The sequence below is a fragment of the Pan paniscus genome, chromosome 19, assembly GCF_029289425.2.
Source record: "Pan paniscus chromosome 19, NHGRI_mPanPan1-v2.0_pri, whole genome shotgun sequence".
Classification (NCBI taxonomy): Eukaryota; Metazoa; Chordata; class Mammalia; order Primates; family Hominidae; genus Pan; species Pan paniscus.
This window is the reverse complement of record NC_073268.2, coordinates 16,153,890-16,205,487: the sequence shown is the minus strand read 5'-3', so window position 1 is coordinate 16,205,487 and position 51,598 is coordinate 16,153,890. Positions and strand designations below refer to the sequence as shown.

General features: G+C 47.5%; 2 protein-coding genes and 1 non-coding gene across 3 annotated transcripts; 1 reads left to right on the top strand and 2 right to left on the bottom strand.

Moving 5' to 3' along the window:
• Window positions 1–9,487: 9,487 nt before the first annotated feature.
• Window positions 9,488–31,379, top strand: UBE2Z (ubiquitin conjugating enzyme E2 Z). Its single transcript, XM_034941508.3, has 7 exons — window positions 9,488–11,134; window positions 13,129–13,201; window positions 15,157–15,344; window positions 18,373–18,484; window positions 23,395–23,507; window positions 25,112–25,202; window positions 29,289–31,379. Exons 1-7 carry the CDS (start codon window positions 10,476–10,478, stop codon window positions 29,457–29,459), a joined length of 1,407 nt encoding a protein of 468 aa, XP_034797399.2. The 5' UTR covers window positions 9,488–10,475; the 3' UTR covers window positions 29,460–31,379.
• A 1,314-nt stretch (window positions 31,380–32,693) lies between these two features.
• On the bottom strand, window positions 32,694–46,773 carry SNF8 (SNF8 subunit of ESCRT-II). The gene is made up of 8 exons (XM_008952864.7): window positions 46,610–46,773; window positions 45,854–45,904; window positions 42,854–42,992; window positions 39,348–39,452; window positions 38,504–38,576; window positions 35,534–35,675; window positions 33,973–34,047; window positions 32,694–32,935 (listed from the first exon to the last, which is right to left on the bottom strand). Exons 1-8 carry the CDS (start codon window positions 46,661–46,663, stop codon window positions 32,798–32,800), a joined length of 777 nt encoding a protein of 258 aa, XP_008951112.2. The 5' UTR covers window positions 46,664–46,773; the 3' UTR covers window positions 32,694–32,797.
• A 3,836-nt stretch (window positions 46,774–50,609) lies between these two features.
• Window positions 50,610–50,769, bottom strand: LOC112437643 (U1 spliceosomal RNA). Its single transcript, XR_003026203.1, has one exon. It is a non-coding gene; the product is annotated as a U1 spliceosomal RNA (small nuclear RNA).
• Window positions 50,770–51,598: the final 829 nt, after the last annotated feature.

The window sequence follows — 51,598 nt, the reverse complement described above, 5'->3', positions numbered from 1 at the left end:
ACTGAAAGGCAACTAGCAAAGAGGGTTAAAACATACAGAAAATTTGGATTCCATTTACGTGCAATTTAAAGACAGTCATGTAGGTATTTAAGCATCTTCCTAGGGACCTTAGGGGAAGCAAAGAAATCTGATTCTAATGTCCTTGCCCTCAAGGAGTTTGGGGCACCAACAGAGTAGAAATAAGTACACCATGCCCTACATCATTGTATATGTGGGTACATGAGCTATGTGCTATAGAAGTTCCCAGAGGAAAAAGGAGGCTGGTGTGAGTTATAATAATGTGGGCTAACATTTGAGCACCTGTGTGTCATGCACAATGCTAAGCACTTTCCACGATTAACTTCCAACATCCCTATAGAATAAGTCAGTTTACAGGTAAGTAAGCAAATGAAGAGGCTCAGAGAGGTGAGGCATTCTGCCTAAATTCTACTAAACCACAGCTGGTTAGTAAAGCTGGGATTCAAACTCCAGAACCTGTGTTCTTAGCTTTGTGCTGACTCATCTGAGGTTTGCACAAGTGTGGTGACTTGCCCAAGGTCATAGCGCATGCCAATGATTCGAATCCCAGTCTGACATTTATACAATCATGGCCTTTCTACCCCAGGATTTCTTGACCTTGGCATATTTGGGGCCAGATAATTCATTGTTGTGGAGGGGACTCCCTCGTGTAGTGTATGTTTAGCAGCATCCCTATCCTCTACCCGTTCAATGTCAGTAGCAACTGATATCCCCACCCAAGTTGTGACGACAAATTGCCAAATGTCAGAATGTTGACAAATGCCCCCTGGCTGGGGGGCAAAATCATGCCCAGTTGAGAGCTACTGGTCTACCACAATCTGCTGCATCTCCTCAGCCTTTTCACCTTAAGAAACTCCCTCAAGTTTGCCCACAACAAGCCAGTGACAACCAGAAGCAAAGCCCAGGAATCTCACGGCTGAATAGGAAATGGAACTGAGGTTAAACTGGTGACTGATGTTTCACCAAGAGAGCAATGGATTAACTGGTAATGCTGTTACACAAACAGAATGGCACAGCTGGCTTCCTACCAGGTCACTTCCTACCACCTCCAGTGGCAATCAAGAAGCAGCCCCCAGGGAAGGTGTTGCTCTATCTTTCCTGTGAAATTCCAGGAATCCAGTTTTTGCCAAGAGGCTGGTAAGAATTTCCTGCTCTTTGGTCTCGGCTGCAGAAGCAAGATGAAGGGAACGTCAACGTTTGGTAAGCGTTGCAATAAGACACACAGGTTGTGCCACCAATATGGCTCTAAGGTCTACCACCTTCAGAAGTCGACCTGTGGCGGGCCAGGCGCGGTGGCTTACGCCTGTAATCCCAGCACTTTGGGAGGCTGGGGGTTGGGGGCGGGGGGGGTGGATCATGAGGTCAGGAGTTCAAGACCAGCCTGGCCAATATGGTGAAATCCCGTCTCTACTAAAAATACAAACAAATTAACCGAGCACAGTGGCAGACGCCTGTAATCCCAGCTACTCAGGAGGCCAAGGCAGAAAATTTCTCGAACCTGGGAGGTGGAGGTTGCAGTGAGCCAAGATCACACCACTGCACTCCAGCCTGGACAACAGAGTGAGACTCCATCTCCAAAAAAAAAAAAAAAAGTCGACCTGTGGCAAATGTGGCTACCCTGCCAAGCACAAGAGGAAGTATAACTGGAGTGCCAAGGCTCAAAGATGAAATGCCACTGGGACTGGTCGAATGAGACACCTAAAAGCTGTATACCACAGATTCAGGCATGGATTTCGTGAAGAAACAACACCTAAACACAAAAGGGCAGCTGTTGCAGCATCCGAGTCATCTTAACAATTTCAACCAACAGGCCGGGTGCGGTGGCTCACCCCTGTAATCCCAGCACTTTGGGAGCCAAGGCGGCTGGATCACAAGGTCAAGAGATCGAGACCATGCTGGCTGACACAGTGAAACCCCGTCTCTACTAAAAATGCAAAAAAAAATTAGCTGGGCATGGTGGCACATGCCTGTAGTCCCAGCTACTCGGGAGGCTGAGGCAGGAGAATTGCTTGAACCTGGGAGGCAGAGGTTGCAGTGAGCCAAGATCGTGCCACTGCACTCCAGCCTGGGCAACAGAGCTACACTCCATCTTAAAAAAAAAAAAAACTTTCAACCATTAGTCATGCAATAAATATTCTGGTTTTTTAAAATAATAATAAAAATTTAAAAAGAATTTCCCTTCATGAAGGGCTCCAAACAGCCTTGGAATGGCTGCATTTATAAACTCAAGTCAGCAGAATTGGGAATGTGGTTGGTGGGCCCATGGAGTCCAGGTGAGTCAGGGGAGAATGCCTCCTTACCCCCTACCAAGCTAGTTAGTCCCAGAACTTTATCATTAAGGTTCTTTATCTAGGGTCTATGGACTGGTCCATAGATGAGACCATTTTGTTTAGTGTAAAATATTTTTAGTGGATACAGCAATGCATTGTTCTTGGGAGAGGGCCCATTGTATTCATTATATTCTCAGAGGAATAGTGAGCAGAAAACAATTAGCAACCATCACCTTAAGAGTTCAGCAATGGTGGCAAAGAGAGGGAATTAACGGGATAACACATAACAGATATTAAATTATTAAAAACAGATGTCATGGCTGGCGCGGTAGCTCACGTCTGTAATCCCAGCACTTTGGGAGGCCAAGGTAGGTGAATCACGAGGTCAGGAGTTCGAGACCAGCCTGGCCAACATGGTGAAACCGCGTCTCTACTACAAATACAAAAAATTAGCTGGGCGTGGTGGCAGCCACCTGTAATCCCAACTACTCGGGAGGCTGAGGCAGGAGAATCGCTTGAACCCAGGAGGTGGTGGTTGCAGTGGGCCAAGATCGCGCCACTGCACTCCAGCCCAGGTGACAATACGAGACACCATCTCAAAAAAAAAAAAAAAAAACAGATGTTACAATCAGAAGCTTCAAAACATCTAGTCCAAGTTCTGATTATTCTCTTTAGTGTAAGGTTTATGACGTGGTGGGAATTCTTTTTCATTTATCCCTGGCATTTAACCAAGACAAAAGGCTGGGCCCTGGAGGTCTACCCCAGAGGGCCATGGGACCCAGGATTTTAGGGAAGGGAAGGAGAAGGATCTTCATGGTGTATCTTCTCAGAGGATTGAGGCACAGCAGAGACCTGAACCCCAGGACACTTGCTAATGCCTGTCAGATGGAGGGCACTTGCCTAGGTGCCACGAGCAATGTGCTACCAAACCTTGTTGCACCAAGAGACAGCCCAATGCACTGTAGTCAGTGCTAAGGAGAGAGAGGCTTTGATCCAGGTTCCTGAGTTCCACTCAGTTGTGTCAATTACCTCTGAGGGTATGGAAGTGGCTCCAAGGATGCACATGTTTGCCCTCTGCCCAAGCTGCCAGGGGAAAGCAGCTAAGTGTTGGCCTTGAAAAAGTGAGCACGGAACTAAGAAGCACCAGCTTATGTTCTGCTCCCTCTGTCTGGCCCTTCCTCTCTCCCCCAGCTTAGAGGCCTCCCAGAGGTAGTTAACTGGTCCTTTAAGCAGCTGCCATCCCCTGCAGCCCTTCAGGCCCTGACTTGCAGGTTCTCTGTGCAAGCTTGGCTCAGCCTTTTTGGAAATATAATAGGTATAATACTGTTAAAATGAGGATACTGGAGGAAAAAAGAAGAAAAAATAAGCATGGCAGAGGAAGTAAATGCTAAGATATATAGCTGCCAAGCATGGTGGCTCATGCCTATAATCCCAACACTTTGGGAGGCTGAGGCGGGACAGTCATTTGAGGCCGGGAGTTCAAGAGTTCAAGACCAGCCTGGGCAACAAAGTGAGACCTTGTCTGTCTGTCTGTCTGTCTCTCTCCTCCGCCCCCCCACCCCCCCCCCCCCGTCTCCCTCTCTCTCTCTCCATATATATATATATGGCAACAAAGTGAGACCTTGTCTCCATATATATACATATATATATATATATATGTATATATATGGCAACAAAGTGAGACCTTGTCTCCATATATATACATATATATATATATATGGCAACAAAGTGAGACCTTGTCTCCATATATATACATATATATATATATATATATATATGGCAACAAAGTGAGACCTTGTCTCCATATATATACATATATATATGGCAACAAAGTGAGACCTTGTCTCCATATATATACATATATATATATATGGCAACAAAGTGAGACCTTGTCTCCATATATATACATATATATATGGCAACAAAGTGAGACCTTGTCTCCAGATATATACATATATATATATATATATATATGGCAACAAAGTGAGACCTTGTCTCCATATATATACATATATATATATATATATATATATGGCAACAAAGTGAGACCTTGTCTCCATATATATACATATATATATGGCAACAAAGTGAGACCTTGTCTCCATATATATATATATATATATTTTCTTTTTCTTTTTTTTTTAGACTGAGTCTCACTCTGTCGCCCAGGCTGGAGTGCAATGGTACGATCTCTGCTTGCTGCAACCTCTGCCTCCCGGGTTCAAGCTATTCTCCTGCCTCAGCCTCCCAAGTAGCTGGGATTACAGGCACACACCATCACGCCCAACTAATTTTTGTATTTTTAGTAGAGATGAGGTTTCACCATGTTGGCCAGGCTGATCTCAAACTCCTGACCTCAAGTGATCTACCCACCTCGGCCTCCCAAAGTGCCGGGATTACAGGCATGAGCCACCGCACCTGGCCTCTAAACATATTTTTAGATAAAAACTGTAAGATCTATAGCCAGGGGAAGGGCAGCTGGCTACCGTGTTCTCATTTCCATTCTGCTCACCAGTTATGCAACACCCACTGAATGTCAGGTCCAAGTGATAGAAAGATAGGTGCCCCCATGCTTCTTGCCCAGAAGGAGGAGGTCATATCTAGTGGCCAGAGGGATGAGTAAAAAGCCATTAAAATAAAAAGTAGTGCATGTTATAATAAAGGTATGAGTAATCAGCCATGAGAACCAGAGGAGGGAGTAATTAAAAATAATAATAATAATATGCTTGGAAGTGTCAGGGTTTAGCAGAGAAAGTAATATTCCAGCCAGCCTTGAAGAATGAGTAAGAATAATAAGAGTTAATAATTATTGAACATTTCCAGTGACCAGGCATTGTATACATTCATTATCACATGATCTTAGTAGCTACTATTATTTTCTCAATTTTGCTGATGAAGAGCAGAGGTTCATAGAGGTTAAACAACTAGGATTTCCCTACCTAGGATATGGTAGAGGTAAAGAGTATTCCAGCGGGCAGCAGTAGCTCATGCCTGTAATCCCAACACTTTGGGAGGCCGAGGCGGGTGGATCACCTGAGGCCAGGAGTTCGAGAGCAGCCTAACCAACATGGAGACACCCCGTCTCTACTGAAAATACAAAATTAGCCGGAAGTGGTGGTGTATGCCTGTAATCCCAGCTACTTGGGAGGCTGAGGCAGGAGAATCGCTTGAACCCGGGAGGCAGAGGTTGCAGTGAGCTGAGATCGCACTATTGCACTCCATCCTGGGCAACAAGAGTGAAACTCCATCCCATCTCAAAAAAAAAAAAAAAAAAAAAAAGAGTATTCCAAGTAGAAAAAATGGGCAAAGGCTTGGAGGGGGAAGAAGGTACACTGGAAAGTGAGATGCCACTTATTTGTACAGTCCTTGCCACTTTACAAAAGCTTCTGGAAATGCCACACTTAATCCTCAGGGAAACCTTGAGAGGTAGGAATTTTCACTATTCTATATTGCAAAATATAGGCTGCAAAAATAGGCTTCAAAGAAGGTAAGAGATGCAGATTAAAAACCTGAACCTCCATCTAAATCTAAGGTAAGGGTTTTCTGTTCATTGCCCCATCACTACCAGACCTTGTACTTGAAAATAATGGTCCAGTGGTGAGATACACTGAGGAATCCCCTCACCCCATGGGCCACCTCTGGGCCTTTGTATTCTGTAGCTATGGAGGAGCTATGGAATACTGTTTTTCTTTGTACAAGGTTACCAAGCAAACTGACCTTTGACCACCTTACTGAATAATAATCAAGCAAAATTCTGGAGTCCTTTTTTTTTTTTTTTTTTTTTGAGACATAGTCTCCCTCTGTTGCCCAGGCTGGAGTGCAGTGGCGTGTTACCTCCCAGGCTCAAGCGATTCTCCTGCCTCAGCCTCCCAAGTAGCTGGGATTACAGGTGCCCACCACCACGCCCAGCTAATTTTTGTATTTTTAGTAGAGACGGGGTTTCACCATGTTGGCCAGGCTGGTCTCAAACTCCTGACCTCAAGTGATCCGCGCACCTCAGCCTCCCAAAGTGCTGGGATTATAGGCATGCGCTTCGCGATCTCAGTTCACTGCAACCTCCACCTCCCGGGTTCAAGCAATTCTCCTGCTTCAGCCTCCCGAGTTGCTGGGACTACAGGCGCGTGCCACCACGCCCAGCTAATTTTTGTATTTTTAGTAGAGATGGGGTTTCACCATGTTGGCCAGGATGGTCTCGATCTCTTGACCTCGTGATCCACCCACTTCAGCCTCCCAAAGTGCTGGGATTACAGGCATGAGCCACCGCACCCAGCTGGCAACCACTGTTATCATTTTCTTGTGTATCCTTTTTTCTTTTTTTTTTTTTGAGACAGTCTCACTCTGTCGCCCAGGTTAGAGTGAAACAACACGATCTCAGCTCACTGCAACCTCTGCCTCCCAAGTTCAAGCAATTCTCCTGCCTCAGCAGGAGTAGCTGGGATTACACGCGCCTGCTGCCATGACCAGCTAATTTTTGTATTTTTAGTTTAGACGAGGTTTCACCATGTTGGCTAGGCTGGTCTCGAACTCCTGACCTCAGGTGATCCACCTCAGCCTCCCAAAGTACTGGGAGTACAGGATGAGCCACCACTCCCGGCCTTGTGTATCCTTTTATAGATATTCTGGCATCTTTATTATGCTGATAAAACACTATACCAACAAAACGCAATATCTGCATAAAATACTACATTGATTCATTTCATTTCATGTTGCGCCTAAGCTGTGCCATGCCCTGTGCTGGATTCACATATAATACATTGTCTAGAGCCCCAAGGGTGTACACGTTGTGTGCGTATGTGTGTTAAGAGGGGATGGGGATGGCTTATACCTGTAATCCCAGCACTTGGGAGGCTGAGTGGGGTGGATCACTTGAGATTAGGAGTTCGAGACCAGCATGGCCAACAGGGCGAAACCCAGTCTCTATTAAAAATACAAAAATCAGCTGGGCATGGTGGCCCACACTTTACAAAAACTTCTGGAAATGTCATAGTTAATCCTCAGGGAAACTTTGAGAGGTAGGAATTACTGAAAATACAAAATTAGCCGGACGTGGTGTAGTCCCAACTACTCAGGAGGCTGAGGCACAAGAATTCCTTGAAACTGGGAGGCAGGGTTGCAGTGAGCTGAGATCAGGCCACCGCACTCCAGTCTGGGTGACAGAGCAAGACTCCCTCTCACAGAAAAAAAAAAAAAAGGAGGGGGGGTGGAGGCAACAGGTACCAAGGGACCATAATTAGTACAAGGTAAAATATAAGTGTGGGAGTGTCACGTAGTGGTTAGCACTTGTTCTCAGAAGTCAGATTTGGTTTACAGTCCCAATTATGCGACTTGCTCTCAGCATCACCCCATGTAATTCACTGAACCTCTGTAAGCCTGTTTTTCCATCTATCAGACCAGATTAATAATAGTACCTACGGCCAGGCGCGGTGGCTTACGCCTGTAATCCCAGCACTTTGGGAGGCCAAGGTGGATGGATCATAAGGTCAGGAGTTCAAGACCATCCTGGCTAACACAGTGAAACCCCATCTCTACAAAAAATATAAAAAATTAGCCAGGCGTGGTGGTGGGCGCCTGTAGTCCCAGCTACTTGGGAGGCTAGGGCAGGAGAATGGTGTAAACCTTGGAGGCGGAGCTTGCAGTGAGCCGAGATCGCGCCACTGCACTCCAGCCTGGGCGACAGAGCAAGACTCCAAACCAAAAAAAAAAATAAAAATAAATAATAGTACCTACTACTTCACTGGGTGTTGAAAGGAATAAAGCCAAAGTATACAAAATGCCTGCCACATATTAAACACTCAATAAATGTCTGCTAAAAAAATAATTTTTTAGGCCAAGCACGGTGGCTCACGCCTGTAATCCCGAGCACTTTAGGAGGCCAAGGCGGAAGGACTGCTTGAGCCCAGAAGTTCGAGACCAACCTGGGCAACATGGTGAAACCTCGCCTCTACAGAAAAATACAAAAATTAGCCGGGCATCATGGCACGTGCCTGTAATCCCAGCTACTTGGAGGGCTGAGGCAGAGGTTGCAGTGAGTTGTGATCCCATCACTGCATTCCAGCCTGGGTGACAGAGCAAGACCCTGTCTCAAAACAAATCAATCTTTAGCTCTCCATAAATGTTGGTCATTATCCTTCAGGTCTGCATTCCATTACTGTAAATTCATAAAACTCTAAAAGGCAGGAAGGGTGGGGTGGGTGGATGACTTCTGTAATCCCAGCACTTTGGGAGACCGAGAAGGGCGGATGACTTGATCCAACTCCAAAAGGAGTTGGAGACCTTCCTGGCCAACATGGTGAAACCTCGCCTCTACTAAAAAAATACAAAAAACTAGCCAGGCGTAGAGGCGCCTCTACTAAAAAAATACAAAAAATTAGCCAGGCATAGAGGCATGCTTGTAATCTCAGCTACTGGGGAGGCTGAGGCAGGAGAATTGTTTGAACCCAGGAGGCGGAGATTGCAGTGAGCCACGATTGCGCCATTGCACTCCAGCCTGCGTGACAAGAGCGAGATTCCCTCTTTAAAAAAAAAACAAAAAACAAAAAAACTCTAAAGCCAGACTCTTTTTTTTGAGACGGAGTCTCACTCTTTCACCCAGGATGGAGTGCAGTGGCTCCGTCTCGGCTCACTGCAACTTCTCCTTCCCGGGTTCAAGTGATTCTTCTGTCTCAGCCTCCTGAGTAGTTGGGACTACAGGCGCCTGTCAACACACCCGGCTAATTTTTGTATTTTTAGTAGAGACGGGGTTTCACCATATTGGTCAAGCTGGTCTCGAACTCCTTACCTCAGGTGATCCACCCACCTCGGCCTCCCAAATTGTTCGGATTACAGACGTGAGCCACCGTGCCCGGCCCAGACTTCTTTTTTAAAAAACCAAACTTGGTGGCAAAACATCCAAAGTGAGGCTATTCATTTTACTTGGTACGAATGTTCATACACTTTGATGCAGAAATGTCAATAGGTTTGGTTACCCGGCGCTGCCCCACTCCTTGCTTGGTGTGTCATTCCAAAGTCTGAAATACATCTGGCCCCACTGGTTTCCAGTTAATATTGATCCTATATTTTTGCTAGGGAAAAAAGTTTTTGTTTTTGTTTTGAGACAGAGTCTTGCTCTGTCGCCCAGGCTGGAGTGCAGTGGCACGATCTCCGCTCACTGCAAGCTCTGCCTCCCGGGTTCACGCCATTCTCCTGCCTCAGCCTTCCGAGTAGCTGGGGACTACAGGCGCCCGCCACCACGCCCGGCTAATTTTTTGTATTTTTAGTAGAGACGGGGTTTCACCGTGTTAGCCAGGATGGTCTTGATCTCCTGACCTAGTGATCCGCCCGCCTCAGCCTCCCAAAGTGCTGGGATTACAGGCATGAGCCACCGCGCCCGGCAAGGAAAAAAAGTTTTTTAGGAAGGCTCCTGTCATTCTTAGTCCATAGGATTTTTTTTTTTTTTTTTTTTTTTTTTGAGACGGAGTCTGGCTCTGTCGCCCAGGCTGGAGTGCAGTGGCGTGATCTCAACTCACTGCAACCTCCGCCTCCCGGGTTCAAGTGATCCTCCTGCCTAAGCCTCCTGAGTAGCTGGGACTACAGGTGCACGCCACCACGCCCGGCTAATTTTTGCATTTTTAATAGAGGCGGGGTTTCACCATGTTAGGCTGGTCTCGAACTCCTGACCTCGTGATTCGCCCACCTCGGCCTCCCAAAGTGCTGGGATTACAGGCGTGAGCCACCGAGCCTGGCAGATTATTTTTCACTTTAAACATTTTAGGAAAGACCCAAAGAACACTCACAGTCCCTCGATTCCTGTATATTCCAAGATTTGTGGGAAGAAAAAGTACTAAGCTTGGAGTCAGGAGGCCTGATTTTTCTTCCCTTCACCAAGCTTCTCTAGTTCTGTTTCATTATCCCCACGGCAACAACTAGCAACAGTGACTGGCATTTAGTAGGCCCTTCATAAATATATGTTGAATAAACTCTAAAAGAGGTAGCTTTTCATTCCAAGTTGAGTTCTCTCTTGGTCCTGTTGCAGGCAAGGGCAATGGTACCCTGCCCTAGGTGCACAAGTGTGCAGGAGGGATCAATCGCAGAGCCTTTCCGAGAGAAGGGGCCCAAAGCGAGTCAACTTCTCTACTGAGCTTCCCATGAGGATGCTGGATCCCCAATCCTAACCATGGAGACGTCTGAGGGTCGCCGCCGTTAACGGGAATGATATGGCCCTTCCTCCCCCACTCCCCCCTCTCTTCTCCCCTTTCAACACTTGAATTGGGCTCTCCGCTCCTTCCGCACAGCGCAGGACCCACACGAGCCCAGAACCATCGCGGCCTGCTAGTTCCCACCCCTCCCGTCCTGGAGGACCGTAGGTGGACGCTCTTGCAGAGCGCCTCTCGCTGGTTGGGGCGGGGGTGGGCGGAGCCAGCACCGTCCGGGCTGTGGAAGCGGAGGGTGGGGACACTCTGGCCCGGTTCTCGGTGGTGCGGGAGCGGGCGGGAGCAGCGGCCGCTCTGGTCGGCGGACGTGCTGCCGAGTAGTCCCGGAAGCGAAGCAGCGATGGCGGAGAGTCCGACTGAGGAGGCGGCAACGGCGGGCGCCGGGGCGGCGGGCCCCGGGGCGAGCAGCGTTGCTGGTGTTGTTGGCGTTAGCGGCAGCGGCGGCGGGTTCGGGCCGCCTTTCCTGCCGGATGTGTGGGCGGCGGCGGCGGCAGCGGGCGGGGCCGGGGGCCCGGGGAGCGGCCTGGCTCCGCTGCCCGGGCTCCCGCCCTCAGCCGCTGCCCACGGGGCCGCGCTGCTTAGCCACTGGGACCCCACGCTCAGCTCCGACTGGGACGGCGAGCGCACCGCGCCGCAGTGTCTACTCCGGATCAAGCGGTGAGCCGGGGTTTTTCCTCCCCCAGCCCCGAGCTCCGGGGCTCGACCTTCCCCGCCCCCCACCCTCTCCCACTACAACTCACCCCCCACCCACTGCGCTGCCCTCGCGGCGGCCCACCTCCACGGCCCAAATCTTGCCAGCTCCGGGCGTCGGGATCCAACTCCCTTCTCCCCCCACCCTCAGACCCGCAAGCACCAACCCCCGCCTCGTGTGCCCAGATCCGACCCCGCCCCTCGACAACCTCCCGTGAGCCCTCCGTCTCCATTCCGGCCACCCTCCCCCACACCTCCCACCTCCGGGTGGAAACCTGACCCTTTCGCGCTTCAGTAACGCCCCCTCCCGCCTTCGGCGCCGCCCCTATTTCCCCTTCCCCACCCCAACCTTGCTAGATGCTGCCCGCAGGCCCCACCCATCGGTCCCCTCTCTTCTCCTCTGGAGCCCCGTTCCTAACACAGACGAACTCAGCTTCCTTTGCCTTGCGTCTGACTCGAGCCAGCCTTTCTTTTTATCCTCCGTTTTTCTCAGATTCCCTCCACACAGTCTTTTCCCCAGGTCTAGATCGCTTCCCTCGCCCCAATCTTTCCTTGAACCCCTTTTCCAGTGTCCCAAAGCTGTCCACACTTACGCCTCTTCCAGAAACACAGGCTACCTCCCCCCACTTCCCCAGTGCCACTCTGGATTGTAATATCCCACTCAGGAGCTTCTTTCTTGTAATTTCCCTCCCCCCCACCCCCCACCCTCCCCGGGTCGTCTGTTTTACTTTTATGAAGCAAATATACTCATCAAATATAGGAACAAAGGCCTAAGTCCTTTCTGTGCTTATTTCTTGGGTGACTGATCTTAGATCCTATCATTTAGTAGATGATGTTTTCCAGAAGCACATAGAATAGTACCTATCGCATAAGAAAAGGGCAGTGCTCTTTAGCTGCTATTAATCCTGAAACCTGTTTGACTTCTCCCCATGCCCCCATCACAAGCATCTTCGTTTAGTTCTTATTCCCCATGTTCCACGTCCTTTCAGATGTCTCTGTGTCTACTTTTCAAGGTTGTAATAAAAATTAATACAATGTGTGTAAAGTACCTGGCACAGTGCCTGACACAGGAGGTCAACTGTGGAGGGATTGCCACCTCTAACTGAAACTCAGCACTCAACTCTTTTCCTCCTTCAGCCATTTCAGTCATCCAATTCTGACATACCTTTGAGTTTGGCCAATGCTTTCCTCTGCTCTGTCGCCTATTTGCCATTTTTATGTCCCTACCCACCCTAGCAAGTCCCTAGACTTTTTGCCACCTAGAATGTTCTTTAGCCCCTTGCTCTCAACTGATCCATTCCAGTTGGTGAGATATGAGTCAGAAATCTTATCTCCTATGGAAGTCCACATGTCATCTTCCAGATGGGAGATTCTTAGCAATTTCTGAGGGTCCCTCCCCAGCCTGAAGAGATCTCTACCCTGAGACACCCCTGGGCAAGAAGACCACCGTGATAGTCTTACTCCCTGCTGGCTGGCTTGCTTCATACAATCCCCTTACCAATAAAGGTCCACTGTATAGTTTATAGAATTAGTTTTTTAGTGGAGTTGATGATGCCTTTCCAGTTACTAAAAAATCTTCATTTAGCATTCAGTCGTAGTACCTGGGAATCATGGAGGTGGGGAGTGAATGAATTGCCATGTGGGAGGAAGTGAGAGTAAGTGGAAAGTGGCTTTTCCAGGCTGACATTTGATGCCATTGGGATCTCTGATTTTTTTTTCCCCTCTCCCTCCCCTCCCCCTGAGGAAACAATGCCCTTTTGATAATAATTTGCTCTCTGCCTGCCTGACAAGTACTCAGCTGAGATTTCTCAGCCAACAAGACAGTACAAACACTTGCGGTACCAAGCACCACTTTCTCAAACCCTGGCCTCATTGAGGTAATAACAACTGTCCTGCTCAAGGGATTCCCCCTTTCCCCCCCTTCCTCACTCCTTCCCCCACCTCCTCTTGGTGTTATACAGGGATATCATGTCCATTTATAAGGAGCCTCCTCCAGGAATGTTCGTTGTACCTGATACTGTTGACATGACTAAGGTATGTAACTTGATGGGGGTTGGGGGGTTTTGGGAAATGGGGGCCATAAGGTTGCAAAAGCCTAAAAGAGATTATTCAGCTCACCTCTCTGATTACACAGATGAAGAAATCAAGACCCCAGGAGAGTAAGTAGCTTGTCCAAGGTCACATAGTGAGGTGGAGCAGCGCTTTGAAGAGGTGTCTGTTATTAGTGTACCCCATAGGTACTGATTGGCTTGGAAAATCCCAGTTCATGTCTGTTGTCGCAGCTTGACTATTTATAGGGCATTCTTTCACTCTCAAAAGTGCTCCTGTTTGGATAATAAATTATATGGTCACCCTATCCATTGTACTACCCACCTCTTCCCCCATCCCGTTACTCTTGACATTAACTATGCTATGGTACTATAAATCAGATGTAGGGAAGGTTGGGAATAGGGCAAGCTTGACTGAAGTGTTTGTGGTTAAAGGACTTTGCTCAGGATCCTGTCCTTACTGGTTGCGTTTAAGTATCCCTTCCACCCCAAAGACTATACCTCTCTTGTCCTCTGCTCAGAGAGAAAGCTTAATACATAATGTCACATTTCTCTGGCATAGATACCTAGGTTTCTCTGTCACTGAATGCTCTACCCACAGAAGTGCAGTTGCACTTAAACGGATGTTAGAAAGAAATCATATTTCCTAAACCTAATGCTGTTTAAGTGAAACACATAGTTTTCTTACAGTAAATTTCTTACAGTAAAAATTCAGATTTTGTATTGTTGGTGTATCTTTTTTTGTTGTTTTGAATAGATTTCCCTTCATATTTATTTATTTTTTTATGTAGTTAGAAATGTTTTTCCTAGGACATCTTGTCCTCAGTCAAGTACCAGTGTTAATGGCCTAGTACCTGGGGTCCCAGAGTTGATGCCATGTTGAGACCAGTTGAGTTTACTATTCCAAATGACTGAGAGCCAGAATATGACGTAGGGTCTTGCCAGGAGGGCAAGGTGGGAACTATAGACTTAGGCATTGGATTGCCACGTCCTTTTCCTTTTGCTGTTCAAATGCCTAGCAGCCTAAATGTCTAGGAGCCTTTGTGGAAGAAGAAATATAACTGAGTCAGTTCAGGTTTTCCTCCCTTCAGGGAGGGAAATCCTGTTGAAGAATTATGGCTTGAGGGGGAAGAGAATTTAGTGTCATTTTCAGGGTGGCTGATTTTTTTTTTTTTTTTTTTAAACAGTATTGGGGAAAGTTCTGGGACTGATCTAATGGCTCTGAGTGGACCCTGAGTCTTCCCCATTTTCAGTCATGATGTGCTGCCTGAGCCACATCCTCCACAATAGGTTTGATCCTCTGCAGAGGAAGCAAGCAGATGTCCTAGGCATCCATCACACCCCCTAACCCTGCTCTGTTACTGGCACTGGGCTGTGGCCTCCAATCTCTTTCCTCGTCTCCTTTCATCATACTTTCCCTTCGTGCCACATAAATGTAGGGTGGGGTTGCATCATATGCATGTTTGGCCTGGGCAAATCCAAACATATATTCAGTCAAAATCTGTGTCGATTTCTCAAAATTAAAAACGCTAGGGTTATATTTTATAGATAAGCATATTATATTTTTCCACAGTGGTGTTTTATCCATTATATGTAACACTGATCAGGGAGGTCTGCACACACACACACACAAAAAAATGCTTTAAGAGAGTTTTAGGGGATACTCGAGTGATTTTGACTAGATTCAGTTTTCGCCTTGGGCTCTAACTTTAGAAGTAACCCCTGAGTAAGATGTCATTCCACTGTAATGAGATTTCTTAAAATTCCAAACCTACGTATTAGTATGAGTGAATACAGGATGTTCCTTCTGCATGGTGAGGATATAGAACGTGTACCAGATTGTGGGCTCTGCTTCTGGTGTGGGTAGTAGGTGGAGGGTAGCCAGGAGGGCTTGGGGTGGGTCGTCACCTCACAATTTTGAGATGGGGTTTTATTTTGCAGATTCATGCATTGATCACAGGCCCATTTGACACTCCTTATGAAGGGGGTTTCTTCCTGTTCGTGTTTCGGTGTCCGCCCGACTATCCCATCCACCCACCTCGGGTCAAACTGATGACAACGGGCAATAACACAGTGAGGTTTAACCCCAACTTCTACCGCAATGGGAAAGTCTGCTTGAGTATTCTAGGGTAAGAGGAGACTTTTAAGTAGCCAAGTCGGTTGTTAGCAGATAATTACTCTAGGTCAGCCTTTATCAACCGGAGTCCCTCATCTGAACTACAGAACACAGAAAATGATTGAGTGACTCTTCTCAAATCTCCTCAGGATGGTATGTGACTAGTATCATTCTAGATGCAGAGGGGAGAAGTTAATTTATTACAGTGGAAACCTTTGAGAAGTGGTTCTCTTAAGAGTGTGGCCCTGAGCATCTGGGAACTTGTAGCCAAGCACTTTCTGGGGCCCTATCTTAGACCTACAAAAGAAACTCTGGGGTTGGGGCCAAAAATCTAGTTTTTTTGGTTGTTGTTTTTTGTTTGTTTTGAGACGGAGTCTTGCTCTGTCGCCAGGCTGGAGTGCAGTGGCACGATCTTGGCTCACTGCAACCTCTGCCTCCCAGATTCAAGCGATTGTCCTGCCTCAGTCTCCCAAGTAGCTGGGGCTACAGGCGTGCACCACCACACCTAGCTAATTTTTGTATCTTTAGTAGAGACGGAGTTTCACCATGTTGGCCAGGATGGTCTCGATCTCTTGACCTCATCATCCACTCACCTTGGCCTCCCAAAGTGCTGGGATTACAGGCATGAGCCACCGTGCCCGGCCCAGAAATCTGTTTTTTACAAGCTCTCCAGATGATTGTGGTGCATACTGCAGTTTCAGAACCACTCTCTTGGGGGTGTTAAGGGCTTATTTTCTCTCCTGAACAGGTTGAGAAAGGCTGTAGGTCTGTGCCATTCAAGATTTGGGGTGTCTTAATTTGAGTCTTGCAATAAGTTGCTTTGAAGGCAGTGGCGGCGGTGGTGGTGGTGATGATTATGGTTTCATTTTTGTTTTGTTTTGTTGGTAGAGGCAGGTGTCTCACTGTGCTGCCCAGGCTGGTCTTGAATTCTTGTCCTCAAGCAGTCGTCCTCTTGTGGCTCCCAAAGCACTGGGGTTACAGGCATGAGCCTCCATGCCTGACCTGATTATAATATTTTAATAATGACAAATGTCTGAGATTGGAAATCACATTAGATATGAAATGAGTTTCTAGTGCATCTTCTTTCTGGATGCTTCTGAGGTTTTGCTTCATAGAGTTCCCATTTTAGTTGCCTTTGGGGGCTGAAAACTCAATGTGGACGTCTTCTAGCATATTTTGGATTGGTGTTTTTATAGTGGTCTGAACTTCTCTGGGACAGAGAACACGTGCAGGTTGAAGTTGAGAAAGTACCCCCAAACTGATTATTCTGTTTTCCTGCTATCCAACATGTTTCCAGGTTTGTGTGAGGGAAGGGCAGCATTTGAAATAAACTTAGAGACATGATTCATTTTTCTAGAACTTGCTCAGACCCAGGGATATGTTCTGCTGTGATTTTGGCAGTGAAGAAGTCCTTTAAAGGAGGTTGTCCTTAAAGAAGTACTTCATCTCGTTAGGGTACTTAATTAATTGTCTTTGCTGGTAGGCTAAAACCCATGATGATAAAGAAATTTAGTCGTTGCTTCTGTATGAAATTTGTTCGCGAAAGCGTGTCTCAAAGTAGGCTCTCCCTCATTGGGTCAATATAAAACTCTTTTGAGATACCAGCCACAGGACAGTGGGGTAAAAGTAGTAGAAGTGTGTTAGGTAGAAAAGGAGAAGCTGCCCTGAAATTGAGAATTTGCCATAAAGAATCACAGAGTAGAAAATTTCAGCCGGGTGCGGTGGCTCACACCTGTAATCCCAGCACTTTGGGAGGCCGAGGCGGGTGGATCACCTGAGGTCAGGAGTTCGAGACCAGCCTAGCCTGACGAAACCCCGTCTCTACTAAAAATACAAAAATTAGCCAGGCATGGTGGCGCATGCCTCTCTAGTCCCAGCTACTCGGGAGGCTGAGGCACGAGAATTGCTTGAACCTGGGAGGCAGAGGTTGCAGTGATCCAAGATCACGCCACTGCACTCCAGCCTGGGTGACAGAGGGAGACTTCGTCTCAAAAAAGAAAGAAAAGAAAATTCTTAGGTGTTCCTAGTTGACTGTATTAGCTTTATCAGCCATGTTTTTTTTCCCTCTTTACCTAGAAAACAATGTTGGGCTGACTTACTGACAAAAGAAATTTAACGAGAGTTGCCTCTGTTGTAAAGCTTCAGAGAGCAGTAGGTCTAGAGTTCCTGGGGGAGCAAAGCTGAAAAGAGAGAGGCACTTAAGAGCGGTCCCCAGTGAAGTTACTATTAGGCATTACTGACTTGGGCTTTCCTCAAGTACAGCAGGGAAACAGAAGCGGGCAGTCAACTTGAACAAGCCAGTCCTGGCTTAGGTTGTGTTCGGCTTCCAGCTCCGGTGCCATCTCTTCAATTAATTGAGCTAAAAATAAATGTCATTAACATCCAAGCTGTCCCCTCCCCCTAATACTTGGTTGGGTTTATGAAAGAGAGGAGCAATTTTGGTATTTGACGTTTTCCATATATTATTTTCAGACCTTCCACTGTCTGGAAGCACCCCTTATTCTCTTCCTGTTCTTTGGCAGAGTTGTGTAGTCTTAAGAGAATTTGACACTCCTTGGGGGTTTGATACAGAACTGGATCCCCAATAGCCCCACCACATGGCCTCTAACCAGATGGCTTCAGTCACCTGTGTCCCTTTATGCTCAACTTCTCTCTCCCCTCACTAACTCCATCACCACCCATAAACGAGCTCTTTGAGATCCACGGAGATTAACATTTAGACAACTTTGGAGCTAATTGCTTACCTAATTTCTTTTGTTTTGATTGTCGTAACTGTTTCTAGTACAAAGAAAATCCCTTCAAAGTTACATAGCTTGCTATTACCTGTTCTTTTGCCCCCCCTTGATTTGAGGATTAGGCAATTGACTGATTTCTGGTGAAATCAGAACATGAGCATGAGACAGAGGCTGGGAAATTCCAGAGTATTAATAGTGAAAGAGAAACTTATGGTGAGTCACTTATGGTGGTGTTGCCGGGCCCCAGGGTACTTGTTCCCTATTCTTTCTCTGCCTCACCCTCCATTCCTTCTGATGTGTTTACAGTACGTGGACTGGACCTGCCTGGAGCCCAGCCCAGAGCATCTCCTCAGTGCTCATCTCTATCCAGTCCCTGATGACTGAGAACCCCTATCACAATGAGCCTGGCTTTGAACAGGTAAGGCCAGATGGGCCTGGCTCTGGGGTGTAGACTATTGTTTTTGTTTGTTTGGTTGGTTGGTTTTTTTTTTTTTTTTTTTTTTTTTGGAGACAGAGTCTTGCTCTGTCACCTGTCACCTAGGCTGGAGTGCGGTGGTGCAATCTCAGCTCACTGCAACCTCCGCCTCCGGGGTTCAAGCCATTCTGTCTCAGCCTCCCAAGTAGCTGGGACTACAGGCGTGTACCACCATGCCTGGCTAATTTTTATATTTTTAGTAGAGATGGGGTTTCACCATATTGGCCAGGCTGGTCTCCAGCTCCTGACCTGGTGATCCGCCTGCCTCGGCCTCCCAGAGTGCTGGGATTACAGGCGTGAGCCACCGCGCCCAGCCAGAATAGTGTTTTAAGAGATCTGCTTGGGAGGTTTGGTTTTGTTTTGTTTTGTTTTGGACCTAGCACAGCCCCATGTACTACATTTGTTGGTATAGGGAAAAAAAAGGGAATTGACACGTGTTTTTTAGTAATGAAATTTTTTGCCGACCACTGTGGCTCACACCTGTAATCCCAGCACTTTGGGAGGCTGAGGCAGGCAGGTGGATCACCTGAGGTCAGGAGTTTGAGACCAGCCTGGCCAACCTGGTAAAACCCCATCTCTACTAAAAATACAAGAAATTAGCTGGGCGTGATCACTTGAACCCTGGAGGCAGAGGTTGCAGTGAGCTGAGATCACGCCATTACACTCCAGCCTGGGTAAAGAGCGAAACTCCGTCCCCCCACCCCCCAAAAAATAATAATGGCCGGGCGCGGTGGCTCACACCTGTAATCCCAGCACGTTGGGAGGCCGAGGCGGGCAGATCACAAGGTCAGAAGTTTGAGATCATCCTGGCTAACACAGTGAAACTCAGTCTGTACTAAAAATACAAAAAATTAGCTGGGTGTGGTGGCAGGCGCCTGTAGTCCCAGCTACTCAGAGGCTGAGACAGGAGAATGGCGTGAACCCGGGTGGTGGAGCTTACAGTGAGCCAAGATTGGGCCATTGCATTCCAGCCTGAGCGACAGAGCGAGACACCATCTTAAAAAAATAATAATAATAATGAATTTTTTTATTTGTGAGAGTTACAATAAGTATGTGACTTGGATTCCTTTATAGCATGGAAGTCAATGGACTCATTTGGAAATTAATTCTGACCTGCTTTGGGGGTTGTGGCATCCAGTGGGTTCTATGCGCCTGTATTCTCAGCATCCCCTAAAGTTGCTCTGTAGGGACTACTACCCAGCCAGCTGTTCTTCTGGGGTTATGAAGGACTGTTACCTGCAGAATCAAAGGAGCTAGTCATTAGGAGTCCCGGGCAAGACTTTTTGAGTTAACAGTGCTAACGAGAAGGTGGAGAAAACTCACATTTTTCCAAGAGCATGCTCTGTGCTGGACACTACCAAGTTTTTATATATAATTTCTTGTTTAACCTTCATACTATGTGAGGTTAAATATTGTTATTCCCATTTTCAAGTGAAATAATGTTGCTTCAGAGAGGTTAATTAACTTTCACAAAGACACACAGATCAGGATAGGGCCCCAGACTTACATTGGAGCCCAACTTCTCCCACTCTTCCGATGTGCCTTCCTGAATTACTCATGAGCACGGGAAAAAGTTCCAGTGATAGTCCCAAAAGAAAATGATTCCGGATAGGTGATTAGAACAGCTTAATTAATTAATTTATTTTTTGAGACAGAGTTTCACTGTTGTTACCCAGGCTGGAGTGTAATGGCACAATCTCGGCTCACAGCAACTTCTGCCTCCCAGGTTCAAGTGATTCTTCTGCCTCAGCCTTCCGAGTAGCTGGGATTACAGGCACGCACCACCACACCTGGCTAATTTTTTGTATTTTTAGTAGAGAAGGGGTTTCACCATCTTGGCCAGGCTGGTTTCGAATTTCTGACCTCAGGTGATCCACTCACCTTGGCTTCTGAAAGTGCTGGGATTACAGGCGTGAGCAACCATGCCTGGCCAGCTTAATTTATTTTTAAACTACTACATATGACACCAACTTTGATTATTCCTCTATAGACCTGAACAAAGGATAATAAAATACCTTTCAAAAATGAAAAATAAAAAATTTTTTTGATACAGAGTCTCACTCCATCGCTCAGGCTGGAGTGCAGTGGTGTGATCTCGGCTCACTGCAGCCTCCACCTCCCAGGGTCAAGCAATTCTCCTGCCTCAGCCTCCTGAGTAGCTGGGACTACAGGCGCACACCACCACGCCTGGCTAATTTTTGTATTTTTAGTAGAGGTGGCGTTTCACCATGTTGGCCAGGCTGGTCTCGAACTCCTGACCTTAGGTGATCAGCCTGCCTCGGCCTCACAAAGTGGTAGGATCACAGGTGTGAGCCACAGAGTCTGGCCTCAAAAGTTAACAAAAATTATTTCCTAACCCATCCTTTCTCCAAACATTCATTTCAGGAGGAGAGTCTAATTGAAATAGACCTCATTAGCAGGAGCTGATTTTTAGGTCTTGTCTTTTTTTTTTTTTTGGAGGCAGACTGTCACTCTGTCACCCAGGCTGGAGTGCAGTGGTGTGATCTCAGCTCACTGCAACCTCTGCCTCCCAGGTTCAAGCGATTCTAGTACCTCAGCCTCCCAAGTAGCTGGGATTACAGGCACACACCATGACGCCTGGCTAATTTTTGTATTTGTAGTAGAGATGGGGTTTCGCCATGTTGGCCAGGCTTGTCTTGAACATCTGCCCTCAAGCAGTCTGCCCACGTCAGCCTCCCAAAGTGCTGGGATTACAGGTGTGAGCCACCATGCCCAGCCTTGTGCTTTTTATTTTTTACTTCTATAATGACTCGCAGTTGTTTTTATTTTATTTATTTATTTTTTATTTATTTATTTACAGGCACACACCACCACGCCCAGCTGATTTTTGTATTTTTAGTAGAGACGGGGTTTCACTGTTTTGGCCAGGCTGGTCTCCAACTCCTGACCTCATGATCCACCTGCCTCGGCCTCCCAAAGTGTTGGGATTACAGGTGTGAGCTACCGCGCCTGGCCCATCGGCTACTTTTATCAGAGGCCAGGGCTCTAATTGACTGGGGTTGGTGGTAAGAGGAGAAGAGCACAGGAAAAATTAAAGGAGTGGAGGCCATACTCCCCTTCTATTCACACCATAGTGAGACCCTGTTTATATTGGCTTTCTAGACCAAAGTTGAAGTTTATCTTTCGAAGCTTCTGATAGATTTATTTCTAATTGTACTATTTCTTTGAGACAAAGTCTTGCTTTGTCACCCAGGCTGGAGTACAGTGGCACAGTCATAGCTCACTGAAGCCTCGAACTCCTGGGCTCTAGCCATCCTCTCACCTCAGCCTTCTGAGTAGCTGGGACGACAGGTGCACACCACCAATGCCCAGCTAATTTTTGTATTTTTTGTAGAGATGGGATCTCACCATGTTGCCAATGCTGATCCTGAACTCCTGAACTCAAGCGATCCGCCTGCATCGGCTTCCCAAAGTGTCGGGAGTACAGGCATGAGCCATCGGGCCCAGCCCTACTTCTGATTTATAATAATTGGTTCAATGATGGTGGGACCCTAGAGACATATAACAGGTAAAGGGGTTAACCAGGAAGCATCCTTTACTTGTTGATGCCTGAAGGTTTTCTACACTGAGACTCTTCACTTCATTTATAACTTTTTGTCCCACCATCATTCTTTCTGTCTTTTTTTTTTTCTCCCCCTAAAGAGACAAGTGTTTCCCAGCCTGGGCAATGTAGTGAGACCTTGTCTCTACCGAAAAAATTAAAAAAAAAAAAAGCTGGGCATTGTGACATGTGCCTTGAGTCCCAGCTACTCGGGAAGCTGAGGAGAGGAGCATCGCTTGAGCCCAGGAATTCGAGGCAGCAGTAACCTCTGATCATGCCACCACTCTCCAGCCTGGATGACAAAGCAAGAGCCTGCCTCTTAAAAATTTTTTAAATAAAAGACAAGCGGGGTGCGGTGGCTCATGCCTGTAATCCCAGCGCTTTGGAAGGCTGAGGCAGGTGGATTACCTGAGGTCAGGCGTTCAGGACCAGCCTGGCCAACGTGGTGAAACTCTGTCTCTACTAAAAAATACAAAAACTAGCTGGGTGTGGTGACAGGCGCCTGTAATCCCAGCTACTTGGAAGGCTTGAGACAAGAGAATCGCTTGAACCCAGGAGGCGGAGGTTGCAGTGAGCTGAGATCGTGCCATTGCACTGCAGCCTGGGTGACGAGCAAAACTCAAAAAAACAAATAAATCATAAAAAATAAAAACTCGGGGCCCACCATGGTGACGAATGTCTTTAGTCCCAGCTACTCAGGAGGCTGAGGTGGGAGGATCGCTAGAGCCCAGGAGTTCGAGGATTGCTAGAGCCCAGGAAGTCAAGGCTGCAGTTAGCTGTGATGGTGCCGCTGCACTCCAGCCTGGGCAACAGCAAAGACCCTGTCTCCAAAAAGAAAAACTGAAAAAACAGGAACTTACTTTGTTGTCTAGGCTGAACCCAAACTCCTGGGCTCAAGTGATCCTCACACCTTGGCTTCCTGAGTAGCTGGGACTATTAGTTTATGCCACCAGGCTTAGCAACCCTACCATCATTCTTATGTTTGGTTATTTCCCACATAATCTTTACCTGATAGACCTTTCACTTCACATTCAGGAAAATATGATGGATCTAGTTTGCTGGTTATAGGCCAAATGACCTGTAACCTGTTGGTATATTTGGAGGGTGGTGGGGGTGAATGGTGTCAAAAATAAAGGTGTGGTTGCTCTTCATGGATCTGCCATACAGTGGGAAAGGTATCTTTTTAGGTTGTGTGACTGGCTGACATACCCCATACTAATCTTGAAGTCCCTTCCCATTGGTTTTCTTTTTGCTCAATTTTTGGGATACTCTGGCATCTGTTACATTATAGGAGAGACATCCAGGAGACAGCAAAAACTATAATGAATGTATCCGGCACGAGACCATCAGAGTTGCAGTCTGTGACATGATGGAAGGAAAGTGTCCCTGTCCTGAACCCCTACGGTATGTGTCAAGAGGGCTTGCTTGGTATTCCTTTCGGGCATTTGGGTAGTTGGCACCTTTGGGGCAGAGTACAGTGTAGGGTACCAGAGGGAGATAAGGAAAGATGTGGTTCCTGCTTTTAAAGAACAAGTGGCTGAGGGTTACCCAAGAGGAAGTTCAGAGAGCTACTCTGTTGGAGAATGCCATGCCTTTGGGAGAGGCAGTCCACACCCTCAGGGAGCTTCCAGTTTGATGAAGGCTTGGACGTACTTTTTTCCAGCCAAATGTGTAGAGTACTTCATAATAAGACTCATTTCTTAGTGCTGAAGTTATTTTTAAGTGCCAAAACTGGATGAGCAACGTCAGGGTTAAATAAATAAACTTCTAGGAGAATTTTGAGTAAGGTTTGGGATTAGGGATGGCTGATGAAAAACAATGGAGGTGGAGCAAGTCATGAGTTGAAGTTGGGATTCAAATGGTGAGTATTGACTTGGTGGTGGCTCACGCCTGTAATCCTAGTAGTTTGGGAGGCTGAGGCGGGAGGATCACTTGAGCCCAAGAGTTCGAGACCAGCCTGGGCAACATAGGGAGACCCCATCTCTACAGAAATTTTAAAATTAGCCAGGTGTGATGGCATGCTCCTGCAGTCACAGCCAGTCAGGAGGCTGAGGTGGGAGAATTGCTTGAGCCTAAGAGGTTGAGGCTGCAGTGAGCTGTGATGACACCACTGCACTCCAGCCTGGGTAACAGAGCAAGACCCTGCCTCAAAAAGAAAACTAATGGTGAATATTACAGTCACACTCATAATTCCCGATGTGTAGGGGAAGTCAACCACGGGCAGTTAGGTGTTCCTTTTTCCATTTTCCATTTAAAGATCGTTCTAGAGGCAGGGCGTGGTGGCTTACACCTGTAATCCCAGCACTTTGGGAGGCCAAGGAAGGCAGATCACCAGGTCAGGAGTTCAAGACCAGCCTGACCAACATGGTGAAACCACATCTTTACTAAAAATACAAAAATTACCCGGGTGTGGTGGCACGCACCTGTAATCCCAGCTACTCGGGAGGCTGAAGCATGAGAATCACTTGAACCCGGGAGGCGGAGGTTGCAGTGAGCCGAGATTGCGCCACTGCATTCCAGCCTGGGCAAAAGAGTGAGACTCAGTCTCAAAAAAATAAAAAATAAATAAAATGAAAAGATCTTTGTAGAAAACAGATCTGGACTTGGGAATGGTAGGTATTTAATTTGGCATTAAGGTTAGGTAAAGAGGCCAGGTGTGGTGGCTTGCGCCTGTAGTCCTAGCACTTTGGGAGGCCCACGCAGGCAGATCAGTTGAGGTCAGGAGTTCCTGACCAGCCTGGGCAACATGGTGAAACCCCGTCTCTACTAAAAACAAAAATTAGCCAGGCGTGGTGGCATATGCCTGTAATCCCAGCTTCTCAGGAGGCTGAGGCAGGAGAATTGCATGAATCCGGGAGGCAGAGGTCACAGTGAGCTGAGGTTGCACCACTGCACTCCACCATGGGCTACAGAGCAAGACTCCATCTGAAAAAAAAAAAAGGTTAGGTAAGGAAGGGGTGACCTGTACCCCTGGGTTTCTCACTTACACTTTTCTGCTTGTTTTCCAGAGGGGTGATGGAGAAGTCCTTTCTGGAGTATTATGACTTCTATGAGGTGGCCTGCAAAGATCGCCTGCACCTTCAAGGCCAAACTATGCAGGTAATAGAACCCCTGCTACTAATTGCAGAAGCCCTACAGCTGGCCATGTAAGAGCCCCCCCACAAGCGTGGCATCCACAGCTGTCATAGAATGACACAGCTAAGGCTGGGTTCAGTGGCTCATGCCTGTAATCCCAGCACTTTGGGAGGCCAAGGCGGGCGGATCACGAGGTCAGGAAATCGAGACCATCCTGGCTAACATGGTGAAACCCCGTCTCTACTAAAAGTACAAAAAATTAGCCGGGCATCGTGGCGTGTACCTGTAGTCCCATCTACTCAGGAGGCTGAGGCAGGAGAATCACTTGAACCCAGGAGGCAGAAGTTGCAGTGAGCCGAGAATGTGCCACTGCACTCCAGCCTGGGCAACAGACCGAGACTCTGTCTCAAAAAAAAAAAAAAAAAAAAATAGCCAGGCGCGGTGGCTCACGCCTGTAATCCCAGCACTTTGGGAGGCTGAGGTGGGCAGATCACCTGAGGTCGGGAGTGTGAGACCAGCCTGGCCGACATGATGAAACCCCGCCTCTACTAAAAACACAAAAAATTGGCTCAGCGTGGTAGCATGTGCCTGTAATCCCAGCTACTTGGGAGGCTGAGGCAGGAGAATCGCTTGAACCTGGGAGGCCGAGGTTGCAGTGAGCTGAGTGCACTCCAGTCTGGGCAACAAGAGCGAAACTCGGTCTCAAAAAAAAAAAGAATGTCACAGCTAAAAGCAACCTATATCATTTGAGGGACTGAGAGCCAGAGAGGAGACTGATTTTCATGAAGTCATAGGGAACTCTTTACTTTCCTTGGTCAGTAGCCTCTTTTTTTTTTTTTTTTTTAAGGCAGGTTCTCACTCTGTTACTCAGGCTGGAGTGCAGTAGCTGGGTCACAGCTCACTGCAACCCCAAACTCCCAGGCTCAAGCAGTCCTCCCACCTCAGCCTCCTAAGCTGGGACTTACAGGTATGCACCACCACAGCTAGTTTTTGTTTTGTTTTGTTTTGTTTTGTTTTTTGAGACAGTCTTGCTCTGTTGCTCAGGCTAGAGCAATCTCAGCTCACTGCAACTTCAGCCTCCCACGTAGTTGGGATTACAGGCATACGCCATCATGCCCAGCTAATTTTTTGTGTTTTTAGTAGAGACAGGGTTTCACCATGTTGGCCAGGCTAGTCTTGAACTCCTCACCTCAAGTGATCTACCTCCCTCGGCCTCCCAAAGTGCTGGGATTACAGGCCCTGTTTTGTTTTGTTTGGTTGTAGAGATAGGGTCCCACTCTATTGCCCAGGCAACTCCTGGGTTCAGGTGATCCTCCTCCTTTAGCCTCCAAACTGGGAGGCTGAGATTATTACAGGTGTGAGCCACTGCACCCAGCCCATAGTGTTTTCAAGCTAAGATGCGTTCAGCCCTCCCAGAATCTTAGGGATTATATGAATCCTCTATTCGAATTCTGTTCCCAGCCCTGAGGGGTGATCACAGAAACAGCAGCTTAGAGAAACAACATACCTATAGTGTCACATGTTGAAAGATTCCTATTCAAAGATGATAACCATTGTTCATTCTTTGCCTCTACTGGGAAAAGTGTGCTTTTGCTTCCCATAAGAACTCAAAATTTAGGCTTGTTTTAAGGAAGAAGGCTATCATTGACCAAATTGTAGATAGACAGCCAGGTGCGGTGGCTTATGCCTATAATCCCAGCACTTTGGGAGGCAGAGGTGGACAGATCTCTTGAGGCCAGGAGTCCAAGACCAGCCTGGCCAACATGGTGAAACCCCATCTCTACTAAAAATACAAAAATTAGCCAGGCTTGATGGCTCATGCCCGTAATCTCAGCTACTTGGGAAGCTGAGGGATGAGAAATGCTTGAACCTGGGAGGCAGAGGTTGCAGTAAACTGAGATTGCACTACTGCACTCCAGCCTGGGCAACAGAACAAGATTCTGTCTCAAAAAAAAAAAAAAAAGACCAACACAAATTATAGATAGACTAATGTAAACCACCTGGTTGGTAAGAGGATGAGAATTCTCCTGTCCTGGAGAATCAGTTCTTGTGTGTTTGGATCATCTTACTGGTGGTCTTGCTTAGAAATGGGATACTCGTGGGGCCTGGTGCAATGGCTCATGCCTGTAATCCCAGTACTTTGGTAGGCCGAGGCAGACAGATCACTTGAGGTCAGGAGTTTGAGACCAGCCTGGCCAACACAGTGAAATCCTGCCTCTACTAAAAATACAAAAATTAGCCAGATGTGGTGGTGCATGCCTGTAGTCCCAGCTACTTAGGAGGCTGAGGTACAAGAATTTTGCTTGACCGGGGAGGCGAAGGTTGCAGTGACCCGAGATCACATTGCACTCCAGCCTTGGCGATGGAGCCAGACTCCGCCTCAAAAAAAAAAAAAAAGAAAAAAAAAGAAATGGGTGACTTGGATAATTGACTAAGATTTCTTAAGGCTCTCTCCAGCTCTCGTACTATGTCTGTTCACCCACCCCAACACCAACAGCAGTAGGAGGAGATGACTTATGCCCTCCAGTGCTACTTATAAATGGTAGTTTTCCCTTCCTTCCTTCCTTCAAGGACTTTCCACCCACCTGTCTCATTTAAGCACAAAGGGCGGGGCTGGCTCAGGGCTAAGTTGTCTCCTAAACCCTTTTTGAGAGTGTATCAATGACATATGTCCTAGTTTGTTCCCCATCAGGAATTCTAATTGCTGGTATCCAACAGCATTAGCAATATCAGTGTGTAAAGGAAAAACAACTGGTGATGAGGGATGGGAAGGAGTACAGCATCTGGGCAGGAGGAGAATTAGAGGAGCTGGAGCCACGGATGAAAGAAACAAGATTTGCAGAATTGACAGCTCCATAGTAGTAAATGTGGAGCTCAGTCTTGAGGGAGTTAACTCTCATGAACGAGAAGTGCAGGCTGTAGTCCCAGTGACAGTGACTAGCATCCACTGCCATCCCACTCAGGATGAGGGTAATGTGTGGGCAGAAGTATGGAAAGAGTTTCTGTGAGAGAAGCAAACACTGTGAGAGGGAAAGTTGTGTACCTTTTGGGGGCTGTTGCACTGCTTTGCTGCCTGAGTCCCTATATAGTATTTTAAACTCTTTTTTATACCATCCACTCAACTAGTTGTTTTTGAGACTTTGGGGACAATTAAACCTTTCTGTACAACGTTTAGGGATCTTTGATCTAGAACGAGAAGGACTAAGATCGAGGCTGGGTGGCCCTGGAGCAATGCCCAGAAACCTGGATGGGAATGGAGTGACGAGTCCCTGGGGAGGAGTACAGGTGCTTATCTGAAAGTCAGAACTCTTGAATTCTAGACCTGCTTCTGACCTTAGAAAAGCAGATTACCATTTTTGAGTACAGAGAATAAAGGGCAACTTTTACCTTCTGTGGTTTTTATGAGGTTAATTAAAAACATAGGCATACTTAACAATTATAATTCTGGTCTTGAATTTCTCATCCCTATCTATCTCACCCTTACTGTCCCTTCTTCCGGATATTGGTTTGCTTTTGAGGAATACCAATACATTTTCACTCTAGCCCAAGCTACACCTATTTGGGGCGGTTAAGAGTGTCTTTTTTTTTTTTTTTTTTTTTTTTGAGACCGAGTTTTACTCTTGTTGCCCAGGCTGGAGTGTAATGGCGCGATCTCAATCTCAGCTGACTGCAACCTCCGCCTCACTGCAACCTCCGCCTCCCGGGTTCAAGTGATTCTCCTGCCTCAGCCTCCCGAGTAGCTGGGATTACAGGCATGCGCCACGACGCCCGGCTAATTTTGCATTTTTAGTAGAGACAGGGTTTCACCATGTTGGTCAGGCTGGTCTCAAACTCCCAACCTCAGGTGATCCGCCCGCCTCGGCCGCCCAAAGTGCTGGGATTACAGGCGTGAGCCACCGCACCTGGCCCAGGTGTCATATTTTTAAGCAAAGGTTATTTTGCCTGCTGTTTGGGACTGCCTGTGCTGTTAGGGACTGCCTGTGCTGTTAGGCCTTCCTGCTCCCATGGCTCAGAAGTTAAGCTTTCATTTCACATGGGCCTGAAGCTGCTTTCTCTAGGATCAGCCACCCAGACTTGAATCTTCCATCCCCTTGTCTCCTTTCCCCACAGGACCCTTTTGGAGAGAAGCGGGGCCACTTTGACTACCAGTCCCTCTTGATGCGCCTGGGACTGATACGTCAGAAAGTGCTGGAGAGGCTCCATAATGAGAATGCAGAAATGGACTCTGATAGCAGCTCATCTGGGACAGAGACAGACCTTCATGGGAGCCTGAGGGTTTAGACCCTGCTCCCATCTCCCCTTTCCCCCACTCAAGAGTCCCAGCAGAATCCCTTCCCCCCACCCCAGGGATGGAGAGGCACTGTGTATCTCCCTCCAGACTCGAAGTCATCCTGCAAGATGGCAAGAACCAAGCAAGCTCGGATCCCAGGGTGTGGGAGTGGGGGCCTGTTCCCGGTCTGACCTCCTTGGCACTGGAGCATCTGGGGCTTCGTTCATCCATTCATCCCATATCAGGGGCCAAGGTACCTTTACAGGAGCACCTAGAGCGAAGGCCTTTGGCAAAAACAAAACAACCAACACACCTCTCCACAGGGCCAGCTCCTTAGGGATAAGTGGAAGACGGAAATTGCAATTCCAAGAGGGAGTGTGCCCAAATGATTTATGGGGATACCTGGAAGGGAGCTTGGGGTGGGGGCTGTCTGTGACACTTAAGCAGTCTGGGTGGTTGTCTATTTGTCTGTCTTCAGTCTTGAAGCAGGGCTTCCCAATGCCCTTTTCCTCCCTGCCTTCCTTCCCCCATTATTTCCCACAGGCCAGCATAATTTTGTTTTTCCTAATTTATAGTCACTGTTCTAGACAGACCAAAGAGAAGGAACAGTGGTGGAGTCTAGGCTGCTGATCAGTAAGCTTTACCTAGCACCTGAGCACCTTTCTCCCCTCCCCCCTTTCCTCACCCTTTTCTAGATGTAAGACAGAAGGTAAATGTGACTGGGACTTAATCAAGGTCTTGGTAAAGCCTGCATGGCACCGTAAGAAGCTGAAAATACTGTTTGTTCCCGCAATCACTGATTTGAAAAGTTCCCAACACAGGCAGCTGCTGTGTATATGGGATTAGAGCCACTACATAGAATAGTCTCTTACAGATTTTCATAAATACTAGTCACAATAAGGGTATTTCTCTTGGGGGTGGAGTAAGGGGGAGACTGATGCTAGTCCTTGTTGTATTTTGTTGGGCTGTCCTTGTGTATTTTCACCCCAGCCTGTAGTCCTCCTCACTTCAACCCCAGGGATTTGTGGGGAGCAAGGGTAGCCAATGGCAGAGGGGGTTGGGGCTGGGACTCTGGAGGCTCCTCCCCTTCTTTCTCTTCCTTCTGCCTCCCCCGTGCCCCCAGCTGCTCTTGTCACTGGCTCTGATGGGTATTTGCCTGGCTATGTTGCTTCTCTATCTGTATTTAGCTGCAGTGATCCTTTAGCTGGTTGGCTCAGAAAAAAAAATGTGCTTTAGGTGCCCTGTAATCCTGGGCATCAAGGGAATCCATCCTTCCCCTTTTTGATATGTTCTCCCCGTACTTCCAGATTTATTGTTATGGCTCCCAGTGGGTATTGGCGATTCTTGTGATGCAGGGCCTCAGTCAGTGTCCAGCCATGCATAAGGGAGAGGATAGTGTGTACCTCCCCTGCCCTCTGCTATGAAGGTCTCTGCCTTGTGGATCATGGGACTCCCCTTGGAGGATCTGTGCAAAGGGGGGCTGGGCACAAAGGAGAATGTCCTATTTGGGAGGGCAGGAAGCAAAGGAACTGGACAGGGATTGGTGGGCTTGGGGAACGGAAGTTTATCTTGGATACCCTTGAAGAGGCTGGGTCTCTTCACATGAAGATCGAAAAGGGACCCTGCTTCCAATTTCCCTCTTCCATTCCTCGAGCTACTCCAGGGCTTGGAAGAATGCTCTTGGTCTGTGGGTCCAGTGTTGTCTGTCATCCATTTAAATGTTCCCACTTTCAAGTGACAATCCTCTCCTTGGCCCTGCCATAGGGCAGAGCATGTCTGGCATAGCAGCCTGACTTTTATGCCCTAATCTTGAGTTGAGGAAATATATGCACAGGAGTCAAAGAGATGTCTTTATATCTGACTGTATATAAATGAAGTTTTTTTGTTTTTTTGTTTTCCTTTTTGGTGCAATAAAGTTTGTTTTGGCAGAAGCAGGAAGTGCCTGTGGGTGTGGGAGGGCTTGTGTAAAGGAGGAATGGGATCATCTTGTCAACCACACCTCACCTAGGCCTGGAACTGTTAGGGAGAAGGAAAGTGCCATGAATTGTCTGGAAACCGAAGACTTGCATAACATGGTGGAAGGGCAGGGCTGGGTGGGGAGAGCAGGACAAGTTTTCTCATTGGAAATGGGGTCCATGCTCTGGCAGTCAGTGACATCTTAGTTTGAGTGGTTTCCAAAGACAGACCTATTCCAGAGCTTGGAGTGAGCATGTCCTACAAGGATAGGCAGAGGAAGAGATGGGCCCAGGCTATATCCTGCTAAAGGAAGGGTCTCAGTATGGAAAAACCATTGAGTTTTCAGATTTCCAGTACTAAACTAGCACTTTTAGGATCTTAGCCTTTAGACCATAAGGACTTTGGGAGCCTTAAACAACTCTGGCCTCTTCCCTTATCACCACTTCTACTTGCTATAGGAGATTCTTGCTTTCTGATGCAGAGGCTTTTACTCTTGGCTGACCACGTGTGTAGAAAAATGTCTACACACAGTATGTGCTGCCATTCTGTACTATGCAGTGATACATGAAGGCATGGGCTCGGGTTAATAGGCCTAGGCGCCAGCTTTAGCTCGGCTGAAGCTGGCGGCCCCTGGCAAATTACTTTGATTGAATCACCTGTGATGTTGAAGGCTGCCTACTTGGTGAAATTTAAGTGAGCTGTATGTAAAATGGCACAGGGTAGGTGTTCAGTAAATGAGTCCCTTTCCCACTACTGAGGCTAGAGGGACCTGGCAGTAACTACAGGAGGGTGAGAAAGCTAGTAGGGAATTTAAGAAAATAGAACATTCCCTAACTATTGTTTGATTCCCCTCAGATTCCATTGTTTTCTTTCCTCCAATTTAGCCACGATTGGACATTGACTTCTATTTCCTTCATACTCACAGCTAACTCTGTCATAACCAAGAGCCTCTACAGAGGAAGCCAGAAGAGACTGAAAGTGAAAATTATTTACTGGTCCATTAGGACCAGCTAGTTTGAGATAAGGAACATTTTATTTAAAAGGTTTGAATTAGCATAGGCTGTAATCTATGTCTCACAGCTACAAAGACTAGACAGGCCAGGAAACAACCCGCATTCTAGGCCCAGCTCTTCCATGAACTTGCAGATGACCTACAAAAATCATTTTATATGTGCTTGCTGTTCTCTCTGTTAATCAGATTATGCTTACTGAACGAGCGAGGTTTTCCTCCAATAAAAATGCAACGTGAAGGCACTTTTCAAAAATAAAAGAATGAGGGAAGAAAGAAAAACTTGGAACTTTTTTTCTATTTTTTTTATAAACAAAATTGCCCAGGTTTATTTGCCACCTCCTCCTCCTCCCTGCCTGCTGCTGTGTGCCCTTCCACACGCAGTCAGGGGAGGGCTTCTCTGGCCTCCTCAGCTGTAATCTCCTGGGAGTAGAGGTCAGTGAAGAGAGCTGGCAGCCAGTAGTGGGCCTCCCCTGGGGCCTGTAAGTCCAGCCACGCCAACCCTTCCTTCAGCAGGTGTTCCTGGAGGGAAAAGGGAAGAAGAGCAGTTTGAGAACAGGGAGGTTCCATAGACAAAGGGTAGGTAAGCAACCCCCACACCTATTTTGGCTTCAGTGAGGTTTTCAAACTAAATCTACTAAGTGCCTTCAAACCTTTACACAACCAACTAAATGAGCTGTTTGGCCTTGGCCTTTGCCTGAATTTGAAAAATGCTACGAAGTCATTTAACTTGTGCTGCTGGGGAAGAGGGGTAAAGCCTAGCATAGTGGGATATAGTGGAAAGAACACATAGCTACAGAAATATTTGCTGTATGGCCTTCAGCAAATCACTGCCTCCATTTTCCCAGAAACTGTTAAACAGAGATCAGTGTTTAGCTACCTTTGAATTAAGTTATTCCGGGTAGCAAACATGATTGACCATACTTACGCAAGAATAGACTCAGTTCCTAGAGCTGGAAATATGCTCAAAATGGGTTGTTTCTGTCCAGTATCATTAGGTAAATAATTATGTTATCCCCATTTTACAGATGAAAGGTTTAGACAGTTGAATTGTTTGGATAAGGAAAAAAGGTACTGAAGCCGGAGTTCTTACATTCTTACATTGCTCCCTCTTCACATCATTCATTCTTCAGTACGATGAAATTTGTATATATAAAGCTAGAGTATATACTATGCAATATAATGCTTAGTGGATAATTAGATATGTAATTAACGTAGTTAATAATTCACTGTACTAACAGTGTTACTTCCAGTACAAACTACATTAATCTCCTGACCAGCAACTCCAGGCTCAGCATGTTCAGGAGAGAGAGTGTCAGTTCCCCAAGTAGCAGGGGCAGCCTGGTATTGTGTGCACGCCAGAGTTAGGAACCTGTCTTCCTAGTTCTACCTTTTTGGTGTCATCTTCAGAGAAGTGCTGGGCTTCCTTCTAGCATGGCAGCAGTAGCCTTCAAGGCAGAAGGCCAGCAAAGCAATGCTGAAGTTCCTGCATTTGTGGAACCCACATCCTCCCAACTGGGGCCTGCCTGTCTTTTCTGGACTGTTCCAAAGTTGCATACCAGCACTTGCCGCGCTCGCTCGGTCTCCCATTTAAGACTGGCTTTGATCTCACTGACAGTCACGTAGCCATTCTTCTGAAGGAAGGAGGAATGGGGATTGAATCAGTTTAGAGTGCACCTTCCCTTAGAACCCAGGATCTGCCCAGGAACAAGAGACTTACCCAGACAGGAGGAAAAGCTGTCAAGCATGAGAGAACACAGAAAATGTTTAAAGGTTCCAGCGGGGAGAGAGAGAAGTGACTTTCAGCATGACAGAGGTAGGTTGGTGGGTTCAATCCTAAAAGTGGGGTCCCGGCCGGGCACGGCGGCTCATGCCTGTAATCCTAGCACTTTTTGGGAGGCCGAGGTGGGTGGATCACCTGAGGTCAGGAGTTCGAGACCAGCCTGGCCAACATGGTGAAACCCCATCTCTACTAAAAATACAAAAATTAGCCAGGCATGGTGGCACACGCCTGTAATCCCAGCTACTCGGGAGGCTGAGGCAGAAGAATCACTGGAACCTGGGAGATGGAGGCTGCAGTGAGCCGGAGATTGCACCACTGCACACCAGCCTGGGTGACAGAGCGAGACTCCATCTCAAAAAACAAAAAAGTGGGGTCCCTTGTACTAACATACTGAGTTAGACTTCTGCAAAGCACTCTAGAGCATGACAAGGAAAGATTCTGGACAATTGATGGGAAGAAATGATGATAATCATAAACTGCTAATAATCTCCATTATTTAAATATTCAGCCCTTGCCCTGCCTCATTCTGCTCATCCTCCAATACAGAAAAGCCCCTACCTTATTTAGTTCTATTTTACGTTATAAAGGAAACTGGGCCAGGTGCGGTGGCTCACCCCTGTAATCCCAGCACTTTGAGAGGCTAAGGTGGGTGGATCACCTGAGGTCGGGAGTTCAAGACCAAACTCAGGCCTGGCCAACATGGAGAAACCCCATCTCTACTAAAAATACAAAATTAGCTGGGCGTGGTGGCACACACCTGTAATCCCAGCTACTCGGGAGGCTGAGGCAGGAGAATCACTTGAACCCGGGAGGCCGACATTGTAGTGAGCTGAGATCACGCCATTGCACTCTGGCCTAGGCAACGAGTGAAACTCCATCTCAAAAATAATAAAACTGAACACATCTATCCTAAATACCTGATGGGGATTTGGGGGAAGATGGCATATGCTTAAGGCATGATGAGGGATGGGGGCATGGCAAACAAGATTTTTTAAAATCTGTTTTTGAAGAATCCATAAAGTAGTTTCAAAAGACATCAGAGTCTGGCTACCCAAAGAAATCTAGTTAGTTGTCTGCATGTCTGTCTACCTGACTAGACTGTAAGCTCCTTGAGAGCAGGAATTTTATCATCTTTATATGCCCCACAGCCTGGCCCAGTGCTTTGCACTGTAGCTGCTCAATAAATGTCTGCTGAACAAGCACAGGCCTGAGTAGTTCATCCACTGGATAGTCTCAGCAAAAGACCTGCATAATGGGGAGCACGAGCTGAGAACTGCTCCAGACTTGCATCACAGACTGTCCCTTGCACGCACACACACTCGAAGGTGCACCAGTACCTCTGCCAGCTGTAGCACCACGGTGTGATCCATATTGAGCTCAGCTGGAACAGACTGAATGAGGTAAGTGCCGCCCACAGGGATGATGCCGAAGCCAGTGCCAAGTGCCTTTAGTTTCTTGATGGCTCTGATCAGGTCATCTCTGAGGTAAGGAAGAGTTGCTTAACGACCCTTGGCAGAATCAGACCTAACAACACAGTTTCAGCTCTGCCCTGGGCAGGATACTGACAGAAAATTTAGAAGACTGCACAACTGCCAGGCGCAATGGCTCATACCCATAATCCCAACACTTTTGGGATGCCCACATTGAGAAGACTGCTTGAGCCCAGGGGTTAGAGACCAGCCTGGGCAACACAGCAAGACCTTGTCTTTACTAAAAATAAAAAATTAGGGCATGGTGGCAATCGCCTATAATCCTTGGGAGGCTGAGGCAGGAGGATCACTTGAGCCCAGGAGTTCAAGGCTGCAGTGAGCTGTGATTGTGCACCACTGTACTCCAGCCTGGGTGACAGAGCGAGACCCTGCCTCTAAAATAATAAAAGGCTGCACAACACTCAACTACGTCAGTAAAAAGACAGGGTCAAGGAGCAATAAGTGATGCTTGGACAATCATGGGAGATACACAGGAGTCAGGCTCTCTGCTCAGCAAACCACTCATTCCAACATCCAGACAGAGGTCAAAGATACACCTGCAGATGCCCATCAGGAAATGTGAATGAGTGAGCTGAAGAGGCAATGGGGGTAGTGTCACCTGTGGCAAACTAGAGAATGCTTATCTATTTTAAAGGGGGCAACCCAGCTGGTTATTATTGCCAAGTGGCAATTCAAACCCAATACTGCCAAGTTTTCTGATTCTAATTGAAATCAGAGAAAAAGAAAACCTACAAAACAGTGTGTAGATCACATATCCAGCCCACATACAGAGTTTAAAACCTCTGCCATAGCTCAAAAAATGTTATCACCCGAACAGCCAGGGAAAGGGCACTTTTAGGTAGATTGGAATGCATTCTCCAACCCCCAAGAATAGCAAACTGAAATGCTTCAAATGCTCACCCTGTGTTCATGAAATCTGCAATGAGTATGGCTAGTAATCTTTTGTTATCACTTTCCTTTTTTTTTTTTTAAGAGATGAGGTCTTGGCTGGGCGCGGTGGCTCACGCCTGTAATCCCAGCATTTTGGGAGGCCGAGAGTTCGAGACCAGCCTAGCCAACATGGTGAAACCCCATCTCCACTAAAAATACAAGAACTAGCAGGGCGCCAGTGGCAGTTACCTGTAATCCCAGCTACTCAGGAGGCTGAGGCAGAAGAATCATTTGAACCCAGGAGGCGGAGGTTGCAGTGAGCCGAGATTGTACCACTGCGCTCCAGCCTGGACAACAGAGCAAGAGTCCATTTCAAAAAACAAACAAACAAAAAAGTAGAGGTGACGTCTTGCTCTGTGTCCCAGGCTGGAGTGCAGTGGTGCAATCATAGCTCACTGCAGCCTAGAATAATGAGTGCATGCCTCAACACCCACCTAATTTTATTTTTTGTAGAGACAAGGTCTCACTACACTGCCCAGACTGGTCTCGAACTCCTGTCCTCAAGCGATCCTCCCACCTCAGCCCCCCAAAGGGCTAGGATTACAGGTGTAAGCTATTGCACCCAGCCTCGTTACTTTTCTTTGAATATTCAAGGTCTTCAAGATCTCATAGTAGGCTGACTCTGGAAGTTACATCAAAAACAGCCTTTTATCTTTTCTCAAACTGGACTCGCACATAGAGGCTGGAGAACTAGATCAATTTATATTCCATCATCTCACTACCACCTCCTTCCCCAGCCTTTCTAGGCACCTACACTAGTCTCCTTGGCCTCAAATAATCTCAAGACTATATACAGCCCTGGCCAGCCGTGGTGTCTCACACCTGTAATCCCAGCACTTTGGGAAGCTGAGGCGGGCAGATCACTTGAGGCCAGGAGTTCAAAACCAGCCTGGCCAACAAGGTGAAACCCCATCACTACTAAAAATACAAAAATTAGCCAGGCGGCCAGGCGCAGTGGCTCACACCTGTAATCCCAGCACTTTGGGAGGCTGAGGTGGGTGGATCACGAGGTCAGGAGATCGAGACCATCCTGGCTAACACAGTGAAACCCCGTCTCTACTAAAAATACAAAAAATTAGCCGGGTGTGGTGGCAGGCGCCTGTAGTCCCAGCTACTCGGGAGGCTGAGGCAGCAGAATGGCGTGAACCCAGGAGGCAGAGCTTGCAGTGAGCAGAGATCACGCCACTGCACTCCAGCCTGGGCAACAGAGTGACACTCTGTCTCAAAAAAAAAAAAAAAAATTAGCCGGGCATGGTGGTGCACACCTGTAATCCCAGTTACTGGGGAGACTGTGGCACGAGAATTGCTTGAACCCAGAAGGCAGAGGTTGCAGTGAGCTAAGATCGGGTCACTGCACTCCAGCCTGGGTGACAGCAAGACTCTTTCTCAAAGAAAAAAAAGACTATATATAGCCCCAAGTTTGTTAAAAAATAATATATGAAAAAATGCTTAGAAGGAACTACATTAAAATATATAGCAGTTGTAATCTCTTAATTGAGAAATAATGGGTTTTGTTTCCTTTTTTAAATCTATATTTTCTGTTTTCTAAAAATAGCCAGCCATACTGGCCCATGCCTATAATCCCAACTACTTGGGAGGCTGAGGTGGGAGGATTACTTGAGCCCAAGAGTTTGAGGCTGCAGTAAGCAATGATCTTGGTAGCAGTAAGCTGTCATCGTGCCACTGTACTCCAGCCTGGGCAAAAGTGAGACCCTATCTCTTATTTTTTGTTTGTTTCGTTTTTTGTTTTTTTTTTTTTTCCTGTATGATATGGAGATCATACAGATTTCTAAGCTAGCCTAGACATGAGGAATAGGGAGAAAAGAGTTCCATCTGAATTTTAAAGACCTCTTTCTGTACTCCAAGGGATTGGAAGACAAGACCTACTGACTGACATCCTGGGCGAACTTGCCCCTTCCCTTCAACACCTGTTGATGTAGTTCCTCCAAAGTTATCAGACCTATTGGAGACAGGGAACAGAAATCAGAAAAAGAGATTACCCACTTTAAATAAGTTGACAGTCATTACAATTCCAGTGGCCTACAAGTAGCAAATAACATTCTAGTTCCTAATTTTTTTTAACACTCTCCTTATGAAATAACTGACCATAATATGAGAAATGGATTCTGAGACCTTGCTAGGCCTGTCAACAGAGAGCTATGAAAATCTAAAAACAAAAGCAGTATCATCTTTGAAAAACTATAAATGTCCTCTTGACATCAAGGCCGTGTCTATAGTTGATGATGATTTGTAAATGGTTTTGAGTTTTCTTTCTGTAACTTCAATCCACACCATTTAACGTGCTTACTAAGAAAGATAGCATCACCAGATGACAAATTTTAAGGTCACATTTTAGGGAACACAGACTCAGTTGGCATTCCCATACGTCGGAGAGACAGTGCAGGACTATAGTTACTAATGAGAAAATCACTCCAGACACATCAGACATCAGGGGAAAAGGCCTACTTCCTACCTCCCTACTATTTTCTGTACTGACTAGGGACTAGACCTTCCTGGCCAAAGATCTTTGGAGAACAGAGACAATCGTTCAGGTAATTCTATTTACCCTTGGCCATGGAGACTTGCCATGGATTCAACTGCATGAAACAGCTAAGATGTCTCTCAAGTCCTTAGAGGCCTGTAGACTGCAGGATGGAAACGATAATCTTTTACGGTTTTCTCCCTCTCAGAGAAGTCCAGAGTCCAGTTCACAGGACCTAGCCACCCTCACCTCCATTCCGATGCTTCAGCGCCAGGCACACTTCGATAATTTGGACACCTAGTTCGTAATAGAAGTCCCCCACGCCCAGCATCTCAGACCAAAATCCTTTTCCAGCTACAAGACAGAAAAACAAAATCTCGGTTATTGATTAATTTACATCCCTTCTTTTCTTTCAAACCTGCATTAAAACATCTATCATATGGGAAGTCTTCCCTGCATGGCATGAAGTTCTTCTGCTCCATCTGCTACTCAGGAAACAATCAAACTCACGGTAACTCCTGCTGAAGAACAGGGTCAGACGGTTCCAGAGGGCAGGCAATCTAAAAGTCATTTCTGGCCGGGCGCAGTGGCTCACGCCTGTAATTCCAACACTTTGGGACACCGAGCTGGGTGGATCGCTCGAGACCAAGAGTTCAAGACCAGCCTGGCCAACACGGCAAAACCCCATCTCTACTAATAATAAAAAAACATTAGCCAGGAGTGGTGGCGTGTGCCTGTAATCCCAGCTACTTGGGAGGCTGAGGCAGGAGAATTGCTGGAACCCAGGAGGCAGAAGTTGCAGTGAGCCAAGATCGCGCCACCATACTCCAGCCTGGGCAACAAGAGCACAACTCTCCCAAAAAAAAAAAAAAAATACAGCCGGGGACAGTGGGTCATGCCTGTAATTCCAGCACTTTGGGAAGCCAAAGCTGGTGGATCACAAGGTCAAGAGATCGAGACCATCCTGGCCAATACGGTGAAACCCCGTCTCTACTAAAAATACAAAAATTAGCCGGGCGTGGTGGCGCGTGCCTGTAATCTCAGCTACTCAGGAGACTGAGGCAAGAGAATCGCTTGAACCCGGGAGGCAGAGGTTGCAGTGAGCCGGGATTACGCCACTGCACTCCAGCCTGGCAACAGAGTGAGACTCCGTTTCAAAAATAAAAATAAAATAAATAAATAAATAAAAATTTAAAAAATAAAACAAAAGTCATTTCTATTTGGCTAATTCTGGCTCAGGATACTGAAAAAACGAGTTTCCATTCACAAAGCATACAGTGAAATATAATGGGAAATATGGTCTAGACAAGACTAAGAGAAAGAATATGCAGACTCAGCATTCAAAAATCCACTGAATGTTCTGTGAGTTACCAGGAGTGTAGAAATAAAAAATAAATAAATAAACAATCCACTGACGACAATATTCTATTCAGTGAAAAATGCAGGTTGGGCGCAGTGGCTCACACCTGTAATCCCAGCACTTTGGGAGGCAGAGGCAGGCGGATCACCTGAGGTCAGGAGTTCGAGACCAGCCTGACCAACATGGAGACACCCCGTCTCTACTAAAAATACAAAATTAGCCAGGCATGGTGGTGGGCACCTGTAATCCCAGCTACTTGGGAGGCTGAGGCAGGAGAATTGCTTGAACCTGGATGGCGAAGGTTGCAGTGACCCAAGATCACGCCATTGCACTCCAGCCTGGGAATCAAGAGCAAAACTCCATCTCAAAAAAAAAAAAAAAAGAAAACAAAGATGTAGGTTGTAGAGCAGTAGTAATTATATTATAATCCCATATATGTTTACAAAGTTGGGGCCAGGCCAGGAGCAGTGGCTCATGCCTGTAATCCCAGCACTTTGGGAGGTTGAGAGGGGCAGATCACGAGGTCAGGAGATCAAGACCATCCTGGCTAACATGCTGAAACCCTGTCTCTACTAATCATACAAAAAATTAGCCGGGCATGGTGGCACATGCCTATAGTCCCAGCTAGCTACTCAGGAGGCTGAGGCAGGAGAATCACTTGAACCCAGGAGAAAGAGGTTGCAGTGAGCCAAGAGTGTCACGCCACAGTACTCCAGCATGGGCAACAGAGCGAGACTCTGTCTCAAAAAAAAAAAACACTGGGGCCAGGCACGGTGACTCACGCCTCTAGTCCCAGCTCCACTCGGGAGGTTGAGGCAGGAAAGTAACTTGAGCCCTGGAGTTGAAGGCTGCAGTGGGCTGATTGCACCAATGCACTCCAGCCTAGGTGACAGAAACCTCAACACTAAAAAATAATAAATTAGTAATTTCTTTCTTTTTTTTTTTTGTTGGGTGGGGATGGAGTCTCGCTCTGTTGCCTGGGCTGGAGTGCAGGGGCACGACCTTGGCTCACTGCAACCTTCACCTCCCGGGTTCAAGTGATTTTCCTGCTTCAGCCTCCCGAGTAGCTGGGATTACAGGCATGTGCCACCATACCTGGCTAATTTTTTGTATTTTTAGTAGAGACAGGGTTTCACCGTGTTAGCCAGGATGGCCTCATCTCCTGACCTTATGATCTGCCCGCCTCAGCCTCACAAAGTGCTGGGATTACAGGCGTGAGCCACCGCGCCCGGCGAATAATTTTTTTTAAAGTTTATAAGTATGAGGAAGGGCTCAGTGCAGTGGCTCACACCTGTAATCCCAGCACTATGGAAGGCCAAGAAAGGCCGATCACTTGATCCCAAGAGTTGAAGACCAAACTGGGCAACATGGTGAAACCTCCTCTCTACAAAAAATACAAAAATTAGCCAGATTTGGTGGTGCAGGCCTGTAATCCCAGCTACTTGGGAGGCTGAAGCACAAGAATTGCTTCAACCTGGGAGGCAGAGGTTGCAGTGAGCCAAGATGGCACCACTGCACTCCAGCGTGGGTGACAGAGCAAGACTGTCTCAAAAAAAAAAAAAAAATTTTTTTTTTAAACAAGGTCTCACTGCAGCCTCAACTTCCCAGTCTCAAGCAATCCTCCCACCTTAGGCTCCCAAGTAGCTGGACAATAGACACATGCCACCACACCTGGCAAATTTTTATACTTTTTGTAGAGATGGAGTCTCGCCATGTTGCCCAGGCTGATCTTTAACTCCTGGATTCAAGTGATCTGCCTGCCTTGGCCTTGCAAAGTGCTGGGATTACAGGCATGAGCCATTGCACCTGGCCAAAATTAAATATTTTTTAATAAAGAGGGAAAATGCCATAAAAAATTCTACTGTAGATCATTCAAGGAATGATCACAGACACTGGCTACTCAGCCTATAGTCGGTCTATCTTCCATATCAGACTGGGAACTAGCCATCCTGCTAGGTACTCCCTAAAGACGACACCCTTGGCCAGGCGCAGTGGCTCACGCAGGTAATCCCAGCACTTTGGGAGGCCGAGGCGGGCGGATCACGAGGTCAGGATATCAAGACCATCCTGGCTAACATGGTGAAACCCCATCTCTACTAAAAACACAAAAAATTAGCTGGGCGTGGTCACGGGCGCCTGTATTCCCAGCTACTCGGGAGACTGAGGCAGGAGAATGGCGTGAACCCGGGAGGCAGAGCTTGCAGTGAGCCAAGATTGTGCCACTGCACTCCAGCCTGGGCAACAGAGCAAAACTCCGTCTCAAAAAGACAACACCCTCTGGGTCTTCCTGCAGGCCTTTCTAGCGGATGCCCCAACAGTGGTAACAACAACTATGTGAGCTTCTGTTCCTCAGGTACTCTATAAGAACGCTGGACCCCTACAGGCAACTTCTTACAGGCCAGCGGATCCACGCCAATGGTTGCACACATGTCCTGGAACTGCACACGGAACTCAGGATTCTTCCGGATCTCCTGCTTGTGTTTGCTGGCAAATTCCTCCAGGTTGGTCTTGAACATGTCCAACTGCTTTGACATCTGTTGGATGGACAGGGAGTGGTGAAGGGCAGCCCAGCCAAATGATAATCAGATGCCAAAAACAGGTCCCCAGCCCTGTGGCAGGGCAAAGGCTGAAATAACCAGTCTCCCTCAGCCTACCATTATGCTGTTTACCATCTCTCTTTTTATCCCTGCCTCTCCTTCACAGTTCTGTTGTCAGCAGAAATGGGATGCTGTACTGTTTTCTCACTTCCAAAATATACAATTTTTCATGTATTCCTCTTCTAAAATCAGCATGCATTTAATAATCAAGGTGCACATATATACAACCAAATATATGCACAAAAAAAGAAAAAGGTGTATATATAATGTGGTATTCCTTTTCTTTTTCCCAGAAAAACTTATTAATTTGAAGATGTACCTAATAATTCATCATATCTTAGAAATGAGGGAATGCAGTGTTCACCCATTAGAAAATCTTTACCCCCCTGCCGACAGAAAGGCTGGATGGGAAAAAATGAAGCGTCACATGAATCTGTTTATAACCTTTGAGTCTGGCCAGGAATGGTGGCTCACATCTGTAATCCCACAACGGATCACTTGAGCCCAGGAGCTCAAGATTAGCTGGGGCAACATAGCAAGACTGTCTCAATCAATCAATATATTTTTTTTAAATTTTTTTGAGACAGAATCTTGCTTTGTCGCCCAGGCTGGAGTGCACTGGCACAATCTCAGCTCACTGCAACCTTCGCCTCCCAGTTCAAGTGATTCTCTTGTCTCAGCCTCCCGACTAGTTGGGACGACAGGCACGCACCACCACACCTGGCTAATTTTTGTATTTTTAGTGGAGACAGGGTTTCATCATGTGGGCCAGACTGGTCTCGAATTCCTGACCTCAAACAGTCCATCTGTCTCACCCTCCCAAAGTGCTGGGATTACAGATGTGAGCCACCGCACAGGGCCAATCAATCAATCAACCAATATAAATTTAAAAAACAAACAAAAAACTTTTGAGTCATGAACCTCCCTGGGGGTCAACTCCAGATAAAGAACTGCTCTGGGACTGTAATTTGCCAGATTGCATTTCATGTTAAATACAAAAGACTTGGGGATTTTCTGACTTTGTATTACCCCTTCTCTTTTCCTAATTAACAAGGACCATCTTCTATCCCACCAAAAATAAGCACTCCTAGCCCAATATTTATTTCTCACATAAAACTGTTAGAAACCTCCACATTCTTAGGCGGAGGTTGCAGTGAGCCAAGATCACGCCACTGCACTCCAGCCTGGGCAACAAGAGCGAAACTTGGTCTCAAAAAAAAAAAAAACAACAACAAAGAAACCTCCACATATTTTAATCACCATTTTCAGTTGATTCCTGCATGCCATCTCCCCTGTGAGTGGGAGCTTTTGAAGAGCACAGCCTGGGTTTACTATTTTTCCTCAGCTCACAGCCCCATTTTCCTGCTCAACGGCTTCCTCCACTTCTTCCCCAATCACAATCACTGGGTCAACTCGGAGCACGTACAGAGAAGGGAAGGGCTGGAAAAGAAAACTGCACAGGAGCTGCACCCCCCATCACTCACACACTGTCCTGGTATGTGCCTGGATGTCATGATGGTGGTGTGGGTGCCACAGGTTAGGCAATATTTTCATTTTATTCTGAGGTATTTAAAATGAAAAGCCCCAGAGGACCTAAATCAATAACAGCTCTACCACTTACTACCCATATAACCTTGGATATATTACTTAACACCCCAGTGTCCTCAATTTCTGCCCACCTCGGCCTCCCAAAGTGCTGGGATTACAGGCGTTAGCCACCGCACCCGGCCTTTTTTTTTTTTTTGCTTTTTTTTTTGAGATGGAGTCTTCCTCTGTCCCCCAAGGTGGAGTGCAGTGGCATGATCCTGGCTCACTGCAACCTCTGTCTCCTGGGTTCATGCAATTCTCCTACCTCAGCCTCCCCAGTAGCTGGGACTACAGGAGCCCGCCACCACGCCCAGGTAATTTTTGTATTTTTAGTAGAGAGGGGTTTTCGCCATGTTGGCCAGGCTGGTCTCGAACTCTGGACCTCCGGTGATCAGCCTTCCTCAGCTTCCCAAAGTGCTGGGATTACAGGCATATGCCACAGCACCCGGCTCTCAATTTTAAACTCAGAATACGGCCGGGCGCGGTGGCTCACGCCTGTAGTCCCAGCACTCTGGGAGGCCGAGGCGGGTGGATCACCTGAGGCCAGGAGTTTGAGAACCAGCCTGGCCAATATGGCAAAACCCTACCTCTACAAAAAAAATACAAAAATTAGGGCCCGGCACAGTGGCTTACGCCTTTAATTCCAGCACTTTGGGAAGCCAAGGTGGGCGGATCACGAGGTCAAGAATTTGAGACCAGTCTGACCAACATGGAGAAACCCCGTCTCTACTAAAAATACAAAAATTACCCAGGCGTGGTGGCGCATGTCTGTAGTTCTAGCTACTCGGGAGGCTGAGGTTGGAGAATCACTTGAACCCAGGAAACGGAGGCTGCAGTGAGCCGAGATCGTGCCACTGTACTCCAGTCTGGGCAACAGAGCAAGACTCCCTCAAAAAACAAACAAACAAACAAACAAACACCTCAGAATAATAGGGTTCCTTCCTTATGGGACTGTAATGAGGATTAAACAAGACAGTCTATGTAAAAAAAATAGACAAATGCCTGGGACGTTACAAGCATGTAATCACATCAAAGATGTTAGCCATTATTGTTATTAGCAAGTCACCTAAAAGATCTCAGCGGCTCAGAAATCAAAATTTGCCAAACACCCTATTTCTAGTTCAATCTACACAATCAAGTTCGTATCCAAGGTGTCTTGGCCAGACCTGGTTAGGTCTCCCTCCCTGCCTGGGGCCCCCCAACCGACTTACCTGAGCTAGCTGGTCCTCAGCCAAGACCGTCCCTCGCTCCTTATACTTGGCCTGTCAGACAAAGAGACCAGCATAAGTTAAGAGAGTGGGCGCTGGAGGCCAGGCGCGGTGGCTCACGCCTGTAATCCCAGCACTTTGGGAGGCCGAGGCGGGCGGATCACGAGGTCAGGAGATCGAGCCATCCTGGCTAACACAGTGAAACCCCGTCTCTACTAAAAATACAAAAAAATAGCCGGGCGTGGTGGTGGGCGCCTGTAATCCCAGCTACTCAGGAGGCTGAGGCAGGAGAATGGCGTGAACCCTGGAGGTGGAGGTTGCAGTGAGCCGAGATCGCGCCACTGCACTCCAACCTGGGCGACAGAGTGAGACTCTGTCTCAAAAAACAAAACAAAACAAAAAAACACAGAGTGGGCGCTGGGGTCCCCCATTTGTGCTGCCACAGCTTTGGGATGAAAAGAAGAGGGTCTCTCTAAATTGTTTTCTTAGGGAGAAGGATAGGGTGAAGGAGTAGAATCGACGACTGTAGATTTGTGAGTAGAATCCCATTTGTAGTTAAACTTGGGTAAGTGGGAGAAAGGGCTGGGCATCTGGGAACGCTGCCAATCCACCGGAAGCTGGAGAAATTCTGTGTCCCGGGGCCGAGAAGCCAGTCTCAGATTCTGTTGGGAGGTGATTAACGGGTAGGACACTGCTCCGGGACAATTCAGTCTCGCACGGGTCAGGGGCAGGTTGTGGGTCGGCCTTCTTCCTGCTCACCTCTGCAAGTTTCTTCTTGGCGATGGCGCCAGCTCCCACCCCGCGGCGGTGCATCCCCACCCTGGGCCCGCGGGCCGCCCAGCTGCCGGGACCCCGGGTCTCCACGTCCCGGACTCCGCCGCAGGCTCCCCAAGGCGGAAGCCCGAGCCGCGCGTCATCTGCACGCGCCGGAAGCCACGAGCCTCATTTCCTGCCGCGAGGCTGAGTGTCTCCAGTTCCTGCCAGCCCGGCGACCCCGCCTTTAGCTAGTGGCCAAGATTCGCAAAGCCTCGCGGCGAGGAAAGCACGAGTATTCAAGCGCGGCAGAGGCCCTCCTTGGCTAGTGCTGGGACATGGAGCCCCGGCAGCCAAGGCCAACCTTGTGCATTCTGCCCACGTAGGCGCCTGGGGCCCTGGTCTTCCTCGACTGCCCCTCCACTGCCTGGAGGTCATCAAATGCCCCTGGATCACCTCCTACGTTCCACACGCTGTGTTGGCCATCCAGGGTTCCATATTGAACATAAAACAGCCCTCTGCCCTAATGGAGTTAACCTGTTGGAATCACATACAAAGGATTCTGACTACCAAGCGCCTTGAAGTTAAGTTGAACTCTGAAGACAGATTGCCTGGCTACAAAGCTCAGTTCCACTACATATGGTCCAGGAACTTAAGACAAATTATTTTAATGTCTTTATGTTTCACTATCCGCTGTAGTGAAATAGAATAATACCTACTCATGGCCTGACGCGGTGGCTCAAGCCTGTAATCCCAGCACTTCGGGAGGCTGAGGCGGGCGGATCACCTGAAGTTAGGAGTTCGAGACCAGCCTGGTCAACAAGGCGAAACCCCGTCTCTACTAAAAATACAAAAAAATTAGCAGGGCGTGGTGGTGCGCATCTGTAATCCCAGGTACTCGGGAGGCTGAAGCAGAAGAATCGCTTGAACCTAAGAGGCGGAGGTTGCAGTTAACCAGGATCGCACCATTGCACTCCAGCATGGGCAACAAGAGCGAGACTCCGTCTCAAAAAAAAAAGTAGTAAATTATATAGTGCAATGCCTGGCACACAAATAAATATCATTTATGATTGTTTGAGATAAAATCAGTCATCTGTAGCCGGGCACGGTAGCTCACACCTGTAATCCCAGTACTTTGGGAGGCCGAGGCGGGTGGATCACGAGGTCAGGAGTTCAAGACCAACCCGGCCAAGATGGTGAAACTCCGTCTCTACTAAAAATACAAAAAATTAGCCGGGCGCGGTGGCTGGTGCCTGTAATCCTAGCTGCTCGGGAGGCTGTAGCAGAGAATTCCTTGAACCTGGGAGGCAGAGGTTGCAGTGAGCAGAGATCTTGCCAATGCACTCCAACCTCGGTGACAGAGTGTGACTCCATCTCAAAAAAAAAAAAAAAAAAAAAAAAGCAAAGAAAAAAGAAAACTCAGCTGGGCGTCGTGGCACATGCCTGTAATCCCAGCAATTTGGGAGGCCGAGGCGGATGGATCACCTGAGGTCGGGAATTCGAGACCAGGCTGACCAACATGGAGAAACCCCTTCTCTACTAAAAATACAAAATTAGCCAGGCGTGCTGGCACATGCCTGTAATCCCAGCTACTCGGGACGCTGAGGCAGGAGAATCGCTTGAACCCAGGAGGAGGAGGTTGCGGTGAGCCGAGATTGCGCCATTGCACTCCAGCCTGGGCAACAAGAGCGAAACTCCGTCTCAAGAAAAAAAAAAAGAAAAGAAAACTCTACAGCATGGGAGCGGGCCCAAGCATAGGGGCTCAAAGGTTCTGTTACAGAGTTTTTTGTGACTTTAAATGCCCTCTACCTGGGGTACACACGCCCTATGTAAATGAAAAGGATGAAGTAAAGTTACAAAGTCCCATTTACTCAGTGTATGCCCTATGAAAAGGATATTTCCTCTCATAGCTGAAGTGTGTTGCCTGCCTCTAGACCCTATGTTCCTGCCTCAGTGGCAGCCTGGATTTAATTCATCTCAGTTGTAGTAATCCAAACTAGAAATGATGAGGGCCAGAACAAAGACAGTGGCAATAAGGAAAGCGAGAATGGGACAAATCCAAGAGATATTAAGAAAGTAGAGTGAGGCCAGGCGCGGTGGCTCACTCCTGTAATCCCAGCACTTTGGGAGGCCCAGGCGGGTGGATCACGAGGTCAGGAGTTCAAGACCAGCCTGGCCAATATGGTGAAACCCTGTCTCAGTGGTGGCACAAGCCCGTAGTCCCAGCTACTCGGGAGGCTGAGACAAAAGAATCGCTTGAACCCGGGAGGCGGAGGTTGCAGTGAGCCAAGATTGTGCTACTGCCCTCAGGCCTGGGCGACAGAGCGAGACTCTGTCTCAAAAAAAAATAAAAAAAGGACCAGGCGCGGTGGCTCACGCCTGTAATCCCAGCACTTTGGGAGGCCGAGGTGGGCAGACCACGAGGTCAGGAGATCGAGACCATCCTGGCTAATGCGGTGAAACCCCATCTCCACTAAAAAAATACAAAAAAATTAGCCGGGCGTGGTGGCGGGCGCCTGTAGTCCCAGCTACTCGGGAGGCTGAGGCAGGAGAATGGCGTGAACCCGGGAGGTAGAGCTTGCAGTGAGCCGAGATTGAGCCACTGCACTCCAGCTTGGGCGACAGAGTGAGACTCCATCTCAACAAAAAAAAGAGAAAGGAAGGAAGGAAAGAAAGAAAGAGTGGTAAAACAAATAGGGTGGCATGGGTGGGACAAGGACGAGAGATGCTCAGTTTTCTACCTGGGGTAACATGGTAGTGCCATTCAGAGAGGGGGGCCACAGAATGAAGACGATATTGGCGAACTAATGAAGCGTAGAGCATTTTTGTTTTTTTGAGACAGAACCTCACTCTGTCCCCCAGGCTGGAGTGCACTGGTGCAATCTCAGCTCACTGCAGCCTCTGCCTCCTGGGTTCAAGCGATCCTCCTGCCTCAGCCTCCCGAGTAGCTGAGACTACAGGCGCATGCCACGACACTGGCTAATTTTTTAAAATATTTTTTTATTTTTAAAAATGCGCCACCGGGCATGGTGGCGCATGCCTGTAATCCTAGCTACTCGGGAGGCTGAGGCAGGATAATCGCTTGAACCCGGGAGATGGAGGTTCCAATGAGCCGAGATTGTGCCATTGCACTCCAGCCTGGGCGTCAAGAGTGAAAATCTGTCGCCAAAAAAAAAAAAAAAAAAAAAAAAAAAAAAAAAAAAAGAGCTGGCTGGGCACAGTGGTTCACACCTGTAATCCCAACACTTTGGGAGGCCAAGGCAGGAGGCTTGCTTGAGCCCAGGAGTTTGAGACCAGCTTGGGCAACATATGAAGACCTGTCTCTGTTTTTAAAATAAATTTTTAAAAAGAGCTGGACTGGGAGGATCTCTTGGGGCCAGGAGTTCAAGACCAGCCTGGACAATATAGCAAGACCCCGCCTCAAAAAATAAAAATAAAAAGAGCTGGACTGAGTTACAGTTTTGGAATCAACATAGTGAAACCATGAACGTGAATTTTACTAGGAAGGTTTCAAGTAAAATGATAAAAAGAGGATGAGAGCAAAGGTTGATGGCAAGACATGTAGCTGCCATTTTGGACCTAGAGGAATGGTGGAACCATGAGTCCAATGAGCTTCGATCCCTAAGGATTTTACAGAGCAGACTGTCATACTAGCCCTAGGCCACCAATCTGAGTGTTTATTTATTTATTTATTTTGAGACAGAGTCTCGCTCTGTCGCCAGGCTAGAGTGCAGTGGCACGATCTTGGCTCACTGCAACCTCTGCCTCTTGGGTTCAAGCAATTCTGCCTCAGCCTCCCGAGTAGCTAGGACTACAGGAGCACGCCACCATACCCAGCTATTTTTTTTTTTTTTTTTTTTTGTATTTTAGTAGAGACAGGGTTTCACCATGTTGCCCAGGCTGGTCTTGAACTCCTGAGCTCAGGCAATCCGCCCGCCTTGGCCTCCCAAAGTGGTAGGATTATAGGCGTGAGCCCAGCCTATTTTTTTATTTTTATTTTTAATTTTACTAGAGCACAAACGCAGTCCACCGCTACCACAAATTACGCAGTCGAGTTTCCCACATTTGGGGAAATCACGAGTCGGCACATCCGGAGTGCAATGGATGAGCCTCGCCCTAGGAAAACCACCTTCAGGATCATGGTATCTCCCCTGCCAGGTAAGTATTGAGTGTTTATGAGAAAGAGAAATAAAGTCCTGTCTTACTGAAGCCACTATTATTTTGTGTTTTCCTGTTATTTGAAGCCAAACCTATCTCTTCTTCTTTTTTTTTTTTTTTTTGAGATGGTGTTTTGCTCTTGTTGCCCAGGCTGGAGTGCAATGGCGCGATCTCAGCTCACCGCAACCTCTGCCTCCCGGATTCAAGCAGTTCTCCTGCCTCAGCCGCCCAAGTAGCTGGGATTACAGGAATGCGCCATCACACCCAGCTAATTCTGTATTTTTAGTAGAGATGGGGCTTCTCCATGTTGGTCAGGCTAGTCTCGAACTCCCGATCTCTGGTGATCCGCCTACCTTGGCCTCCCAAAGTGCTGGGATTACAGGCATAAGCCACCGCGTCTTGCTTTTTTTTTTTTTCAGTTGGAGTTTCCCTTTGTTGCCCAGGCTGGAGTGCAGTAGCACGATCTCAGCTCACTGCAATCTCTGCCTCCTGGGTTTAAGCGATTCTCCTGCATCAGCCTTCCGAGTAGCTGCCACCATGCCCGACTAATTTCTGCAGTTTTAGTAGAGACAGGGTTTCACCCCTGTTGGCCAGGCTGGTCTTGAACTCCTAACCTCAAGTGATCCACCCGCCTTGGCCTCCCAAACTGCTGGGATTACAGGCGTCAGCCATCTTGCCCAGCTGCCAAATCTAATTTTTTTTGTGTTTTTTTGGAGACGGAATCTCGCTCTGTCGCCCAGGCCGGAGTGCAGTGGCGCAATCTCGGCTCACTGCAACTTCCACCTCCTGGGTTCAAGCAGTTCTCCTGTCTCAGCCTCCTGCGTAGCTGGGACTACG

Bases quoted from the DNA above. Each gene is read 5' to 3' on its own strand.
- UBE2Z (XM_034941508.3), top strand. From the start codon at position 10,476: ATGATATGGCCCTTCCTCCCCCACTCCCCCCTCTCTTCTCCCCTTTCA. The intron at 15,345-18,372 runs GTAAGAGGAGAC...ATGTGTTTACAG, and splicing joins GTCTGCTTGAGTATTCTAGG to TACGTGGACTGGACCTGCCT. The intron at 23,508-25,111 runs GTATGTGTCAAG...CTTGTTTTCCAG, and splicing joins CCCTGTCCTGAACCCCTACG to AGGGGTGATGGAGAAGTCCT.
- SNF8 (XM_008952864.7), bottom strand. From the start codon at position 46,663: ATGCACCGCCGCGGGGTGGGAGCTGGCGCCATCGCCAAGAAGAAACTT. The intron at 38,577-39,347 runs GTGAGGGTGGCT...TGTCTCCAATAG, and splicing joins GCTGAAGCATCGGAATGGAG to GTCTGATAACTTTGGAGGAA. The intron at 35,676-38,503 runs GTAGGTCTTGTC...TCCTTACCTCAG, and splicing joins TTCGCCCAGGATGTCAGTCA to AGATGACCTGATCAGAGCCA.